Below are 60,948 nucleotides of genomic sequence, written 5' to 3'. Positions count from 1 at the left end.
GTAACCACATGTATATACATGTACCCACAAGTACCTACAAGCACCCACAAGTACCTACAAGTACCCACAAGTACCTACAAGCACCCAAAAGTAGCTACAAGCACCCAAAAGTACCTACAAGCACCCAAAAGTACCTACAAGCACCCACAAGTACCTACAAGCACCCACAAGTACCTACAAGCACCCACAAGTACCTACAAGCCCCCACAAGTACCTACAAGCCCCCACAAGTACCTACAAGCCCCCACAAGTACCTTCTAGCACCCACAAGTACCTACAAGCACCCACAAGTACCTACAAGCACCCACAAGTACCTTCTAGCACCCACAAGTACCTACAAGCACCCACAAGTACCTACAAGTAACCACAAGTGCCTACAAGTAAAAACAAGTACCTACAAGCACCCACAAGAACCCACAAGTACCTACAAGCACCCGCAAGTACCTACAAGTAACCGCAAGTACCTTAAAGTACCCACAAGCACCCACAAGTACCTACAAGTACCCACAAGTAACCACAAGTACCCACAAGCACCCACAAGTACCCACAAGCACCCACAAGTAGCTACAAACACCCACAAGTACCTACAAGCACCCACAAGTACCTACAAGCACCCACAAGTACCTACAAGCACCCACAAGTACCTACTAGCACCCACAAGTACCTACTAGCACCAACAAGTACCTACAAGTACCCACAAGTACCTACAAGTACCTACAAGCACCCACAAGTACCTACAAGCACCCACAAGTACCTACAAGCACCCACAAGTACCTACTAGCCCCCAAAAGTACCTACTAGCACCCACAAGTACCTACAAGTAACCACAAGAACCTACAAGTAACCACAAGTACCTGCAAGTAACCACAAGTACCTACAAGCACCCACAAGTACCCACAAGCACCCACAAGTACCTACAAGTAACCGCAAGTACCTTAAAGTACCCGCAAGCACCCACAAGTAACCACATGTATATACAAGTACCCATAAGTACCTACAAGCACCCACAAGTACCTACAAACACCCACAAGTACCTACAAACACCCACAAGTACCCACAAGTACCCACAAGTACCCACAAGTACCTACAAGTACCTACAAGCACCCAAAAGTACCTACAAGCACCCAAAAGTACCTACAAGCACCCACAAGTACCTACAAGCACCCACAAGTACCTACAAGCACCCACAAGTACCTACAAGCACTCACAAGTACCTACAAGCACCCACAAGTACCTACAAGCCCCCAAAAGTACCTACAAGCACCCACAAGTACCTACAAGCACCCACAAGTACCTACAAGCACCCACAAGTACCTTCTAGCACCCACAAGTACCTACAAGCACCCACAAGTACCTACAAGTAACCACAAGTACCTACAAGCACCCACAAGTACGTACAAGTAACCACAAGTACCTACAAGTAAAAACAAGTACCTACAAGCACCCACAAGAACCCACAAGTACCTACAAGCACCCGCAAGTACCTACAAGTAACCGCAAGTACCTTAAAGTACCCACAAGCACCCACAAGTACCTACAAGTACCCACAAGTAACCACAAGTAACCACAAGCACCCACAAGTACCTACAAGCACCCACAAGTACCTACAAGCACCCACAAGTACCTACAAGCACCCACAAGTACCTACAAACACCCACAAGTACCTACAAGCACCCACAAGTACCCACAAGCACCCACAAGTACCTACAAGCACCCACAAGTACCTACAAGCACCCACAAGCACCCACAAGCACCTACAAGCACCTACAAGCACCCACAAGTACCTACAAGCACCCACAAGCACCTACAAGCACCCACTAGTACCCACAAGTACCTACAAGCACTCACAAGTACCTACAAACACCCACAAGTACCTACAAGCACCCACAAGTACCTACAAGCACCCACAATTACCTACAAGCACCCACAAGTACCTACAAACACCCACAAGTACCTACAAGCACCCACAAGTACCCACAAGCACCCGCAAGCACCTACAAGAACCCACAAGCACCTACAAGCACCCACAAGCACCTACAAGAACCCACAAGCACCTACAAGTATCCACAAGCACCTAACAGCACCCGGGCAAAGCACCTACAAGAGCTCAAACGCCATGTTTTTCTTGCTTAATTACCAGTCGTAGGTAATCTTGTTAACTTAATATATATGTGTGGGGTACTTTTCCAACTTAACTTGTTAGCAAACACAAGCTTAGGTTCTCTTGTTTTTTTACCACTACGAAAATTGGACCAAATAGGCTTAACCGTGCTAACATCATAAACTGACTATTAATAAAAAGTGTCTTTGTACACAAAGACGCAAAAAAGTAAGAGATAAGTGTAGAAAATTAATTGTTTGAAGTAACAGATATTCAAATTTTCATTTTTGATGACGTGATTATAAAACATCAATTATTTTAAAAAATTTCTTATCTTAGTTTTTTTCACCAAAAATTCTTTAAGTAATATATTTTATCCTTAAACATGTGCATCATTTTAAAAATAGAAAACGTATGCATTTTATTTTTTTTTTTTTTAAATTTAGAGATAGTTAGAGTATTCGGGCCTATAAAGAGAATAAAATGGACAGAAAATCGTTCATAGCAGACAAAATAAAATAAGCATGAAAACTAAACAAAACGTGTTCGTTAATTTTAAAGTTTTCGAGTTTTCAAAAATTGACGTGTTGTATCTTTCTCAAAAGATCACGATCAAGCTACATATCCTTTTGACTCTAATAACTACATCACAGTCAAAGGGCGAATGTAATTTTCGGTTCGCAATATTTTCAATTTTAAAATAAAAAAATAAATTCTTTTAGCTCTATTTTTCAGATATCCGAGTATTGGAACTTTCTCGAAGCAAATGTTTCAAGAAAATAAACAGTAGTATCAAGGTAGTTTCTCTGAAATTTTTGTGAAAAAAACTAAGATAAGAAATTTTTTAAAATAATTGATGTTTTATAATCACGTCTTCAAAAATGAAAATTTGAATATCTGTTACTTCAAACAATTAATTTTCTACACTTATCTCTTACTTTTTTGCGTCTTTGTGTACAAAGACACTTTTTATTAATATCTGTCACTTCAGTCTTAATATGAGTTAAAACTGTTTAGAAACTAGTATTTTAAAACTTATACTGAAAAAGCAGGCGCTCCATTTAAGTCTTGTGGTGTTGCTCGTTTATTAGTTACCGCGTTTGAACTAACAAGGCCCTAACCATCTATTATAGAAGTATTAATCTTGATTGCTTCAACGCCCAGTCCAACTCAAATTGCCTTCCCGTCGTTTTCACGTGCAAAGCACAGTGGATGCAATAATACAAATAGATTCCGAAGACTTAGGCTAAAAAATTATTACGTAGACCTGTGTACAAAAACAATCTATACACCTGTGCACAAACATATTCCATAGACCTGTGCTGGGTGACCACATATCCTAAATTGTTTCTATTTTCGGATGTCTTCCTATTAGTTCCTATAATTTCGATAATTTCGATAATTTTCCTATATTTTCCTATTTTTTGAAATTGTAGATATTGTAGTACCTACAAGCACCCACAAGTACCTACAAGCACCTAATAGCACCCACAAGTACCCACAAGTACCTACAAGCACCCACAAGCACCCACGAGCACCCACAAGTACCTACAAGCACCCACTAGTACCTACAAGTACCTACAAGCACCTAATAGCACCCACTAGTACCTACAAGTACCTACAAGCACCTAATAGCACCCACAAGTACCCTAAGTACCTACAAGCACCCACTAGTACCTACAAGCACCCACAAGTACCTACAAGTACCTAAAAGCACCCACAAGTGCCCACAAGTACCCACAAGCGACCACAACTACCCACATGTACCTACAAGCACCCACAAGTACCTACAAGTACCCACAAGTACCTACAAGTACCTACAAGCACCCACAAGTACCTTCAAGCACCCACAAGTACCTTCAAGCACCCACAAGTACCTTCAAGCACCCACAAGTACCTTCAAGCACCCACAAGTACCTACAAGTACCCACAAGTACCTACAAGTACCTACAAGCACCCACAAGTACCTTCAAGCACCCACAAGTACCTTCAAGCACCCACAAGTACCTTCAAGCACCCACAAGTACCTACAAGTACCCACAAGTACCTACAAGCACCTACAAGTACCTACAAGCACCCACAAGTACCTACAAGCACCCACAAGTACCTACAAGCACCCACAAGTACCTACAAGCACCCACAAGTACCTACAAGCACCCACTAGTACCTACAAGCACCCACTAGTACCTACAAGCACCCACTAGTACCTACAAGCACCCACAAGTACCTACAAGCACCCACAAGCACCTACAAGCACCCACAAGCACCTACAAGCACCCACTAGTACCTACAAGCACCCACTAGTACCTACAAGCACCCACTAGTACCTACAAGCACCCACAAGTACCTACAAGCACCCACAAGTACCTACAAGCACCCACAAGTACCCACTAGTACCTTCAAGCACCCACAAGTACCCACAAGTACCAACAAGCACCCACAAGTACCTACAAGCATCCACAAGTACCTACAAGCACCCACAAGTACCTACAAGTACCTAAAAGCACCCACAAGTACCTACAAGCACCCACAAGTACCTACAAGCACCCACAAGTACCTACAAGCACCCACAAGTACCTACAAGCACCCACAAGTACCTACAAGCACCCACAAGTACCTACAAGCACCCACAAGTACCTACAAGTACCCACAAGTACCAAAGGCAGTTGGTAACATAATTTATTAGTGTGGGGGACCTTTTCCAAGTTAACTTGTTAGCTCACACAAAGCTAGGTCCGCTTGTTTTTCAACCACCACGAAATTTGAACCAAATAGCTTTAAAAGTGCTAACATCATAGACTGACTCTTTACACTGCTTAAATATCGCAGATTGGAATGGTTTTGAAAATTTAAATTTAAACATACTTAGACTTAATTATAGTCAATGAAAATTGCTTAGCGGAATGTTAGGTGTTGTACCTTCCATTTAAAACCGTTTTCAAGTCTAACAAACGTGTAGTTTTTCTAATATCGGGGCCACAGGATCGTTTTTTTCAGAAAATTTCCCATGTTATTTCTATGGGAAAAATTCCTGTTTTTCAACAAAAGGTGTGATGAATTTTATGGAAATGAAAACCACCCTTAGCAACTTTATTTTTTATAAAATTAACTAATTAATGGATCTTTTTGAAATTTTAACCACATATTGTGGGCCAGAATTGTAGTTCTGTGGAATTTTTTCAATACAGTTAATGCAATACAAAAAAAGTTACATCCAACCAAAAAACCCTCCTTATACATTAAGAGCAGTATGAAGTCTTATCTAAGAGAGCTACCGCTCTCTCAGAATTATACATCCTAAAATATCGCAGATTGGAATGGTTTTGAAAATATGAAATTAATCATACTTAAACTTAAATCTAATTAATGAAAATTGGAAAGCGGAAAATCTAAATACCAGGCTTTCGTTTAAAACCGTTTTCAAGTCAAACAAACGAATAGTTATTGCATTACGGCTACCACAAAATGGTCATCCGTAAAATATTTTCCCATGTTATTTCTATGGGAAAATTTCGAGGTTTTCGTCAAAATGTCTGATTATTTTTATGGAAATGAAAACCACCCTTAGCAACTTTATTTTTTATAAAATAAACTATTAAATGTATCTCTTTGAAATTTCACCCACATATTCAGGGTCCGAATTGTAGTTCTGTGGAATTTTTTCAAAACAGTTAATACGATACAAAAAAAGTTATAACCAATCAAAAAACCATCCTTATACATTAAAGTCAGTATGAAGTCTTATCTAAGAGAGCTATCGCTCTCCTAGAATATTACTACTAAAATTATATACTACTAATATTAACACTACTATATACACGGCTACTACTACTACGCGTTAAGTCAATTGTACTCATCACTTATCGTTGGTCTCGAGACTTGAAGAATTGAAGAATGTAGATTCGGAGAACAGTGGCCATAGAGTTGAAGAGATGAGATGTAACGATACGAGAGTTAATACGGCGTGGGCTACTACGGGCTACTACGATGGTAGAAGGCAACGGCTGTCCATGAGGAACTTCTGGTGTGAGGAGAGCTGGTCTCAATTCAGGATTCTAAGTATTAGTTTTTGCGGCCAGCGCGGAGACTAAGTCTTTTTGTCCATCCTTGGTCCAGAAGAAGTTTTTAAGTTAGCTGTTGGTGCTTCGGCTCTCGAGCTCAGAATGAATTTTTCTTTATGGTTAAAATCTTGAAACCCCGTTTTAACCTGGGTCTTCTTAATGCTGTTATTTACCACCGTGCTTCTATTTCGGCTTCATATGGCCACCAATGTCGGTCCCACATGAGCCCTCCAATTAAGAACGGATGGCGTTCCTTTTTACTTAATGGCTTTCGCGGTAACGCGCTAAAAACCGTCTTCCACGAAAACGCACTACTATCGGCTTAAACTATTATTTGCATTGGTCGGTAGATTCTGGCAAAGGAACGAGTTCAATAGAAATGCCATGCACTTAAATAAAAATACATTGGTTACAATATTTTCTATCTTAATTTATGACCCCAGGTATGGCTTTTATGGTATAACGAGGAAAAGGAGCGGTGACAATTTACGGGGGTCTAATGGCGACGCTAAGGTATTGAACTTCGCCGGTATACGATTTTCACCCTTTCGCATTAGGCTTTATCTACTATTATCTACGGATCTCTACTATCTTTCTAAACTATACGTAGGCATGGGCAAAAGCAATTATACGCCGTAGGCATGGGCAAAAGCAATCATACGCAGATGGAAAGGAATATTTCTTGGAATTTAGAAATATTTCGTTACACTCCCCACTCCTCAGAGCCGAACGACCCTGAGAGGCAAATAAACTGATCACTAACTAGGAATTACTAATACTAAAACAAAGCAAACTAATATACAAATATATACATAAAATAATCACAATGGCTTCGGGTAAACTATGCTACGACGATGATTACTATAACCGGGAGTGTACCTTTCCCAGAAAGTAAGTCGTGCGAAATATGCTTTCTTCTCACACAGAGTCCCTAAGACCGTATTTAGTCCTTGCGAGATCGCAAGTTCATGTGGAAACTACTGTCTGCTGGAGGACGGACAATATCGGGTTTCGCTCTAGGTTTGAGGTTTTTAGCCTCTTCAACAAGTTGGTCACGCTCATTATAGAGCTTAAGTTCCCTCAAGTTGAAGGTTCCCTTCAAGGCCTGGTTACTATTTCGCGGGCGAATTTTGTAGGTGTAAGGGGATAACTTTGTGTCTATTACAAAGGGTCCTTCCCAAGATGGTGCTAACTTCGCGGAGAACCTATTTCCTGCTGAAGATTGGAAGTGAGTTTTCTTCAAAACTAAATCTCCCTCTACAAATTCAAACTCTCGCTTATTTTCATCATAAATAGCCTTATTCTTTTGCTGGCTTTCTACTAAATTAGCCTGGGCTTTCTTTATGGCGCTACTAATTAATTCTGCCTTGCTAAGGGGGTCGATTTGCTCGCAAGCTTTCGATAGTTGATTGTGGTCAACGTTCATGATGGGCGCTTCTCTTATTTCCCTACCAAAATTTAAAAACGAAGGTGTAAACCCTGTCGATTCGTTTTTAGAGGCGCGCAATGCCATAACGAACTGTTGAAGCCCTTCATCCCAATACTGGTGGCTCTCTTTGACGTAGCATTTAATCATCATTCCTAAGGTCTTATTAGCTCGCTCGGTTTGATTACTCTGAGGGCTATAGAATGATGTGAATCTCTGTTTGATGTTAAACAGGCTACAAACTTCTCGCATTAGGTTAGACACAAATTGTGACCCATTGTCCGAGACTATTCTTTTTGGTACGCCAAATCGAGAAAATACTTGATTCACCAGGATGTTTGCTATGTTTTTAGTTGTCGCTTTCTTTAATGGAAAAGCTTCAACCCACTTGGTGGAATAGTCTATAACTACTAAAATATGAGTGTTCCCCTTTCTACTTCTAGGGTACTCACCCTTCAGATCTATCCCAATTATTTCCCAAGGTTGAGAAGGTTCTGCAGATTTCATAAATCCTGCCTGCTTAACGGGTGGGGATTTATGTTCTTGACAAATTGTGCATGTTTTGACAAATCTACAAACATCTTTTGCCATACCTTCCCAGGTGTAATATTTTCTAATCCTTTCTAAAGTTTTACTGGCTCCTTGATGGCCAGCTGACGGAATATCATGACAGGCGGACATTACTATATTGACTAGGTTATCGGGAACTACTACCATGAACGATTCTACTATGTTAGGGCATATGGCACTATCACCATTGTTATCCTGACTAGTACTACTACTATTGTTGTTGCTACTACTACTATTTCTACAACCGTTGCGACTACTACTATTATTGCAACTATTGCGACTACTATTTTCGCCTCCTAACTGACCTACTATTGGAATGTTTCTATAAACAATACCGTCAATTATTTTACAGGAGGGTGCAACTCGTTCTACCCATTTACCTATACTATCTTTAGTACCTAATGAACGTTCCTCCAGAAACTTCAAGAGGCGACTGATTTTTGCGTCCAAGCGCTGTTCTTCAATAATTAATTCTCTATCTAGAATTATTGGTTCCGTCTTTTCTATTTCTACTAATCCTATAACGGGTTCTTCCGTTTCTGTAGCTTCTGGGATACGTGAGAGGGCGTCTGCTACTATATTATTTTTCCCCGGAATGTAAACAATTTTAAAATCAAAAGACTGCAACTTTGTGCTCCATCTAGTGAATTTTCCGGTTGGATCTTTTGCATTTTTCAGCCACTCTAGCGATTTGTGGTCAGTAATGATTTCAAAAGGAGCGCCCTCCAAGTAAACCCTGAATTTTTCTACCGCCCATACTATGGCTAAACATTCTCTTTCTGTGACAGAAAGCTTTCTCTGCGCGGAGTCTAAAGTCTTACTCGCGTATTGCACTACTCTACTTTTCCCATCTACTATTTGGGTTAATACGGCGCCAAGCCCACAATTGGACGCGTCAGTATAGAGAGTGAACGGGGCTTTAAAGTTTGGCGAGGCTATTATTGGGGCGGAGCTGAGTCTATTCTTCAGCGTCTCGAACGCGCTTTGTTGTTCAGGCCCCCACTGCCAACTAACATTATCATGGGTCAAATGATGTAAAGGGGTTGCTATGTCCGCGAACTTGGGGATGAAACGCCGGTAGAAGCCGGCCATTCCCAAGAACCGTCTTAGTTGTCGTACTGTACGAGGGATAGGGTATTCTCTAATTGAACTCACTTTTTCTGGGTCTACTTCTATACCCTGACCAGAAACAAGGTGTCCCAAGATATGTGCCTTTTTGCGGCAGAATTGAGTTTTCGAGGATTTTATTGTCAGACCGTCGTTCTTTAAAATAGTTAAAACTTTTTCTAAACTTTCGAGATGATCTTCGAAATGTCTGAAACTATGTATAAATCGTCGAAATAATCGAATACTCCCTCTCTCGCTAACCCACCGAATAAATTATTGACTAGTCTTTGAAATGTTGCTGGGGCGTTTGTCAGTCCAAACATCATAACTTTGGGTCTATAAATCCCACTATGCGTGACAAAAGCGCAAGTGTCACGACTGCCCTCGTGTAATGAAACTTGCCAATACCCACTTCTCATATCCATGACTGTGATGTAATCTGGGGCTCTAATGGACTCTAAAATGTCTTCTATTCTTGGCAAGGGATATGAATCCCTGCGTGTTACGTTGTTAACTTTTCTATAGTCTATTAATAAGCGGTGTTTTCCGTCAGGTTTTCCAACTACTAGTGTAGGAGCTGACCATGGACTACTACATGGTTCGATTAAATTCAAGTCCAACATTTCTTGAATAATACTATCTATTATTTCTCTCTTATGGGGAGAGTATCGATACGGTGGACACGCTATAGGCAGACTATTGCCCGTGTCGACGTAATGCTCCGTGGATTTAGTTAAACCGGGGTTGACAGAAAACACGCTTTTAAATTTAAAAACTAGCGCTCTTAATTTCTCCTTCTTATCTTTATCTATGGGCGCTTCATCTATCGCCTTACAAGTAGCTTCCCTATCGAACTCCTCGTCCTCGAATAAATTACATTCTACTAAATTAAAATTACTACCACTATTATAAAATTCGTATTCGACGGAAGGGTTCGTATCCCAACACCAACTCATCTGACCGTAACTAACCGTCATACCGGAAGTCCTTAAAAAGTCCAATCCTAATATACACGGATAAGCCAGGTCTTTGAGAATGAGTGCCTCGTGTGTCAAAAGTTTTCCCGAAAATTCTAAAGACATTGATATTGCCTCTTTTACTACAATTGAATTTTTATCTACAACTCTAAGTTTAATATCGACCGGTGAAATTTTAAATCCTAATTGTACTAAACTACTACTAAGGGTACAATCGATTAAAGTAACGGAGCTTCCCGAATCTACTAATGCTATGGTAGGAATACCCGCCACTTTAATCTCTATAAGGCATTTCTTTCGATCGCTATCTTTTGACACGTGGAGACAGTCAAAGGCGAAGGGGCTATTTTTGAGGATTTCTACTTTCTCTTTGGGGGGGCTCCCTCTCCTCTGGGACCTCCCCTCCTGTCGTTTCCCGCTTGCTGGCAATACCTTTGGATATGGCCCTTCTTCCCACAAATGGTGCAAACTACGGTAGGGCAATCGGGTACCTTGTGCCCTTCTTGATTGCAATGCATACACCTAATCACGAAGTTACTATTAAAACTAGGTGGATTTGCTCTAGGCTGGAAACTACTAGGTTTATGTCTACGTCGCCCGCTTCTGTGGTTTCTATTCTCTAGGTCACTATTTTCCCTAGAATTATTTTCTTGGGGTTGTCCTCCCACTGCTCCCTTCGAAAGCTCGACGCGTACGGCGGCCTCCAAAAGCTCGCTAACGTTTTTAAAGTTTTTGGTGGCTAAATATGGTTTTATACTTGTTCTCATATTGCGATAAACATATTCCACCTGGAGAGAGAGTGGCAACTGAGCTTCCATTTGAAGCATTAATTCGCGCATGCTATTTATATAGTCGCGAACTCCTTCGTTAGGCCCTTGTTTCCTACTAATAATTTGCTCGCTTAATGCAGCGTCGTTTACGTCGAAAGCGAATTCCCTCTTAATTACTTTCTGTAACTCTGAAAACTCGGTGGGCTTGGTTGGTAAAGATTGCCACCATTCTAATGCTGGACCTATGAACATCTGGGGTACCCACGATTGAATAAAAATATCGTCTGGCATAGCTAGAGTCTCCCTGATTTGTAAAATCTTTACTAAAAAATCCTTCGTACTCATATCGGATGGTTTCCCCGTGAAAGTTGGGGTGTTTATTTTCGGCATTCTATTATAATGCATGCTAGACCCACCTAATGTCGACGTGTGCGGACTATTTTGCGCTGTAAAATTAGCGGCACTACTAGGCATAGTCTGGACTGCTAAAGGTACAGTCGGATTAGGAGGTGGGGGTTGATTATTAATCCCCAAAGTCTGAGCGGCCTGAGGAAGTGAGGCTACTAAATTTTGTGCTTGTGCGAGTTGTGTTAACTGCACTTGCAAGTCGGCTAATTGCTTTTGCATCGCCGCTAAATCTACGGTAGAAATCAACTGCATACCCGGAGGTATGGGATTTACTACTGATGGGATGGTATTCATATTTGAATTGGTGGTAGAGGTTGAATTACTCAAATTACTTATATTGCTACTACTAATGGTCGTTACTGGAGGAGAGAGGATACTTGGCACGCTAGTTACTACTACTATATAACTAGCTGCTGTTCCACTACTAACCCCTGCTCCAGCACCCACATTATTAACGTTTAATGTGTTCATTTTTCTACTATCTCTTTCCTGTGCCCGCTTTTCTCTACCTACAGTTTGAGATACTCTATATGATTGTAAACAATCTGGGCAGCTAGAAAATGATCCCAATTGGGGTGTGCAATTTGAATGATTAACCTTACCAGTCATCAGTTAGACAATAAAATATTTCATACCTCCTACTATCGTCATAGCTTTATACTAATTAGCTAAAATTACGGTTTCTACTAATTGGCTGAAATTAAAGTTCTGGATGGCTCCGTACTAGTTAATACTGGCATAGAAAGGCAATCCCGGCTGGGCCCCCAAAATGTAACGCTATTTTGCTACTACCGGCGGACTACTACGCCTAGCGTTGACATTATCTACTACAACTACTATTAAACTTATAAATGGATTAAAATAGGTTATAATAAGGACAGGTTTTTTGCCATACCAAGAGTCATGTTTATTATGAAACATAATTATTAAACTACTATTAATACTATGAAGTATTACTTCGACAATACACAAAAACAAAGTATTTACTTAATATTAAATTAGACTACTAGTCAATTAAATGGTTACTACTACTACTAAATTATACTACTATTATAAAATTACATTACCCCCAAAATAATAACATGCAGCATGCGCTACTCGACCAATGCCAGATTAAATATTACTACTAAAATTATATACTACTAATATTAACACTACTATATACACGGCTACTACTACTACGCGTTAAGTCAATTGTACTCATCACTTATCGTTGGTCTCGAGACTTGAAGAATTGAAGAATGTAGATTCGGAGAACAGTGGCCATAGAGTTGAAGAGATGAGATGTAACGATACGAGAGTTAATACGGCGTGGGCTACTACGGGCTACTACGATGGTAGAAGGCAACGGCTGTCCATGAGGAACTTCTGGTGTGAGGAGAGCTGGTCTCAATTCAGGATTCTAAGTATTAGTTTTTGCGGCCAGCGCGGAGACTAAGTCTTTTTGTCCATCCTTGGTCCAGAAGAAGTTTTTAAGTTAGCTGTTGGTGCTTCGGCTCTCGAGCTCAGAATGAATTTTTCTTTATGGTTAAAATCTTGAAACCCCGTTTTAACCTGGGTCTTCTTAATGCTGTTATTTACCACCGTGCTTCTATTTCGGCTTCATATGGCCACCAATGTCGGTCCCACATGAGCCCTCCAATTAAGAACGGATGGCGTTCCTTTTTACTTAATGGCTTTCGCGGTAACGCGCTAAAAACCGTCTTCCACGAAAACGCACTACTATCGGCTTAAACTATTATTTGCATTGGTCGGTAGATTCTGGCAAAGGAACGAGTTCAATAGAAATGGCATGCACTTAAATAAAAATACATTGGTTACAATATTTTCTATCTTAATTTATGACCCCAGGTATGGCTTTTATGGTATAACGAGGAAAAGGAGCGGTGACAATTTACGGGGGTCTAATGGCGACGCTAAGGTATTGAACTTCGCCGGTATACGATTTTCACCCTTTCGCATTAGGCTTTATCTACTATTATCTACGGATCTCTACTATCTTTCTAAACTATACGTAGGCATGGGCAAAAGCAATTATACGCCGTAGGCATGGGCAAAAGCAATCATACGCAGATGGAAAGGAATATTTCTTGGAATTTAGAAATATTTCGTTACAAACTTTGAAAACTGTTAAAATTCAATTTTTCAATAAGAAATCGTTGTCACGGATTTTGTATCTTGAAGAAGAAAAACATGCGATTTTTTCGGTATTTTTTTGAATGCATTTTTTTCTGGAGAAATTTTTGACCGAATTCAGCTTAATTCCCTATAAAACACTCATTAAAAGTGATTTCATCTCGATTGAACAATAAATAAAAATGTACCTCGATTTTTAATAACATTTTCAAAATCGACGTTTCACGGCCAAAGAAGCATACTTTGAGTTTTTCTTCACTATTTTCAAATATGTTCACTGAAACCATTATTTTTATACCTTTTGCTTTAATTCAAGCAAATGTAACGATATTCAATCAAAAAACTTAAAATTCATATACTTAATGGCAGTGTGTAGCCATCTTTGATCTACTTGTTTATTTATTTTTTTATTTATATATTTATTTATTCCTGATTTTGATTGTTTTATTCAAAGAAAAACAATAACTCGTTCATATTTTATATTAAACGAAGTAAAAAAGTCATGCTTTACAAAAGATACTAAACTATATCCATGTATTTGCAAAACTTTATTTCAATTTTAATTTATATTATTTTTTTATGGTTATTCTCTTTTAATGTTCTTTATCTAATTTTGTTGTCCAATTGACGTTAATCTTAAGAAATTTAAGGAGGGAAATAAGTCGCTTGAAGACTTGGTCCCTCCTCATGAGCTTTTGTACTAAACTATGCCAAATAAACTTTGAAACTTTGAAACTTTGAAAACTGTTAAAATTCAATTTTTCAATAAGAAATCGTTGTCACGGATTTTGTATCTTGAAGAAGAAAAACATGCGATTTTTTCGGTACTTTTTTGAATGCATTTTTTTCTGGAGAAATTTTTGACCGAATTCAGCTTAATTCCCTATAAAACACTCATTGAAAGTGATTTCATCTCGATTGAACAATAAATAAAAATGTACCTCGATTTTTAATAACATTTTCAAAATCGACGTTTCACGGCCAAAGAAGCATACTTTGAGTTTTTCTTCAGTATTTTCAAATATGTTCACTGAAACCATTATTTTTATACTTTTTGCTTTAATTCAAGCAAATGTAACGATACCAACATTTTAACCTAGTGGTTAACAGCTGAACGCGCTAACCATTGCGCCACGGAAGCCCAAAAATTAAATGCTCGTCAGGTATTGTGTAAAAACCTTGACTTTTTACGTCACATCTGAGACCTCACAACACCGCTCCCGGATGGGCTCGAACCACCAACCTATTTTTTAACAGCCGAACGCGCTAACCATTGAGCCACGGAACCTCAGAAATGAAATGGCTGTCACGTATTGTGGATAAGTTATGACATATTACGTTACATCTGAGACCCTACAACACCTCTCCCGGTTGGGCTCGAACCACCAACCTTTCGGTTAACAGCCGAACGCGCTAACCATTGCACCAAGGAAGCCCAAAAATTAAATGGTCGTCAGGTATTGTGGAAAATCTTTGGCTTTCTACGTTACATTTGAGATCCCGCAACACCGCTCCCGGGTGGGCTCGAACCACAAACCTATTGGTTTACAGCCGAACGCGCTAACCATTGCGCCACGGAAGCCCAAGAATTAAATGGTCGTCAGGTATTGTGGAAAATCTTTGGCTTTCTACGTTACATTTGAGATCCCACAACACCGCTCCCGGGTGGCTCGAAACACCAACCTATTGGTTTACAGCCGAACGCGCTAACCATTGCGCCACGGAAGCCCAAAAACTAAATGGTCGTCAGGTATTGTGGAAAAACTTTGGCTTTTTACGTCACATCTGAGACCTCACAACACCGCTCCCGGATGGGCTCGAACCACCAACCTATTGGTTAACAGCCGAACGCGCTAACCATTGCGCCACGGAAGCCCAAGAATTAAATGGTCGTCAGGTATTGTGGAAAAACTTTGGCTTTCTACGTTACAATTGAGATCCCACAACACCGCTCCCGGGTGGGCTCGAACCACCAACCTATTGGTTAACAGCCGAACGCGCTAACCATTGAGCCACGGAACCTCAGAAATTAAATGGTTTTCACGTATTGTGGAAACGTTTTGACTTTTTACGCTACATCTGAGACCCCACAACACCTCTCCCGGTTGGGCTCGAACAACCAACCTACTGGTTAACAGCCGAACGCGCTAACCCTTGCGCCACGGAAGCCCAAGAATTAAATGGTCGTCAGGTATTGTGGAAAAACTTTGGCTTTCTACGTTACATTTGAGATCCCACAACACCGCTCCCGGGTGGGCTCGAACCACAAACCTATTGGTTTACAGCCGAACGCGCTAACCATTGCGCCACGGAAGCCCAAGAATTAAATGGTCGTCAGGTATTGTGGAAAAACTTTGGCTTTCTACGTTACATTTGAGATCCCACAACACCGCTCCCGGGTGGGCTCGAACCACCAACCTATTTTTTAACAGCCGAACGTGCTAACCATTGAGCCACGGATCCTCAGAAATTAAATGGTTGTCACGTATTGTGGAAACGTTTTGACTTTTTACGCTACATCTGAGACCCCACAACACCTCTCCCGGGTGAGCTCGAACTTTCAACCTTTCGATTAACAGCTGAACGCGCTAATCATTGCACCACGGAGCCCAAAAATTAAATGGTCGTCAGGTATTGTGGAAAATCTTTGGCTTTCTACGTTACATTTGAGATCCCACAACACCGCTCCCGGGTGGCTCGAACCACCAACCTATTGGTTAACAGCCGAACGCGCTAACCATTGCGCCACGGAAGCCCAAGAATTAAATGGTCGTCAGGTATTGTGGAAAAACTTTGGCTTTCTACGTTACAATTGAGATCCCACAACACCGCTCCCGGGTGGGCTCGAACCACCAACCTATTGGTTAACAGCCGAACACGCTAACCATTGAGCCACGGAACCTCAGAAATTAAATGGTTTTCACGTATTGTGGAAACGTTTTGACTTTTTACGCTACATCTGAGACCCCACAACACCTCTCCCGGTTGGGCTCGAACAACCAACCTACTGGTTAACAGCCGAACGCGCTAACCATTGCGCCACGGAAGCCCAAGAATTAAATGGTCGTCAGGTATTGTGGAAAAACTTTGGCTTTCTACGTTACATTTGAGATCCCACAACACCGCTCCCGGGTGGGCTCGAACCACAAACCTATTGGTTTACAGCCGAACGCGCTAACCATTGCGCCACGGAAGCCCAAGAATTAAATGGTCGTCAGGTATTGTGGAAAAACTTTGGCTTTCTACGTTACAATTGAGATCCCACAACACCGCTCCCGGGTGGGCTCGAACCACCAACCTATTGGTTAACAGCCGAACGCGCTAACCATTGAGCCACGGAACCTCAGAAATTAAATGGTTTTCACGTATTGTGGAAACGTTTTGACTTTTTACGCTACATCTGAGACCCCACAACACCTCTCCCGGGTGAGCTCGAACTTTCAACCTTTCGATTAACAGCTGAACGCGCTAATCATTGCACCACGGAGCCCAAAAATTAAATGGTCGTCAGGTATTGTGGAAAATCTTTGGCTTTCTACGTTACATTTGAGATCCCACAACACCGCTCCCGGGTGGCTCGAACCACCAACCTATTGGTTTACAGCCGAACGCGCTAACCATTGCGCCACGGAAGCCCAAAAACTAAATGGTCGTCAGGTATTGTGGAAAAACTTTGGCTTTCTACGTTACATTTGAGATCCCACAACACCGCTCCCGGGTGGGCTCGAACCACCAACCTATTGGTTAACAGCTGAACGCGCTAACCATTGCGCCACGGAAGCCCAAAAATTAAATGCTCGTCAGGTATTGTGTAAAAACCTTGACTTTTTACGTCACATCTGAGACCTCACAACACCGCTCCCGGATGGGCTCGAACCACCAACCTATTGGTTAACAGCCGAACGCGCTAACCATTGCGCCACGGAAGCCCAAGAATTAAATGGTCGTCAGGTATTGTGGAAAAACTTTGGCTTTCTACGTTACATTTGAGATCCCACAACACCGCTCCCGGGTGGGCTCGAACCACCAACCTATTTTTTAACAGCCGAACGTGCTAACCATTGAGCCACGGATCCTCAGAAATTAAATGGTTGTCACGTATTGTGGAAACGTTTTGACATTTACGCTACATCTGAGACCCCACAACACCTCTCCCGGGTGAGCTCGAACTTTCAACCTTTCGATTAACAGCTGAACGCGCTAATCATTGCACCACGGAGCCCAAAAATTAAATGGTCGTCAGGTATTGTGGAAAATCTTTGGCTTTCTACGTTACATTTGAGATCCCACAACACCGCTCCCGGGTGGCTCGAACCACCAACCTATTGGTTTACAGCCGAACGCGCTAACCATTGCGCCACGGAAGCCCAAAAACTAAATGGTCGTCAGGTATTGTGGAAAAACTTTGGCTTTCTACGTTACATTTGAGATCCCACAACACCGCTCCCGGGTGGGCTCGAACCACCAACCTATTGGTTAACAGCTGAACGCGCTAACCATTGCGCCACGGAAGCCCAAAAATTAAATGCTCGTCAGGTATTGTGTAAAACCTTGACTTTTTACGTCACATCTGAGACCTCACAACACCGCTCCCGGATGGGCTCGAACCACCAACCTATTGGTTAACAGCCGAACGCGCTAACCATTGCGCCACGGAAGCCCAAGAATTAAATGGTCGTCAGGTATTGTGGAAAAACTTTGGCTTTCTACGTTACATTTGAGATCCCACAACACCGCTCCCGGGTGGGCTCGAACCACCAACCTATTTTTTAACAGCCGAACGTGCTAACCATTGAGCCACGGATCCTCAGAAATTAAATGGTTGTCACGTATTGTGGAAACGTTTTGACTTTTTACGCTACATCTGAGACCCCACAACACCTCTCCCGGGTGAGCTCGAACTTTCAACCTTTCGATTAACAGCTGAACGCGCTAATCATTGCACCACGGAGCCCAAAAATTAAATGGTCGTCAGGTATTGTGGAAAATCTTTGGCTTTCTACGTTACATTTGAGATCCCACAACACCGCTCCCGGGTGGCTCGAACCACCAACCTATTGGTTTACAGCCGAACGCGCTAACCATTGCGCCACGGAAGCCCAAAAACTAAATGGTCGTCAGGTATTGTGGAAAAACTTTGGCTTTCTACGTTACATTTGAGATCCCACAACACCGCTCCCGGGTGGGCTCGAACCACCAACCTATTGGTTAACAGCTGAACGCGCTAACCATTGCGCCACGGAAGCCCAAAAACTAAATGGTCGTCAGGTATTGTGGAAAAACTTTGGCTTTCTACGTTACATTTGAGATCCCACAACACCGCTCCCGGGTGGGCTCGAACCACCAACCTATTTTTTAACAGCCGAACGCGCTAACCATTGAGCCACGGAACCTCAGAAATTGAATGGTTGTCACGTATTGTGGAAACGTTTTGACTTTTTACGCTACATCTGAGACCCCACAACACCTCTCCCGGGTGGGCTCGAACTTTCAACCTTTCGATTAACAGCTGAACGCGCTAATCATTGCACCACGGAGCCCAAAAATTAAATGTTCGTCAGGTATTGTGGAAAAAATCTGACATTTTACGTTTCATCTGAGACCTCACAACACCGCTCCCGGATGGGCTCGAACCACCAACCTATTGGTTAACAGCCGAACGCGCTAACCATTGAGCCACGGAAGCTCAGAAATTAAATGGTTGTCAGGTATTGGCTTTCTACGTTACATTTGAGATCCCACAACACCGCTCCCGGGTGGGCTCGAACCACCAACCTATTGGTTAACAGTTGAACGCGCTAACCATTGAGCCACGGAACCTCAGAAATTAAATGACTGTCACGTATTGTGGAAACGTTTTGACTTTTTACGCTACATCTGAGACCCCACAACACCTCTCCCGGGTGGGCTCGAACCTTCAACCTTTCGATTAACAGCTGAACGCGCTAATCATTGCACCACGGAGTTCAAAAATTAAATGCTCGTCAGGTATTGTGTAAAAACCTTGACTTTTTAAGTCACATCTGAGACCTCACAACACCGCTCCCGGATGGGCTCGAACCACCAACCTATTGGTTAACAGCCGAACGCGCTAACCATTGCGTTACGGAAGCCCAAGAATTAAATGGTCGTCAGGTATTGTGGAAAAACTTTGGCTTTCTACGTTACATTTGACGTTATAGTGATTATTCTCATTAAGTAGAAAGAGGCGTGGTCTGGTATCTGTAGGGTCGTTTTCGCCTAAAATTAGAATTGGAACTCTGTTTTCGAATTTATAAACAAATATAGAATAGGGGGATAAATAAACTTTAAATTTCTGGAATGAATCGGAGGTACCGCATTCGGATACAGAGACTCCGGCCTTTTGACAAAGATCTAAAGCCTCTGTTTTTTGGCTTGTGTAACGGGGTCCTAAATATCATTTTTATAGGTCCTTGAAAAAAATGTTCGATCTCATCATCATAAAGTAACTCGGCTAGTTGATCAAAGAGAATAGAAGGGTCTACTTGATCGAGTCTTTTAAAGGATAAATCAAGTTCCGAACGACAGTTTATACCCAGACTTCGTAAAGTTATTTGCACGTAATCTGTTGCTCTATATTCGCTTAATACGTGTTCCGTAATAGAACATATACTATCCACCGGATCATCAGTTATATTTAGAGTTATTTCCCTGCCATACATATTAAAATGTTCAAAAAATCTCTCGCTCTGCTCTAGAATTTCGCAAGATGGTACATCTTCTATAGGCGAAGGGGGACACCCCCCACCCCATTGATCATAAACATTCGCCTCGGCCTCCTCCGAATCTACGATGGAGCTCTTTTCGCTGGGGGCGTAATCGGAAAAGTTCAGAGACATATATTCAAAAGGGTCGTTCTCTCGTCCAGTGAGGGGAGGGGGGAGGGAGTTAAAAAAAAAATTTTGTAAATATTTTTTATGAATTTTAAATAAATTGTTTTTGTACTTTATTTACTTCTTTTTATTTAAAATAAGTTCCTATCGAAAAACTTCGACAAGTTTAAAAGTTTTTCCTACACTTTAGTTATATCTACTTTTATATTTCGTAGGCTTAAAATTTAAAAACTAGAACACATAGAAATTTATATCATTTCTGTGTAGTATTAGTTATATAAAATGGAACAGTTTTTCAGTTTTAAATTCAATTTATTTTGAAACATCAATGAAAAAATACAAATTATCAAATAGATAAAAATTTAAAAATGCGTTAACATGTGCATTCTCTCTTTCAAATAAGTTATTTGACCCGAAATTACCGAGAATACATTATAATTTTAAAAATTACTTTGAAGATTTTCTTCTTCAATTACATTATTAAATTTCATTACCACTTGGTACGATGTTACGAAATTGGTGAAGTAACCCACAACTGCGTCGAATTTTTCGGGCTGCCCATCTAAACACGGTATACGATCGTGATCGCCATATAAATTATCATAAATATCATTATAAAATTCTATAATAATATCAGTCATGTGCGTGAATACAATTTCATGGTTACTTAACTTAGTAAGATGCTCCTTAACGGCATTCGAAACTCGGTTCAATGCCGCTGTTTCTAGACTGTCCAAAACAATGGAATCGTCATTTAGTAAATCTTTAATATGACACGTATTATGATACGCCACAACAGTTGTTTTTTCATTTGCGTTATCGATCAAAACGATTTCAAAGTTATTGGTTTCGTGGCCCGCCGTCCATCCTGCTAATACGGGTAAACGCGGGATCAACTTCTCCCATGTACTTGTTGAAATGGCGAAACTTTTTACCGACTGCTTCCTACATAAGCGAATCTCGGGATCGAGGGTGCCGTTCACGAACCCCGTTGTCAGGAACAACTCTCTAGAAATGTGGAATCTACCGTTGATTTTTCGTTCGTTAGTTACGCCAATCTTCCTCTTAACAGCTTCTTGATTTTCCATGTTGCACGTTTAAGGTCTTCTCGAATTATGATACACTCCTCTGTCGTGTTCCACGGTTTTTATACTAAATTTCCTAAGTAGCTATCGCGAAATATCTATTGTCCTTGACTGTTCTGTTGTTAGATTGTAGGCGTATTTTTATGTCAAAGTTCTGAAACCATAGATTAAGAAATTCTAACATTCCCAAAATCAGTAATATAAAGAATACAATAAGTAGTTTTTGAGGGTTAACCTCCAAGATCCGACGAATTCTTGACAACCTTTGTGTACTTGCCTCCATAACAGCTGACGAGTAAGTATATAACACAATAGTAAACTTGACCTATTTATCTATTTTGACCCACATTCCTTAGCTCGACCTGTCAATATTTGATTGACGAAATATTTTCCTAACATCTTCAAAGACCTAAGGTCATTGTTGAAGAACCCTCTCCCCTTCTTCGATTATAAGCGTATTTTTAGGTGCATTTTTCAAACCAGGGATTAAGGAATTCCAGCACTCTCAAGACCAATAAGATAAATAGCACAATGAGCAGTTTTTAAATCTCCAAGATCCGACGAATTCCTGACAAGCTTTGTGTACCTGACAGTTGAGGAGTAAATAAATTACACAACAGTAAACTTGACCTATTTATCTACTATTCTCAACATTCCTTAAATAGAACTGTCACAATTTGATTGATTGAAGAAATTCTTTCCTAACATTTTCTCAATGTCATTGTTGAAGAAGTCCCCACCTAGTGGAATGTCGCACCAACTCTTTTGTTATATATTCTGTTTTTAATTTGTTCAATTTTAGACCGTTTTCCTCTAGCCAAGAGTTTATAATTTGTAAATACGTGTTTCCTTGCAATATTAAAGCAGGTAAGTGCTTATTTTCCAATAGTAAAACTGTGTCATCTGCATAAAGACGAAGAAGCTCTTTGGGTAGCTTTTCTACTATATCGTTAATATATAGATTAAAAAGCAGTGGGGATAATACCGAACCTTGAGGGACACCGATAGTTATGTCCAGCGAATCTGATATATTATTATTTAATTTGGTTGAGCATTTCCGATTTGAGAGGTAACTTGATATCCATTTCAGAGACAGTCCTCTTATACCCAGTCGATCCAGTTTATCTAATAGTCTTTTATGAGGCACACTATCGAAAGCTTTTTCAAGGTCAAGAAAAATCCCTAGGCAATACCATGACTTGTCAAGTGCATTCAAAATTGACTTATATAAGTTAGTAATGGCTAGCTCGGTACTACTATCTTTACGAAACCCAAATTGGTTTGTCGATAAGATATTGTATTTATCACAAAAAGAGCTCAGCCTATTTAAAAAAAGTTTGTCATAAATTTTAGCAAATGTCGAGAGTACAGATATAGGTCTATAGTTACTAAGGATAAGAGGATCACCTTTTTTTAAAATTGGTGTTATCATTGCATGTTTTAGCCGTCCAGGATAAACTCCTGTGGCGAACGAGAGGTTGATTAGGAAGACAAGGGGACCTATTAAATAGTTTGCTACAAATTTTAAGGGTTTGGGGTGTATTTCATCTTTTCCTGGTGCAGATGATTGAGGTAGACCGTCAATTACATTCTTTACCTCAAGTTCAAAAGTTTTAAATAGGGCAAAGGTTGATGGGTTTGATTTAAACATAAGCGGTACGTTAAAATTTCGGGTTGAATCAATAACTGTTGTAAAATGTATATTAATAGCGTTAGGTTTGATACTACCAGGAATCTGCGAATTCGATTTTAGCCTGCCGGTTGTTTCATTTATTATTTTCCACTTGGATTTATTTGATGTGGCCTTAGATATCTTATTTCTAATGTATGTACTTCTAGCATTTCGTATTTCGTTATTTAAAGAATTTCTGTAGGTGGTATATTCCTTATGGTTTTCTATGGTAGGTTTTTTCCTGTAAATTTTAAACAGTTTTCTTTTGATTCTAATTGATTGTTTTACGTTTTCTGTAATCCAGGATTCGGGGGAAAATTTTATAGTTTTAATTTTGAAACTATTATTATAGGCGGCGGTTATCTTGTCTTCAAAGAAGTTATAAGCAAGGTCTGAGTCTTTCTGGCTGTACAGATCAGTCCAATTAATATTACTGACAATGTTGGCAAATTTTAAAAGATTTGCTTGACTTAGGTCTCTGATTTGCTGGGATTTCCTGGTTGTGACTTTATCATAAGTAAGGAGGATGGGTAGGTGGTCTGAGACATCAATATCACTAAATATTTCAGCATTGGCCTGAGCGCTCGTAAATATATTGTCTATGCAACTCGAGGTACTTAAGGTTACCCTAGTTGCGGCATAAATCATTCTCTTGAGACCGTAGCTAGAATAGAGATCTATTATAGATTGTGGGCAGGGAGTATCTGAATTAAAATCGAAATTAAAGTCTCCAAGTACTGTTTTGTTAACTTTGCAGTTGCCTGCAGTGCATAAAATAGATTCGCAAGTCATTATGAATGTGTCAAAATTTGAAGAATGTGGTCGATATATAATAACAAAAACGTCCCCAGTGTCTTGCAATTTTATACCATAACTCTCAATATCGCTATTAAATACGCAAGTTCCCTCTAAAATAGAGAAATTTATGTCCTTATGTACATAAAAACCCACACCGCCTCCTCGTCTGTTTCCAATACCAGTAAAAAGATAGTTTGGGATGTAGACAGAATAATTATTCTGGAACCATGTTTCAGTTAGAGCATAAATGTCAATTTTTATCTTTGCATAGTGGCTAACAAGGCTAGGGAAATTTAAATTCGCACTTCTTATATTGGCATAAACAGCTTTCATTACAGGTTAAAAAATGTGGATTAAATTCGAAAGGCTTTGTTTTTATGCGGTTTTAGTGTTTTATTTGAACTCTGAGCTTAGTTTCGTTAAAATGGTAAATGTTATGTTCAAATTCCACAGCAAAATTAGTTTTAAATTTGGCGTGTTCTTTCCCCTTTTCTCTAACAAAATTTCTTAAGTGATACCTTGCAAGTTCCTGTCGTATTGTAAAGTCATGCGATATATAGATTTTTGAACCTCTTAATTTATAAGCATTTTTTAGAATTATAGATTTAAGTTCGGCGTTATTTAGCTTTAAGATTATTCGACGGTTTTCGCCTCTCCTAGACACTTGATATGAGAAAATTTTAAAATCAATTCCTAATAACTCCTTAAGTACAGTGTTGACTTCCTTGGCCAGATTATTTCTATCTTCACCTGTTTTTTCTGGTAGACCTGTTATTACTATATTATTTTTGCGATTGTCAGTTTCAAGAATATCAAGTTGTTTTTGTAATTCCTGGATCTCCTTATTTTTCTGATCTAGCTTCCCATTTACCTCTTCAGCGAAAGCCCCTGTTTCAAATTCTAAGGTGTCTATTTTCTCGGCCTGTTTTTCTAGCTTTTCAATTCTCAATTCATGCTCGTTTACTTTCTGACATATTTTATCTATCTTAATATTAGTATCTGAAATTTTACTATTGATAGCTTCAATTTTTTTAACAACTTCAGTATTGTCATTCCTAGCCTCTGTCCTCATTTTTTGTAATTCGGATAGGATTGTTTGGGTATCAGCCATAGTTACGGTGGATGGATAAGTTCTTTGTGAGAGCACCAGTGAAAGATAATTGTGTAAAAAATAGATACTATACTACCTGAAAGATAGAATACAGTTAGTCCTTGTTCACAGTGGCTGGTGCTCTGAAGTGTGAAAAATTGAGATTCCAAATTTTTCGTCGGTTGCTGATAAGATAAGAGATATTCGATTTTATTTTTTATATAGCGGGCGTTGAATGTTTCACGAAAGTACGTTGGTCTTGAATTTACACGCCAGTTTTTTTAGGTTGCGACGCAATAACAGAAGATTTTTTAGCACGGTTTGCTAGTTACTCGTTTTTGATGGGGCCGGATTTGGCAACAAAACTAATCGATCACGAGCGAAAGCAAACTGACTTCTCACAAGTAGGGCACAACAGAAAGATAGCAATAATCACGGTAGTGGGAGCGTCGAGAATGCAGTTAGATCTTGTTACCAGTGACTGAATCTCCAAAGCGTTGAGATCACAATTTAAATCCTCGGTTGTAGATGAGATAAGCGAGAGTAGTTCCTTTCTTTTTTTTTAGAAGCGGGCTTTGATTTTTTTAAGAAGACCGATGCTCTTGGCTTTGCACGCCAGGTCTTTTTTAAGCGACGCAAGAACGGATGTTTTTTGTTTCAGCACGGATTGTAAGTTATGAGTTAATGGTACTTATCACGAGGCAAATACGGGTCTTGGAGAAAGCTGTCCACCAGCAAAAGCGGGATGACTTACGACGATTTGCAAGTAGCTAAGCCGACGGTAGCGATCACAGTGGAAGGCGAGACGTTGAATACGTTAAAGGTGATCATTCATACCTGAAAGATAGAATACAGTTAGTCCTTGTTCACAGTGGCTGGTGCTCTGAAGAGTGAAAAATTGAGATTCCAAATTTTTCGTCGGTTGCTGATAAAATAAGAGATATTCGATTTTATTTTTTATATAGCGGGCGTTGAATGTTTCACGAAAGTACGTTGGTCTTGAATTTACACGCCATTTTTTTTAGGTTGCGACGCAATAACAGAAGATTTTTTAACACGGTTTGCTAGTTACTCGTTTTTGATGGGGCCGGATTTGGCAACAAAACTAATCGATCACGAGCGAAAGCGAACTGACTTCTCACAAGTAGGGCACAACAGAAAGATAGCAATAATCACGGTAGTGGGAGCGTCGAGAATGCAGTTAGATCTTGTTAACAGTGACTGTAGTATTTCTTCACTATTTTCAAATATGTTCACTGAAACCATTATTTTTATACTTTTTGCTTTAATTCAAGCAAATGTAACGATATTCAATCAAAAAACTGTTAAAATTAAATTTTTCAATAAGAAATCGTTGTCACGGATTTTGTATCTTGAAGAAGAAAAACATGCGATTTTTTCGGTACTTTTTTGAATGCATTTTTTTCTGGAGAAATTTTTGACCCAATTCAGCTTAATTCTCTATAAAACACTCATTAAAAGTGATTTCATCTCGATTGAACAATAAATAAAAATGTACCTCGATTTTTAATAACATTTTCAAAATCGACGTTTCACGGCCAAAGAAGCATATTTTGAGTATTTCTTCACTATTTTCAAATATAACCACTGAAACCATTATTTTTATACTTTTTGCTTTAATTCGAGCAAATATAACGATATTCATTCAAAAAACTGTTAAAATTCAATTTTTCAATAAGAAATCGTTGTCACGGATTTTGTATCTTGAAGAAGAAAAACATGCGATTTTTTCGGTACACTTTTGAATGCATTTTTTTCTGGAGAAATGTTTGACCGAATTCAGCTTAATTCCCTATAAAACACTCATTGAAAGTGATTTCATCTCGATTGAACAATAATTAAAAATTTACCTCGATTTTTAATAACATTTTCAAAATCGACGTTTCACGGCCAAAGAATCATACTTTGAGTATTTCTTCACTATTTTCAAATATATTCATTGAAACCATTATTTTTATACTTTTTGCTTTAATTCAAGCAATGTAACGATATTCATTCAAAAAACTGTTAAAATTCAATTTTCAATAAGAAATCGTATTCACGGATTTTGTGTCTTGAAGAAGAAAAACCTGCGATTTTTTCGGTACTTTTTTGAATGCATTTTTTTCTGGAGAAATTTTTGACCGAATTCAGCTTAATTCCCTATAAAACACTTATTGAAAGTGGTGGTTCGAGCCCACCCGGGACCGGTGTTGTGGGATCTCAAATGTAACGTAAAAACCAAAGTTTTTCCACAATACCTGACAACCATTTAATTTTTGGGTTTCCGTGCCGCATTGGTTAGCGCTTTCGGCTATGAACCGAAAGGTTGGTGGTTCGTGCCCATCCGGGAGCGGTGTTGTGAGGTCTCAGATGTGACGTAAAAAGTCAGAGTTTTTCCACAATACCTGACAAACATTTAATTTTTGGGCTTCCGTGGCGCAATGGTTAGCGCGTTCGGCTGTTAACCGAATGGTTAGTGGTTCGAGCGTACCCGGGAGCGGTGTTGTGATGTCTCAGATGTGACGTAAAAAGTCGAGGTTTTTCCACAATACCTGACGACCATTTAATATTTGGGCTTCCGTGGCGCAATGGTTAGCGCGTTCAGCAGTTAACCGAAAGGTTGGTGTTTCGAGCCCATCCAGGAGAGGCGTTGTGGGGTCTCAGATGTAGCGTAAAAAGTCAAAACTTTTCCACAATACGGGACAAACATTTAATTTCTGAATTTCCGTGGCTCAATGGTTAGCGCGTACAGCTGTTAACCGAAAGTTTGGTGGTTCGAGCCCACCCGGGAGAGGTGTTGTGACGTCTCAGAAGTGACGTAAAAAGTCAAAATTTTTCCACAATACCTGACGACCATATAAGTTTCTAGCTTCCATGGCGCAATGGTTAGAGCGTTCAGCTGTTATTTAAAAGCTGGTGGTTTAAGCCCTCCCGGGAGCGGTGTTGTGAGGTCTCAGATGTGACGTAAAAAGTCAGAGTTTTTCCACAATACGAGACAACCATATAATTTCTGAACTTCCGTGGCTCAATGGTTAGCGCGTTCGGCTGTTAACCAGTAAGTTGGTGGTTCGAGCCCACCCGAAACCGGTGTTGTGAGGTCTCAGATGTGGCGTAAAAAGTCAAGGTTTTTCCACAATACCTGACGACCATTCAATTTTTGGGCTTCAGTGGCGCAATGGTTAGCGCGTTCAGCTGTTATTCAAAAGAGTGGTGGTTTGAGCCCTCCCGGGTGCGGTGCTGTGAGGTCTCAGATGTAACGTAAAATGTCAGAGTTTTTCCACAATAACTGACGAACATTTAATTTTTGGGCTTCCGTGGCGCAATGGTTAGTGCGTTCAGCAGTTAACCGAAAGGTTGGTGGTTCGAGCCCACCCGGGAGAGGTGTTGTGGGGTCTCAGATGTAGCGTAAAAAGTCAAAACTTTTCCACAATACGGGACAACCATTTAATTCCTGAGCTTCCGTGGCTCAATGGTTAGCACGTTCGGCTGTTAACCAATAGGTTGGTGGTTCGAGCCCACCCGGGGGCGGTGTTGTGGAGTCTCAGATGTAGCATAAAAATTCAAAACTTTTCCACAATACGTGATAACCATTTAATTTCTGAGCTTCCGTGGCTTAATTGTTAGCGCGTTCGGCTGTTAACCAATAGGTTGGTGGTTCGAGCCCACCCGGGACCGGTGTTGTGGGATCTCAAATGTAACGTAAAAACCAAAGTTTTTCCACAATACCTGACGACCATTGAATTTTTGGGTTTCCGTGGCGCATTGGTTAGCGCGTTCGGCTATGAACCGAAAGGTTGGTGGTTCGTGCCCATCCGGGAGCGGTGTTGTGAGGTCTCAGATGTGACGTAAAAAGTCGAGGTTTATCCACAATACCTGACGAACATTTAATTTTTGGGCTTCCGTGGCGCAATGGTTAGCGCGCTCAACTGTTATTCAAAAGGTTGGTGGTTCGAGCGTACCCGGGAGCGGTGTTGTGATGTCTCAGATGTGACGTAAAAAGTCGAGGTTTTTCCACAATACCTGACGACCATTTAATATATGGGCTTCCGTGGCGCAATGGTTAGCGCGTTCGGCTGTTAACCGAAAGGTTGGTGGTTCGAGCCCACCCAAAAGCGGTGTTGTGAGGTCTCAGATGTAACGTAAAATGTCATAGTTTTTCCACAATACCTGACGACCATTTAATATTTGGGCTTACGTGGCGCAATGGTTAGTGCGCTCAGCTGTTATTCAAAAGGTTGGTGGTTCGAGCTCCTCCGGGAGCGTTTTGTGGGGTCTCAGATGTGACGTAAAAAGTCGAGGTTTTTCCACAATACCTGACGACCATTTAATATTTGGGCTTCCGTGGCGCAATGGTTAGCGCGTTCGGCTGTTAACCGAAAGGTTGGTGGTTCGAGCCCACCCGAAAGCGGTGTTGTGAGGTCTCAGATGTAACGTAAAAAGCCAAAGTTTTTTCACAATACCTGACGACCATTTAATTCTTGGGCTTCCGTTGCGCAATGGTTAGCGCGCTCAACTGTTATTCAAAAGGTTGGTGGTTCGAGCGTACCCGGGAGCGGTGTTGTGATGTCTCAGATGTGACGTAAAAAGTCGCGGTTTTTCCACAATACCTGACGACCATTTAATATTTGGGCTTCCGTGGCGCAATGGTTAGCGCGTTCGACTGTTAACCGAAAGGTTGGTGGTTCGGGCCCACCCGAAAGCGGTGTTGTGAGGTCTCAGATGTAACGTAAAATGTCATAGTTTTTCCACAATACCTGACGAACATTTAATTTTTGGGCTTCCGTGGCTCAATGGTTAGCGCGTTCGGCTGTTAACCAGTAAGTTGGTGGTTCGAGCCCACCCGAAACCGGTGTTGTGAGGTCTCAGATGTGGCGTAAAAAGTCAAGGTTTCTCCACAATACCTGACAACCATTTAATTACTGAGCTTCCGTGGCTCAATGGTTGGCGCGTTCGGCTGTTAACCGAAAGGTTGGTGGTTCGAGCCCACCCGAAACCGGTGTTGTGAGGTCTCAGATGTGGCGTAAAAGTCAAGGTTTCTCCACAATACCTGACAACCATTTAATTACTGAGCTTCCGTGGCTCAATGGTTGGCGCGTTCGGCTGTTAACCGAAAGGTTGGTGGTTCGAGCCCATCCGGGAGCGGTGTTGTGAGGTCTCAGATGTGACGTAAAAGTCAAGAGTTTTCCACAATACCTGACGACCAATTAATATTTGGGCTTCCGTGGCGCAATGGTTAGTGCGTTCAGCAGTTAACCGAAAGGTGGGTGGTTCGAGCCCACCCGGGAGAGGTGTTGTGGGGTCTCAGATGTAGCGTAAAAAGTCAAAACTTTTCCACAATGCGGGACAACCAGTTAATTCCTGAGCTTCCGTGGCTCAATGGTTAGCGCGTTCGGCTGTTAACCAATAGGTTGGTGGTTCGAGCCCACCCGGGAGAGGTGTTGTGGGGTCTCAGATGTAGCGTAAAAAGTCAAAACTTTTCCACAATACGTGATAACCATTTAATTTCTGAGCTTCCCTGGCTTAATTGTTAGCGCGTTCGGCTGTTAACCAATAGGTTGGTGGTTCGAGCCCACCCGGGACCGGTGTTGTGGGATCTCAAATGTAACGTAAAAACCAAAGTTTTTCCACAATACCTGACGAACATTTAATTTTTGGGCTTCCGTGGCGCAATGGTTAGCGCGCTCAACTGTTATTCAAAAGGTTGGTGGTTCGTGCGTACCCGGGAGCGGTGTTGTGATGTCTCAGATGTGACGTAAAAAGTCGAGGTTTTTCCACAATACCTGACGACCATTTAATATATGGGCTTCCGTGGCGCAATGGTTAGCGCGTTCGGCTGTTAACCGAAAGGTTGGTGGTTCGAGCCCACCCGAAAGCGGTGTTGTGAGGTCTCAGATGTAACGTAAAATGTCATAGTTTTTCCACAATACCTGACGACCATTTAATATTTGGGCTTACGTGGCGCAATGGTTAGTGCGCTCAGCTGTTATTCAAAAGGTTGGTGGTTCGAGCTCCTCCGGGAGCGTTTTGTGGGGTCTCAGATGTGACGTAAAAAGTCGAGGTTTTTCCACAATACCTGACGACCATTTAATATTTGGGCTTCCGTGGCGCAATGGTTAGCGCGTTCGGCTGTTAACCGAAAGGTTGGTGGTTCGAGCCCACCCGAAAGCGGTGTTGTGAGGTCTCAGATGTAACGTAAAATGTCATAGTTTTTCCACAATACCTGACGACCATTTAATATTTGGGCTTACGTGGCGCAATGGTTAGTGCGCTCAGCTGTTATTCAAAAGGTTGGTGGTTCGAGCCCCTCCGGGAGCGTTTTGTGGGGTCTCAGATGTAACGTAAAAAGTCATAGTTTTTCCACAGCACCTGACGACCATTTAATTACTGAGCTTCCGTGGCTCAATGGTTAGCGCGTTCGGCTGTTAACCAATAGGTTGGTGGTTCGAGCCCATCCGGGAGCGGTGTTGTGAGGTCTCAGATGTAACGTAAAATGTCATAGTTTTTCCACAGCACCTGACGACCATTTAAATTTTGGGCTTCTGTGGCGCAATGGTTAGCGCGTTCAGCTATTATTCAAAAGACTGGTGGTTTGAGCCCTCCCGGGAGCGGTGCTGTGAGGTCTCAGATGTAACGTAAAATGTCAGAGTTTTTCCACAATAACTGACGAACATTTAATTTTTGGGCTTCCGTGGCGCAATGGTTAGCGCGTTCAGCAGTAAAACAATAGTTTGGTGGTTCGAGCCCACCCGGGAGCGGTGTTGTGGGATCTCAAATGTAACGTAAAAAGCCAAAGTTTTTTCACAATACCTGACGATCATTTAATTCTTGGGCTTCCGTTGCGCAATGGTTAGCGCGCTCAACTGTTATTCAAAAGGTTGGTGGTTCGAGCGTACCCGGGAGCGGTGTTGTGATGTCTCAGATGTGACGTAAAAAGTCGCGGTTTTTCCACAATACCTGACGACCATTTAATATTTGGGCTTCCGTGGCGCAATGGATAGCGCGTTCGGCTGTTAACCGAAAGGTTGGTGGTTAGAGCCCACCCGAAAGCGGTGTTGTGAGGTCTCAGATGTAACGTAAAATGTCATAGTTTTTCCACAATAACTGACGAACATTTAATTTCTGAACTTCCGTGGCTCAATGGTTAGCGCGTTCGGCTGTTAACCAATAGGTTGGTGGTTCGAGCCCATCTGGGAGCGGTGTTGTGAGGTCTCAGATGTAACTTAAAAAGTCAAACGTTTTCCACAATAACTGACGAACCGAAAGTTTGGTGGTTCGAGCCCATCCGGGAGCGTTTTGTGGTGTCTCAGATGTAACGTGAAAAGTCAGAGTTTTTCCACAATACCTGACGAACATTTAATTTTTGGGCTTCCGTGGCTCAATGGTTAGCGCGGTCGGCTGTTAACCAGTAAGTTGGTGGTTCGAGCCCACCCGAAACCGGTGTTGTGAGGTCTCAGATGTAGCATAAAAATTCAAAACTTTTCCACAATACGTGATAACCATTTAATTTCTGAGCTTCCGTGGCTTAATTGTTAGCGAGTTCGGCTGTTAACCAATAGGTTGGTGGTTCGAGCCCACCCGGGACCGGTGTTGTGGGATCTCAAATGTAACGTAAAAACCAAAGTTTTTCCACAATACCTGACGACCATTGAATTTTTGGGTTTCCGTGGCGCATTGGTTAGCGCGTTCGGCTATGAACCGAAAGGTTGGTGGTTCGTGCCCATCCGGGAGCGTTTTGTGGTGTCTCAGATGTAACGTGAAAAGTCAGAGTTTTTCCACAATACCTGACGAACATTTAATTTTTGGGCTTCCGTGGCTCAATGGTTAGCGCGTTCGGCTGTTAACCAGTAAGTTGGTGGTTCGAGCCCACCCGAAACCGGTGTTGTGAGGTCTCAGATGTGGCGTAAAAAGTCAAGGTTTCTCCACAATACCTGACAACCATTTAATATATGGGCTTCCGTGGCGCAATGGTTAGTGCGCTCAGCTGTTATTCAAAAGGTTGGTGGTTCGAGCTCCTCCGGGAGCGTTTTGTGGGGTCTCAGATGTGACGTAAAAAGTCGAGGTTTTTCCACAATACCTGACGACCATTTAATATTTGGGCTTCCGTGGCGCAATGGTTAGCGCGTTCGGCTGTTAACCGAAAGGTTGGTGGTTCGAGCCCACCCGAAAGCGGTGTTGTGAGGTCTCAGATGTAACGTAAAATGTCATAGTTTTTCCACAATAACTGACGAACATTTAATTTCTGAACTTCCGTGGCTCAATGGTTAGCGCGTTCGGCTGTTAACCAATAGGTTGGTGGTTCGAGCCCATCTGGGAGCGGTGTTGTGAGGTCTCAGATGTAACTTAAAAAGTCAAACGTTTTCCACAATAACTGACGAACCGAAAGTTTGGTGGTTCGAGCCCATCCGGGAGCGTTTTGTGGTGTCTCAGATGTAACGTGAAAAGTCAGAGTTTTTCCACAATACCTGACGAACATTTAATTTTTGGGCTTCCGTGGCTCAATGGTTAGCGCGTTCGGCTGTTAACCAGTAAGTTGGTGGTTCGAGCCCACCCGAAACCGGTGTTGTGAGGTCTCAGATGTAGCATAAAAATTCAAAACTTTTCCACAATACGTGATAACCATTTAATTTCTGAGCTTCCGTGGCTTAATTGTTAGCGCGTTCGGCTGTTAACCAATAGGTTGGTGGTTCGAGCCCACCCGGGACCGGTGTTGTGGGATCTCAAATGTAACGTAAAAACCAAAGTTTTTCCACAATACCTGACGACCATTGAATTTTTGGGTTTCCGTGGCGCATTGGTTAGCGCGTTCGGCTATGAACCGAAAGGTTGGTGGTTCGTGCCCATCCGGGAGCGTTTTGTGGTGTCTCAGATGTAACGTGAAAAGTCAGAGTTTTTCCACAATACCTGACGAACATTTAATTTTTGGGCTTCCGTGGCTCAATGGTTAGCGCGTTCGGCTGTTAACCAGTAAGTTGGTGGTTCGAGCCCACCCGAAACCGGTGTTGTGAGGTCTCAGATGTGGCGTAAAAAGTCAAGGTTTCTCCACAATACCTGACAACCATTTAATATATGGGCTTCCGTGGCGCAATGGTTAGTGCGCTCAGCTGTTATTCAAAAGGTTGGTGGTTCGAGCTCCTCCGGGAGCGTTTTGTGGGGTCTCAGATGTGACGTAAAAAGTCGAGGTTTTTCCACAATACCTGACGACCATTTAATATTTGGGCTTCCGTGGCGCAATGGTTAGCGCGTTCGGCTGTTAACCGAAAGGTTGGTGGTTCGAGCCCACCCGAAAGCGGTGTTGTGAGGTCTCAGATGTAACGTAAAATGTCATAGTTTTTCCACAATACCTGACGACCATTTAATATTTGGGCTTACGTGGCGCAATGGTTAGTGCGCTCAGCTGTTATTCAAAAGGTTGGTGGTTCGAGCCCCTCCGGGAGCGTTTTGTGGGGTCTCAGATGTAACGTAAAAAGTCAGAGTTTCTCCACAACACCTGACAACCATTTAATTACTGAGCTTCCGTGGCTCAATGGTTAGCGCGTTCGGCTGTTAACCAATAGGTTGGTGGTTCGAGCCCATCCGGGAGCGGTGTTGTGAGGTCTCAGATGTAACGTAAAATGTCATAGTTTTTTCCACAGCACCTGACGACCATTTAAATTTTGGGCTTCCGTGGCGCAATGGTTAGCGCGTTCAGCTATTATTCAAAAGACTGGTGGTTTGAGCCCTCCCGGGAGCGGTGCTGTGAGGTCTCAGATGTAACGTAAAATGTCAGAGTTTTTCCACAATAACTGACGAACATTTAATTTTTGGGCATCCGTGGCGCAATGGTTAGCGCGTTCAGCAGTAAAACAATAGGTAGGTGGTTCGAGCCCACCCGGGAGCGGTGTTGTGGGATCTCAAATGTAACGTAAAAAGCCAAAGTTTTTTCACAATACCTGACGACCATTTAATTCTTGGGCTTCCGTTGCGCAATGGTTAGCGCGCTCAACTGTTATTCAAAAGGTTGGTGGTTCGAGCGTACCCGGGAGCGGTGTTGTGATGTCTCAGATGTGACGTAAAAAGTCGCGGTTTTTCCACAATACCTGACGACCATTTAATATTTGGGCTTCCGTGGCGCAATGGTTAGCGCGTTCGGCTGTTAACCGAAAGGTTGGTGGTTCGAGCCCACCCGAAAGCGGTGTTGTGAGGTCTCAGATGTAACGTAAAATGTCATAGTTTTTCCACAATAACTGACGAACATTTAATTTCTGAACTTCCGTGGCTCAATGGTTAGCGCGTTCGGCTGTTAACCAATAGGTTGGTGGTTCGAGCCCATCTGGGAGCGGTGTTGTGAGGTCTCAGATGTAACTTAAAAAGTCAAACGTTTTCCACAATAACTGACGAACCGAAAGTTTGGTGGTTCGAGCAAATCCGGGAGCGTTTTGTGGTGTCTCAGATGTAACGTGAAAAGTCAGAGTTTTTCCACAATACCTGACGAACATTTAATTTTTGGGCTTCCGTGGCTCAATGGTTAGCGCGTTCGGCTGTTAACCAGTAAGTTGGTGGTTCGAGCCCACCCGAAACCGGTGTTGTGAGGTCTCAGATGTGGCGTAAAAAGTCAAGGTTTCTCCACAATACCTGACAACCATTTAATTACTGAGCTTCCGTGGCTCAATGGTTGGCGCGTTCGGCTGTTAACCGAAAGGTTGGTGGTTCGAGCCCATCCGGGAGCGGTGTTGTGAGGTCTCAGATGTGACGTAAAAGTCAAGAGTTTTCCACAATACCTGACGACCAATTAATATTTGGGCTTCCGTGGTGCAATGGTTAGTGCGTTCAGCAGTTAACCGAAAGGTGGGTGGTTCGAGCCACCCCGGGAGAGGTGTTGTGGGGTCTCAGATGTAGCGTAAAAAGTCAAAACTTTTCCACAATACGGGACAACCATTTAATTCCTGAGCTTCCGTGGCTCAATGGATAGCGCGTTCGGCTGTTAACCAATAGGTTGGTGGTTCGAGCCCACCCGGGAGCGGTGTTGTGGGGTCTCAGATGTAGCATAAAAATTCAAAACTTTTCCACAATACGTGATAACCATTTAATTTCTGAGCTTCCGTGGCTTAATTGTTAGCGCGTTCGGCTGTTAACCAATAGGTTGGTGGTTCGAGCCCACCCGGGACCGGTGTTGTGGGATCTCAAATGTAACGTAAAAACCAAAGTTTTTCCACAATACCTGACGACCATTGAATTTTTGGGTTTCCGTGGCGCATTGGTTAGCGCGTTCGGCTATGAACCGAAAGGTTGGTGGTTCGTGCCCATCCGGGAGCGGTGTTGTGAGGTCTCAGATGTGACGTAAAAAGTCGAGGTTTTTCCACAATACCTGACGAACATTTAATTTTTGGGCTTCCGTGGCGCAATGGTTAGCGCGCTCAACTGTTATTCAAAAGGTTGGTGGTTCAAGCGTACCCGGGAGCGGTGTTGTGATGTCTCAGATGTGACGTAAAAAGTCGAGGTTTTTCTACAATACCTGACGACCATTTAATATTTGGGCTTCCGTGGCGCAATGGTTAGCGCGTTCGGCTGTTAACCGAAAGGTTGGTGATTCGAGCCCACCCGAAAGCGGTGTTGTGAGGTCTCAGATGTAACGTAAAATGTCATAGTTTTTCCACAATACCTGACGACCATTTAATATTTGGGCTTACGTGGCGCAATGGTTAGTGCGCTCAGCTGTTATTCAAAAGGTTGGTGGTTCGAGCCCCTCCGGGAGCGTTTTGTGGGGTCTCAGATGTGACGTAAAAAGTCGAGGTTTTTCCACAATACCTGACGACCATTTAATATTTGGGCTTCCGTGGCGCAATGGTTAGCACGTTCGGCTGTTAACCAAAAGGTTGGTGGTTCGAGCCCACCCGAAAGCGGTGTTGTGAGGTCTCAGATGTAACGTAATATGTCATAGTTTTTCCACAATACCTGACGACCATTTAATATTTGGGCTTACGTGGCGCAATGGTTAGTGCGCTCAGCTGTTATTCAAAAGGTTGGTGGTTCGAGCCCCTCCGGGAGCGTTTTGTGGGGTCTCAGATGTAACGTAAAAAGTCAGAGTTTCTCCACAATACCTGACAACCATTTAATTACTGAGCTTCCGTGGCTCAATGGTTAGCGCGTTCGGCTGTTAACCAATAGGTTGGTGGTTCGAGCCCATCCGGGAGCGGTGTTGTGAGGTCTCAGATGTAACGTAAAATGTCATAGTTTTTTCACAATACCTGACGACCATTTAATTCTTGGGCTTCTGTTGCGCAATGGTTAGCGCGTTCGGCTGTTGACCGAAAGGTTGGTGGTTCGAGCCCACCTGGGAGAGGTGTTGTAGGGTCTCAGATGTAACGTAAAAAGTCATAACTTATCCACAATACCTAACAACCATTTAATTTCTTAGCTTCTGTGGCTCACTGGTTAGCGCGTTCGGCTGTTAACCAATAGGTTGGTGGTTCGAGCCCATCCGGGAGAAGTGTTGTGGCGTCTCAGATGTAACGTAAAATGTCAGAGTTTTTCTACAATACCTGACGAACATTTAATTTTTGGGCTTCCGTGGCTCAATGGTTAGAGCGTTCGGCTGTTAACCAATAGGTTGGTGGTTCGAGCCCTCCCGGGAGCGGTGTTGTGACGTCTCAGATGTAACGTAAAATGTCAGAGTTTTTCCACAATACCTGACGAGCATTTAATTTTTGGGCTTCCGTGGCGCAATGGTCAGCGCGTTCAGCTGTTAACCGAAAGGTTGGTGGTTCGAGCCCATCTGGGAGCGGTGTTGTGAGGTCTCAGATGTAGCGTGAAAAGTCAAACTTTTTCGATAATACGTGATAACCATTTATTTTCTGAGCTTCCGTGGCTCAATTGTTAGCGCGTTCGGCTGTTAACCAATAGGTTGGTGGTTCGAGCCCACCCGGGAGCGGTGTTTTGGGATCTCAAATGTAACGTAAATAGCCAAAGTTTTTCCACAATACCTGTCGACCATTTAATTTTTGGGCGTCCGTGGCGCAATGGTTAGCGCGTTCGGCTGTTAACCGAAAGGTTGGAGGTTCGAGCCCACCCGGGAGCGGTGTTGTGAGGTCTCAGATGTGAAGTAAAAAGTCAAAGTTTTACCTCAATACCTGACGACCATTTAATATTTGGGCTTACGTTGCGCTTTGGTTAGCGCGTTCGGCTGTTAACCGAAAGGTTGGTGGTTCGAGCCCACCCGGGAGCGGTGTTGTGGGATCTCTAATGTAACGTAAAAACCCAAAGTTTTCCCACAATACCAGACGACCATTTAATTTTTGGGCGTCCGTGGCGCAATGGTTAGCGCGTTCGGCTGATAACCGAAAGGTTGGTGGTTCGAGACCATCCGGGAGCGTTTTGTGGTGTCTCAGATGTAACGTGAAAAGTCAGAGTTTTTCCACAATACCTGACGAACATTTAATTTTTGGGCTTCCGTGGCTCAATGGTTAGCGCGTTCGGCTGTTAACCAGTAAGTTGGTGGTTCGAGCCCACCCGAAACCGGTGTTGTGAGGTCTCAGATGTGGCGTAAAAAGTCAAGGTTTCTCCACAATACCTGACAACCATTTAATTACTGAGCTTCCGTGGCTCAATGGTTGGCGCGTTCGGCTGTTAACCGAAAGGTTGGTGGTTCGAGCCCATCCGGGAGCGGTGTTGTGAGGTCTCAGATGTGACGTAAAAGTCAAGAGTTTTCCACAATACCTGACGACCAATTAATATTTGGGCTTCCGTGGCGCAATGGTTAGTGCGTTCAGCAGTTAACCGAAAGGTGGGTGGTTCGAGCCCACCCGGGAGAGGTGTTGTGGGGTCTCAGATGTAGCGTAAAAAGTCAAAACTTTTCCACAATACGGGACAACCATTTAATTCCTGAGCTTCCGTGGCTCAATGGTTAGCGCGTTCGGCTGTTAACCAATAGGTTGGTGGTTCGAGCCCACCCGGGAGCGGTGTTGTGGGGTCTCAGATGTAGCATAAAAATTCAAAACTTTTCCACAATACGTGATAACCATTTAATTTCTGAGCTTCCGTGGCTTAATTGTTAGCGCGTTCGGCTGTTAACCAATAGGTTGGTGGTTCGAGCCCACCCGGAACCGGTGTTGTGGGATCTCAAATGTAACGTAAAAACCAAAGTTTTGCCACAATACCTGACGACCATTGAATTTTTGGGTTTCCGTGGCGCATTGGTTAGCGCGTTCGGCTATGAACCGAAAGGTTGGTGGTTCGTGCCCATCCGGGAGCGGTGTTGTGAGGTCTCAGATGTGACGTAAAAAGTCGAGGTTTTTCCACAATACCTGACGAACATTTAATTTTTGGGCTTCCGTGGCGCAATGGTTAGCGCACTCAACTGTTATTCAAAAGGTTGGTGGTTCGAGCGTACCCGGGAGTGGTGTTGTGATGTCTCAGATGTGACGCAAAAAGTCGAGGTTTTTCCACAATACCTGACGACCATTTAATATTTGGGCTTCCGTGGCGCAATGGTTAGCGCGTTCGGCTGTTAACCGAAAGGTTGGTGGTTCGAGCCCACCCGAAAGCGGTGTTGTGAGGTCTCAGATGTAACGTAAAATGTCATAGTTTTTCCACAATACCTGACGACCATTTAATATTTGGGCTTACGTGGCGCAATGGTTAGTGCGCTCAGCTCTTATTCAAAAGGTTGGTGGTTCGAGCCCCTCCGGGAGCGTTTTGTGGGGTCTCAGATGTAACGTAAAAAGTCAGAGTTTCTCCACAATACCTGACAACCATTTAATTACTGAGCTTCCGTGGCTCAATGGTTAGCGCGTTCGGCTGTTAACCAATAGGTTGGTGGTTCGAGCCCATCCGGGAGCGGTGTTGTGAGGTCTCAGATGTAACGTAAAATGTCATAGTTTTTCCACAGCACCTGACGACCATTTAAATTTTGGGCTTCCGTGGCGCAATGGTTAGCGCGTTCAGCTGTTATTCAAAAGACTGGTGGTTTGAGCCCTCCCGGGAGCGGTGCTGTGAGGTCTCAGATGTAACGTAAAATGTCAGAGTTTTTCCACAATAACTGACGAACATTTAATTTTTGGGCTTCCGTGGCGCAATGGTTAGCGCATTCAGCAGTAAAACAATAGGTTGGTGGTTCGAGCCCACCCGGGAGCGGTGTTGTGGGATCTCAAATGTAACGTAAAAAGCCAAAGTTTTTTCACAATACCTGACGACCATTTAATTCTTGGGCTTCCGTTGCGCAATGGTTAGCGCGTTCGGCTGTTGACCGAAAGGTTGGTGGTTCGAGCCCACCTGGGAGAGGTGTTGTAGGGTCTCAGATGTAACGTAAAAAGTCATAACTTATCCACAATACCTAACAACCATTTAATTTCTGAGCTTCTGTGGCTCAATGGTTAGCGCGTTCGGCTGTTAACCAATAGGTTGGTGGTTCGAGCCCATCCGGGAGAAGTGTTGTGACGTCTCAGATGTAACGTAAAATGTCAGAGTTTTTCCACAATACCTGACGAACATTTAATTTTTGGGCTTACGTGGCTCAATGGTTAGAGCGTTCGGCTGTTAACCAATAGGTTGGTGGTTCGAGCCCATCCGGGGGCGGTGTTGTGAGGTCTCAGATGTGAAGTAAAAAGTCAAAGTTTTACCTCAATACCTGACGTAAATTTAATTTTTGGGCTTCAGTGGCGCAATGGTCAGCGTGTTCAGCTGTTAACCGAAAGGTTGGTGGTTCGAGCCCACCCGGGAGCGGTGTTTTTGGATCTCAAATGTAACGTAAATAGCCAAAGTTTTTCCACAATACCTGACGACCATTTAATTTTTGGGCGTCCGTGGCTCAATGGTTAGCGCGTTCGGCTGTTAATCGAAAGGTTGGTGGTTCGAGCCCATCCGGGAGCGGTGTTGTGAGGTCTCAGATGTAGCGTGAAAAGTCAAACTTTTTCGATAATACGTGATAACCATTTATTTTCTGAGCTTCCGTGGCTCAATTGTTAGCGCGTTCGGCTGTTAACCAATAGGTTGGTGGTTCGAGCCCACCCGGGAGCGGTGTTGTGAGGTCTCAGATGTGAAGTAAAAAGTCAAAGTTTTACCTCAATACCTGACGACCATTTAATATTTGGGCTTACGTTGCGCTTTGGTTAGCGCGTTCGGCTGTTAACCGAAAGGTTGGTGGTTCGAGCCCACCCGGGAGCGGTGTTGTGGGATCTCTAATGTAACGTAAAAACCCAAAGTTTTCCCACAATACCAGACGACCATTTAATTTTTGGGCGTCCGTGGCGCAATGGTTAGCGCGTTCAGCTGATAACCGAAAGGTTGGTGGTTCGAGCCCATCTGGGAGCGGTGTTGTGAGGTCTCAGATGTAACGTAAAAAGTCAAACGTTTTCCACAATAACTGACGAACCGAAAGTTTGGTGGTTCGAGACCATCCGGGAGCGTTTTGTGGTGTCTCAGATGTAACGTGAAAAGTCAGAGTTTTTCCACAATACCTGACGAACATTTAATTTTTGGGCTTCCGTGGCTCAATGGTTAGCGCGTTCGGCTCTTAACCAGTAAGTTGGTGGTTCGAGCCCACCCGAAACCGGTGTTGTGAGGTCTCAGATGTGGCGTAAAAAGTCAAGGTTTCTCCACAATACCTGACAACCATTTAATTACTGAGCTTCCGTGGCTCAATGGTTGGCGCGTTCGGCTGTTAACCGAAAGGTTGGTGGTTCGAGCCCATCCGGGAGCGGTGTTGTGAGGTCTCAGATGTGACGTAAAAGTCAAGAGTTTTCCACAATACCTGACGACCAATTAATATTTGGGCTTCCGTGGCGCAATGGTTAGTGCGTTCAGCAGTTAACCGAAAGGTGGGTGGTTCGAGCCCACCCGGGAGAGGTGTTGTGGGGTCTCAGATGTAGCGTAAAAAGTCAAAACTTTTCCACAATACGGGACAACCATTTAATTCCTGAGCTTCCGTGGCTCAATGGTTAGCGCGTTCGGCTGTTAACCAATAGGTTGGTGGTTCGAGCCCACCCGGGAGCGGTGTTGTGGGGTCTCAGATGTAGCATAAAAATTCAAAACTTTTCCACAATACGTGATAACCATTTAATTTCTGAGCTTCCGTGGCTTAATTGTTAGCGCGTTCGGCTGTTAACCAATAGGTTGGTGGTTCGAGCCCACCCGGAACCGGTGTTGTGGGATCTCAAATGTAACGTAAAAACCAAAGTTTTGCCACAATACCTGACGACCATTGAATTTTTGGGTTTCCGTGGCGCATTGGTTAGCGCGTTCGGCTATGAACCGAAAGGTTGGTGGTTCGTGCCCATCCGGGAGCGGTGTTGTGAGGTCTCAGATGTGACGTAAAAAGTCGAGGTTTTTCCACAATACCTGACGAACATTTAATTTTTGGGCTTCCGTGGCGCAATGGTTAGCGCACTCAACTGTTATTCAAAAGGTTGGTGGTTCGAGCGTACCCGGGAGTGGTGTTGTGATGTCTCAGATGTGACGCAAAAAGTCGAGGTTTTTCCACAATACCTGACGACCATTTAATATTTGGGCTTCCGTGGCGCAATGGTTAGCGCGTTCGGCTGTTAACCGAAAGGTTGGTGGTTCGAGCCCACCCGAAAGCGGTGTTGTGAGGTCTCAGATGTAACGTAAAATGTCATAGTTTTTCCACAATACCTGACGACCATTTAATATTTGGGCTTACGTGGCGCAATGGTTAGTGCGCTCAGCTCTTATTCAAAAGGTTGGTGGTTCGAGCCCCTCCGGGAGCGTTTTGTGGGGTCTCAGATGTAACGTAAAAAGTCAGAGTTTCTCCACAATACCTGACAACCATTTAATTACTGAGCTTCCGTGGCTCAATGGTTAGCGCGTTCGGCTGTTAACCAATAGGTTGGTGGTTCGAGCCCATCCGGGAGCGGTGTTGTGAGGTCTCAGATGTAACGTAAAATGTCATAGTTTTTCCACAGCACCTGACGACCATTTAAATTTTGGGCTTCCGTGGCGCAATGGTTAGCGCGTTCAGCTGTTATTCAAAAGACTGGTGGTTTGAGCCCTCCCGGGAGCGGTGCTGTGAGGTCTCAGATGTAACGTAAAATGTCAGAGTTTTTCCACAATAACTGACGAACATTTAATTTTTGGGCTTCCGTGGCGCAATGGTTAGCGCATTCAGCAGTAAAACAATAGGTTGGTGGTTCGAGCCCACCCGGGAGCGGTGTTGTGGGATCTCAAATGTAACGTAAAAAGCCAAAGTTTTTTCACAATACCTGACGACCATTTAATTCTTGGGCTTCCGTTGCGCAATGGTTAGCGCGTTCGGCTGTTGACCGAAAGGTTGGTGGTTCGAGCCCACCTGGGAGAGGTGTTGTAGGGTCTCAGATGTAACGTAAAAAGTCATAACTTATCCACAATACCTAACAACCATTTAATTTCTGAGCTTCTGTGGCTCAATGGTTAGCGCGTTCGGCTGTTAACCAATAGGTTGGTGGTTCGAGCCCATCCGGGAGAAGTGTTGTGACGTCTCAGATGTAACGTAAAATGTCAGAGTTTTTCCACAATACCTGACGAACATTTAATTTTTGGGCTTACGTGGCTCAATGGTTAGAGCGTTCGGCTGTTAACCAATAGGTTGGTGGTTCGAGCCCATCCGGGGGCGGTGTTGTGAGGTCTCAGATGTGAAGTAAAAAGTCAAAGTTTTACCTCAATACCTGACGTAAATTTAATTTTTGGGCTTCAGTGGCGCAATGGTCAGCGTGTTCAGCTGTTAACCGAAAGGTTGGTGGTTCGAGCCCACCCGGGAGCGGTGTTTTTGGATCTCAAATGTAACGTAAATAGCCAAAGTTTTTCCACAATACCTGACGACCATTTAATTTTTGGGCGTCCGTGGCTCAATGGTTAGCGCGTTCGGCTGTTAATCGAAAGGTTGGTGGTTCGAGCCCATCCGGGAGCGGTGTTGTGAGGTCTCAGATGTAGCGTGAAAAGTCAAACTTTTTCGATAATACGTGATAACCATTTATTTTCTGAGCTTCCGTGGCTCAATGGTTAGCGCGTTCGGCTGTTAACCAATAGGTTGGTGGTTCGAGCCCACCCGGGAGCGGTGTTGTGGGGTCTCAGATGTAGCATAAAAATTCAAAACTTTTCCACAATACGTGATAACCATTTAATTTCTGAGCTTCCGTGGCTTAATTGTTAGCGCGTTCGGCTGTTAACCAATAGGTTGGTGGTTCGAGCCCACCCGGGACCGGTGTTGTGGGATCTCAAATGTAACGTAAAAACCAAAGTTTTTCCACAATACCTGACGACCATTGAATTTTTGGGTTTCCGTGGCGCATTGGTTAGCGCGTTCGGCTATGAACCGAAAGGTTGGTGGTTCGTGCCCATCCGGGAGCGGTGTTGTGAGGTCTCAGATGTGACGTAAAAAGTCGAGGTTTTTCCACAATACCTGACGAACATTTAATTTTTGGGCTTCCGTGGCGCAATGGTTAGCGCGCTCAACTGTTATTCAAAAGGTTGGTGGTTCGAGCGTACCCGGGAGCGGTGTTGTGATGTCTCAGATGTGACGTAAAAAGTCGAGGTTTTTCCACAATACCTGACGACCATTTAATATTTGGGCTTCCGTGGCGCAATGGTTAGCGCGTTCGGCTGTTAACCAATAGGTTGGTGGTTCGAGCCCATCCGGGAGCGGTGTTGTGAGGTCTCAGATGTAACGTAAAATGTCATAGTTTTTTCACAATACCTGACGACCATTTAATTCTTGGGCTTCCGTTGCGCAATGGTTAGCGCGTTCGGCTGTTGACCGAAAGGTTGGTGGTTCGAGCCCACCTGGGAGAGGTGTTGTAGGGTCTCAGATGTAACGTAAAAAGTCATAACTTATCCACAATACCTAACAACCATTTAATTTCTGAGCTTCTGTGGCTCACTGGTTAGCGCGTTCGGCTGTTAACCAATAGGTTGGTGGTTCGAGCCCATCCGGGAGAAGTGTTGTGACGTCTCAGATGTAACGTAAAATGTCAGAGTTTTTCCACAATACCTGACGAGCATTTAATTTTTGGGCTTCCGTGGCGCAATGGTCAGCGCGTTCAGCTGTTAACCGAAAGCTTGGTGGTTCGAGCTCACCCGGGAGCGGTGTTTTTGGATCTCAAATGTAACGTAAATAGCCAAAGTTTTTCCACAATACCTGACGACCATTTAATTTTTGGGCGTCCGTGGCGAATGGTTAGCGCGTTCGGCTGTTAACCAATAGGTTGGTGGTTCGAGCCCATCCGGGAGAGGTGTTGTGACGTCTCAGATGTAACGTAAAATGTCAGAGTTTTTCCACAATACCTGACGAACATTTAATTTTTGGGCTTCCGTGGCTCAATGGTTAGCGCGTTCGGCTGTTAATCGAAAGGTTGGTGGTTCGAGCCCATCCGGGAGCGGTGTTGTGAGGTCTCAGATGTAGCGTGAAAAGTCAAACTTTTTCGATAATACGTGATAACCATTTATTTTCTGAGCTTCCGTGGCTCAATTGTTAGCGCGTTCGGCTGTTAACCAATAGGTTGGTGGTTCGAGCCCACCCGGGAGCGGTGTTTTGGGATCTCAAATGTAACGTAAATAGCCAAAGTTTTTCCACAATACCTGTCGACCATTTAATTTTTGGGCGTCCGTGGCGCAATGGTTAGCGCGTTCGGCTGTTAACCGAAAGGTTGGAGGTTCGAGCCCACCCGGGAGCGGTGTTGTGAGGTCTCAGATGTGAAGTAAAAAGTCAAAGTTTTACCTCAATACCTGACGACCATTTAATATTTGGGCTTCCGTTGCGCTATGGTTAGCGCGTTCGGCTGTTAACCGAAAGGTTGGTGGTTCGAGCCCACCCGAAACCGGTGTTGTGAGGTCTCAGATGTGGCGTAAAAAGTCAAGGTTTCTCCACAATACCTGACAACCATTTAATTACTGAGCTTCCGTGGCTCAATGGTTGGCGCGTTCGGCTGTTAACCGAAAGGTTGGTGGTTCGAGCCCATCCGGGAGCGGTGTTGTGAGGTCTCAGATGTGACGTAAAAGTCAAGAGTTTTCCACAATACCTGACGACCAATTAATATTTGGGCTTCCGTGGCGCAATGGTTAGTGCGTTCAGCAGTTAACCGAAAGGTGGGTGGTTCGAGCCCACCCGGGAGAGGTGTTGTGGGGTCTCAGATGTAGCGTAAAAAGTCAAAACTTTTCCACAATACGGGACAACCATTTAATTCCTGAGCTTCCGTGGCTCAATGGTTAGCGCGTTCGGCTGTTAACCAATAGGTTGGTGGTTCGAGCCCACCCGGGAGCGGTGTTGTGGGGTCTCAGATGTAGCATAAAAATTCAAAACTTTTCCACAATACGTGATAACCATTTAATTTCTGAGCTTCCGTGGCTTAATTGTTAGCGCGTTCGGCTGTTAACCAATAGGTTGGTGGTTCGAGCCCACCCGGAACCGGTGTTGTGGGATCTCAAATGTAACGTAAAAACCAAAGTTTTGCCACAATACCTGACGACCATTGAATTTTTGGGTTTCCGTGGCGCATTGGTTAGCGCGTTCGGCTATGAACCGAAAGGTTGGTGGTTCGTGCCCATCCGGGAGCGGTGTTGTGAGGTCTCAGATGTGACGTAAAAAGTCGAGGTTTTTCCACAATACCTGACGAACATTTAATTTTTGGGCTTCCGTGGCGCAATGGTTAGCGCACTCAACTGTTATTCAAAAGGTTGGTGGTTCGAGCGTACCCGGGAGTGGTGTTGTGATGTCTCAGATGTGACGCAAAAAGTCGAGGTTTTTCCACAATACCTGACGACCATTTAATATTTGGGCTTCCGTGGCGCAATGGTTAGCGCGTTCGGCTGTTAACCGAAAGGTTGGTGGTTCGAGCCCACCCGAAAGCGGTGTTGTGAGGTCTCAGATGTAACGTAAAATGTCATAGTTTTTCCACAATACCTGACGACCATTTAATATTTGGGCTTACGTGGCGCAATGGTTAGTGCGCTCAGCTCTTATTCAAAAGGTTGGTGGTTCGAGCCCCTCCGGGAGCGTTTTGTGGGGTCTCAGATGTAACGTAAAAAGTCAGAGTTTCTCCACAATACCTGACAACCATTTAATTACTGAGCTTCCGTGGCTCAATGGTTAGCGCGTTCGGCTGTTAACCAATAGGTTGGTGGTTCGAGCCCATCCGGGAGCGGTGTTGTGAGGTCTCAGATGTAACGTAAAATGTCATAGTTTTTCCACAGCACCTGACGACCATTTAAATTTTGGGCTTCCGTGGCGCAATGGTTAGCGCGTTCAGCTGTTATTCAAAAGACTGGTGGTTTGAGCCCTCCCGGGAGCGGTGCTGTGAGGTCTCAGATGTAACGTAAAATGTCAGAGTTTTTCCACAATAACTGACGAACATTTAATTTTTGGGCTTCCGTGGCGCAATGGTTAGCGCATTCAGCAGTAAAACAATAGGTTGGTGGTTCGAGCCCACCCGGGAGCGGTGTTGTGGGATCTCAAATGTAACGTAAAAAGCCAAAGTTTTTTCACAATACCTGACGACCATTTAATTCTTGGGCTTCCGTTGCGCAATGGTTAGCGCGTTCGGCTGTTGACCGAAAGGTTGGTGGTTCGAGCCCACCTGGGAGAGGTGTTGTAGGGTCTCAGATGTAACGTAAAAAGTCATAACTTATCCACAATACCTAACAACCATTTAATTTCTGAGCTTCTGTGGCTCAATGGTTAGCGCGTTCGGCTGTTAACCAATAGGTTGGTGGTTCGAGCCCATCCGGGAGAAGTGTTGTGACGTCTCAGATGTAACGTAAAATGTCAGAGTTTTTCCACAATACCTGACGAACATTTAATTTTTGGGCTTACGTGGCTCAATGGTTAGAGCGTTCGGCTGTTAACCAATAGGTTGGTGGTTCGAGCCCATCCGGGGGCGGTGTTGTGAGGTCTCAGATGTGAAGTAAAAAGTCAAAGTTTTACCTCAATACCTGACGAAAATTTAATTTTTGGGCTTCAGTGGCGCAATGGTCAGCGTGTTCAGCTGTTAACCGAAAGGTTGGTGGTTCGAGCCCACCCGGGAGCGGTGTTTTTGGATCTCAAATGTAACGTAAATAGCCAAAGTTTTTCCACAGTACCTGACGACCATTTAATTTTTGGGCGTCCGTGGCTCAATGGTTAGCGCGTTCGGCTGTTAATCGAAAGGTTGGTGGTTCGAGCCCATCCGGGAGCGGTGTTGTGAGGTCTCAGATGTAGCGTGAAAAGTCAAACTTTTTCGATAATACGTGATAACCATTTATTTTCTGAGCTTCCGTGGCTCAATGGTTAGCGCGTTCGGCTGTTAACCAATAGGTTGGTGGTTCGAGCCCACCCGGGAGCGGTGTTGTGGGGTCTCAGATGTAGCATAAAAATTCAAAACTTTTCCACAATACGTGATAACCATTTAATTTCTGAGCTTCCGTGGCTTAATTGTTAGCGCGTTCGGCTGTTAACCAATAGGTTGGTGGTTCGAGCCCACCCGGGACCGGTGTTGTGGGATCTCAAATGTAACGTAAAAACCAAAGTTTTTCCACAATACCTGACGACCATTGAATTTTTGGGTTTCCGTGGCGCATTGGTTAGCGCGTTCGGCTATGAACCGAAAGGTTGGTGGTTCGTGCCCATCCGGGAGCGGTGTTGTGAGGTCTCAGATGTGACGTAAAAAGTCGAGGTTTTTCCACAATACCTGACGAACATTTAATTTTTGGGCTTCCGTGGCGCAATGGTTAGCGCGCTCAACTGTTATTCAAAAGGTTGGTGGTTCGAGCGTACCCGGGAGCGGTGTTGTGATGTCTCAGATGTGACGTAAAAAGTCGAGGTTTTTCCACAATACCTGACGACCATTTAATATTTGGGCTTCCGTGGCGCAATGGTTAGCGCGTTCGGCTGTTAACCAATAGGTTGGTGGTTCGAGCCCATCCGGGAGCGGTGTTGTGAGGTCTCAGATGTAACGTAAAATGTCATAGTTTTTTCACAATACCTGACGACCATTTAATTCTTGGGCTTCCGTTGCGCAATGGTTAGCGCGTTCGGCTGTTGACCGAAAGGTTGGTGGTTCGAGCCCACCTGGGAGAGGTGTTGTAGGGTCTCAGATGTAACGTAAAAAGTCATAACTTATCCACAATACCTAACAACCATTTAATTTCTGAGCTTCTGTGGCTCACTGGTTAGCGCGTTCGGCTGTTAACCAATAGGTTGGTGGTTCGAGCCCATCCGGGAGAAGTGTTGTGACGTCTCAGATGTAACGTAAAATGTCAGAGTTTTTCCACAATACCTGACGAGCATTTAATTTTTGGGCTTCCGTGGCGCAATGGTCAGCGCGTTCAGCTGTTAACCGAAAGCTTGGTGGTTCGAGCTCACCCGGGAGCGGTGTTTTTGGATCTCAAATGTAACGTAAATAGCCAAAGTTTTTCCACAATACCTGACGACCATTTAATTTTTGGGCGTCCGTGGCGAATGGTTAGCGCGTTCGGCTGTTAACCAATAGGTTGGTGGTTCGAGCCCATCCGGGAGAGGTGTTGTGACGTCTCAGATGTAACGTAAAATGTCAGAGTTTTTCCACAATACCTGACGAACATTTAATTTTTGGGCTTCCGTGGCTCAATGGTTAGCGCGTTCGGCTGTTAATCGAAAGGTTGGTGGTTCGAGCCCATCCGGGAGCGGTGTTGTGAGGTCTCAGATGTAGCGTGAAAAGTCAAACTTTTTCGATAATACGTGATAACCATTTATTTTCTGAGCTTCCGTGGCTCAATTGTTAGCGCGTTCGGCTGTTAACCAATAGGTTGGTGGTTCGAGCCCACCCGGGAGCGGTGTTTTGGGATCTCAAATGTAACGTAAATAGCCAAAGTTTTTCCACAATACCTGTCGACCATTTAATTTTTGGGCGTCCGTGGCGCAATGGTTAGCGCGTTCGGCTCTTAACCGAAAGGTTGGAGGTTCGAGCCCACCCGGGAGCGGTGTTGTGAGGTCTCAGATGTGAAGTAAAAAGTCAAAGTTTTACCTCAATACCTGACGACCATTTAATATTTGGGCTTCCGTTGCGCTATGGTTAGCGCGTTCGGCTGTTAACCGAAAGGTTGGTGGTTCGAGCCCACCCGGGAGCGGTGTTGTGGGATCTCTAATGTAACGTAAAAACCCAAAGTTTTCCCACAATACCAGACGACCATTTAATTTTTGGGCGTCCGTGGCGCAATGGTTAGCGCGTTCGGCTGTTAACCGAAAGGTTGGTGGTTCGAGCCCATCTGGGAGCGGTGTTGTGAGGTCTCAGATGTAACGTAAAAAGTCAAACGTTTTCCACAATAACTGACGAACCGAAAGTTTGGTGGTTCGAGCCCATCCGGGAGAAGTGTTGTGACGTCTCAGATGTAACGTAAAATGTCAGAGTTTTTCCACAATACCTGACGAACATTTAATTTTTGGGCTTCCGTGGCTCAATGGTTAGAGCGTTCGGCTGTTAACCAATAGGTTGGTGGTTCGAGCCCTCCCGGGAGCGGTGTTGTGACGTCTCAGATGTAACGTAAAATGTCAGAGTTTTTCCACAATACCTGACGAGCATTTAATTTTTGGGCTTCCGTGGCGCAATGGTTAGCGCGTTCAGCTGTTAATCGAAAGGTTGGTGGTTCGAGCCCGTCCGGGGGCGGTGTTGTGAGGTCTCAGATGTAACGTAAAATGTCATAGTTTTTCCACAGCACCTGACGACCATTTAAATTTTGGGCTTCCGTGGCGCAATGGTTAGCGCGTTCAGCTGTTATTCAAAAGACTGGTGGTTTGAGCCCTCCCGGGAGCGGTGCTGTGAGGTCTCAGATGTAACGTAAAATGTCAGAGTTTTTCCACAATAACTGACGAACATTTAATTTTTGGGCTTCCGTGGCGCAATGGTTAGCGCATTCAGCAGTAAAACAATAGGTTGGTGGTTCGAGCCCACCCGGGAGCGGTGTTGTGGGATCTCAAATGTAACGTAAAAAGCCAAAGTTTTTTCACAATACCTGACGACCATTTAATTCTTGGGCTTCCGTTGCGCAATGGTTAGCGCGTTCGGCTGTTGACCGAAAGGTTGGTGGTTCGAGCCCACCTGGGAGAGGTGTTGTAGGGTCTCAGATGTAACGTAAAAAGTCAAAACTTATCCACAATACCTAACAACCATTTAATTTCTGAGCTTCTGTGGCTCAATGGTTAGCGCGTTCGGCTGTTAACCAATAGGTTGGTGGTTCGAGCCCATCCGGGAGAAGTGTTATGACGTCTCAGATGTAACGTAAAATGTCAGAGTTTTTCCACAATACCTGACGAACATTTAATTTTTGGGCTTCCGTGGCTCAATGGTTAGAGCGTTCGGCTGTTAACCAATAGGTTGGTGGTTCGAGCCCTCCCGGGAGCGGTGTTGTGACGTCTCAGATGTAACGTAAAATGTCAGAGTTTTTCCACAATACCTGACGAGCATTTAATTTTTGGGCTTCCGTGGCGCAATGGTTAGCGCGTTCAGCTGTTAATCGAAAGGTTGGTGGTTCGAGCCCATCCGGGGGCGGTGTTGTGAGGTCTCAGATGTGAAGTAAAAAGTCAAAGTTTTACCTCAATACCTGACGAAAATTTAATTTTTGGGCTTCAGTGGCGCAATGGTCAGCGCGTTCAGCTGTTAACCGAAAGGTTGGTGGTTCGAGCCCACCCGGGAGCGGTGTTTTTGGATCTCAAATGTAACGTAAATAGCCAAAGTTTTTCCACAATACCTGACGAACATTTAATTTTTGGGCTTCCGTGGCTCAATGGTTAGCGCGTTCGGCTGTTAATCGAAAGGTTGGTGGTTCGAGCCCATCCGGGAGCGGTGTTGTGAGGTCTCAGATGTAGCGTGAAAAGTCAAACTTTTTCGATAATACGTGATAACCATTTATTTTCTGAGCTTCCGTGGCTCAATTGTTAGCGCGTTCGGCTGTTAACCAATAGGTTGGTGGTTCGAGCCCACCCAGGAGCGGTGTTTTGGGATCTCAAATGTAACGTAAATAGCCAAAGTTTTTCCACAATACCTGTCGACCATTTAATTTTTGGGCGTCCGTGGCGCAATGGTTAGCGCGTTCGGCTGTTAACCGAAAGGTTGGAGGTTCGAGCCCATCCGGGAGCGGTGTTGTGAGGTCTCAGATGTGAAGTAAAAAGTCAAAGTTTTACCTCAATACCTGACGACCATTTAATATTTGGGCTTCCGTTGCGCTATGGTTAGCGCGTTCGGCTGTTAACCGAAAGGTTGGTGGTTCGAGCCCACTCGGGAGCGGTGTTGTGGGATCTCTAATGTAACGTAAAAACCCAAAGTTTTCCCACAATACCAGACGACCATTTAATTTTTGGGCGTCCGTGGCGCAATGGTTAGCGCGTTCGGCTGTTAACCGAAAGGTTGGTGGTTCGAGCCCATCCGGGAGCGGTGTTGTGACGTCTCAGATGTTACGTAAAATGTCAGAGTTTTTCCACAATACCTGACGAACATTTCATTTCTGGGCTTCCGTGGCGCAATAATTAGCGCGTCCAGCTGTTAATCGAAAGGTTGGTGGTTCGAGCCCACCCGGGAGCGGTGTTTTGGGATCTCAAATGTAACGTAAATAGCCAAAGTTTTTCCACAATACCTGACGACCATTTAATTTTTGGCCGTCCGTGGCGAATGGTTAGCGCGTTCGGCTGTTAACCGAAAGGTTGGTGGTTCGAGCCCATCCGGGAGCGGTGTTGTGAGGTCTCAGATGTAGCGTGAAAAGTCAAACTTTTTCCGTAATACATGATAACCATTTATTTTCTGAATTTCCGTGGCTCAGTGTTCGGCTGTTAACTAATAGGTTGGTGGTTCGAGCCCATCCGGGAGAAGTGTTGTGACGTCTCTAGTTTTTGGGCTTCCGTGGCGCAATGGTTAGCGCGTTCGGCTGTTAACCAATAGGTTGGTGGTTCGAGCCCACCCGGGAGCGGTGATGTGGGATCTCAAATGTAACGTAGAAAGCCAAAGTTTTTCCACAATATCTGACGACCATTTATTTTTTGGGATTCCTAGGCGCAATGGTTAGCGCGTTCGGCTGTTAACCGAAAGGTTGGTGGTTCGAGCCCAACCGGGAGAGGTGTAGTAGGGTCTCAGATGTAACGTAATAAGTCATAACTTATCCACAATACCTGACAACCATTCAATTTCTGAGCTTCCGTGGCTCAATGGTTAGCGCGTTCGGCTGTTAACCAATAGGTTGGTGGTTCGAGCCCATCCGGGAGCGGTGTTGTGACGTCTCAGATGTTACGTAAAATGTCAGAGTTTTTCCACAATACCTGACGAACATTTCATTTCTGGGCTTCCGTGGCGCAATAATTAGCGCGTCCAGCTGTTAATCGAAAGGTTGGTGGTTCGAGCCCACCCGGGAGCGGTGTTTTGGGATCTCAAATGTAACGTAAATAGCCAAAGTTTTTCCACAATACCTGACGACCATTTAATTTTTGGCCGTCCGTGGCGAATGGTTAGCGCGTTCGGCTGTTAACCGAAAGGTTGGTGGTTCGAGCCCATCCGGGAGCGGTGTTGTGAGGTCTCAGATGAAGCGTGAAAAGTCAAACTTTTTCCCTTATACATGATAACCATTTATTTTCTGAGCTTCCGTGGCTCAATGGTTAGCGCGTTAGGCTGTTAACTAACAGGCTGGTGGTTCGAGCCCATCCGGGAGAGGTGTTGTGAAGTCTCAGATGTAACGTAAAATGTCAGAGTTTTTCCACAATACCTGACGAACATTTAATTTTTGGGCTTCCGTGGCTCAATGGTTAGCGCGTTCGGCTGTTAATCGAAAGGTTGGTGGTTCGAGCGCATCCGGGAGCGGTGTTGTGAGGTCTCAGATGTAGCGTGAAAAGTCAAACTTTTTCCATAATACGTGATAACCATTTATTTTCTGAGCTTCCGTGGCTGAATTGTTAGCGCGTTCGGCTGTTAACCAATAGGTTGGTGGTTCGAGCCCACCCGGGAGCGGTGTTTTGGGATCTCAAATGTAACGTAAATAGCCAAAGTTTTTCCACAATACCTGTCGACCATTTAATTTTTGGGCGTCCGTGGCGCAATGGTTAGCGCGTTCGGCTGTTAACCGAAAGGTTGGAGGTTCGAGCCCATCCGGGAGCGGTGTTGTGAGGTCTCAGATGTTAAGTAAAAAGTCAAAGTTTTACCTCAATACCTGACGACCATTTAATATTTGGGCTTCCGTTGCGCTATGGTTAGCGCGTTCGGCTGTTAACCGAAAGGTTGGTGGTTCGAGCCCACCCGGGAGCGGTGTTGTGGGATCTCTAATGTAACGTAAAAACCCAAAGTTTTCCCACAATACCAGACGACCATTTAATTTTTGGGCGTCCGTGGCGCAATGGTTAGCGCGTTCGGCTGTTAACCGAAAGGTTGGTGGTTCGAGCCCATCCGGGAGCGGTGTTGTGACGTCTCAGATGTTACGTAAAATGTCAGAGTTTTTCCACAATACCTGACGAACATTTCATTTCTGGGCTTCCGTGGCGCAATAATTAGCGCGTCCAGCTGTCAATCGAAAGGTTGGTGGTTCGAGCCCACCCGGGAGCGGTGTTTTGGGATCTCAAATGTTACGTAAATAGCCAAAGTTTTTCCACAATACCAGACGACCATTTAATTTTTGGGCGTCCGTGGCGCAATGGTTAGCGCGTTCGGCTGTTAACCGAAAGGTTGGTGGTTCGAGCCCATCCGGGAGCGGTGTTGTGACGTCTCAGATGTTACGTAAAATGTCAGAGTTTTTCCACAATACTTGACGAACATTTCATTTCTGGGCTTCCGTGGCGCAATAATTAGCGCGTCCAGCTGTTAATCGAAAGGTTGGTGGTTCGAGCCCATCCGGGAGCGGTGTTGTGAGGTCTCAGATGTAGCGTGAAAAGTCAAACTTTTTCCGTAATACATGATAACCATTTATTTTCTGAGCTTCCGTGGCTCAATGTTCGGCTGTTAACTAATAGGTTGGTGGTTCGAGCCCATCCGGGAGAAGTGTTGTGACGTCTCTAGTTTTTGGGCTTCCGTGGCGCAATGGTTAGCGCGTTCGGCTGTTAACCAATAGGTTGGTGGTTCGAGCCCATCCTGGAGCGGTGTTGTGAGGCCTCAGTTGTGACGTAAAAAGTGAAGGTTTTTACACAATACCTGACGAGCATTTAATTTTTGGGCTTCCGTGGCGCAATGGTTAGCGCGTTCGGCTGTTAACCAATAGGTTGGTGGTTCGAGCCCATCCTGGAGCGGTGTTGTGAGGCCTCAGTTGTGACGTAAAAAGTGAAGGTTTTTACACAATACCTGACGAGCATTTAATTATTGGGCTTCCGTGGCGCAATGGTTAGCGCGTTCGGCTGTTAACCAATAGGTTGGTGGTTCGAGCCCACCCGGGAGCGGTGTTGTGGGATCTCAAATGTAACGTAGAAAGCCAAAGTTTTTCCACAATACCTGACGACCATTTATTTTTTGGGCTTCCTTGGCGCAATGGTTAGCGCGTTCGGCTGTTAACCGAAAGGTTGGTGGTTCGAGCCCAACCGGGAGAGGTGTTGTAGGGTCTCAGATGTAACGTAAAAAGTCAAAACTTATCCACAATACCTGACAACCATTCAATTTCTGAGCTTCCGTGGCTCAATGGTTAGTGCGTTCGGCTGTTAACCAATAGGTTGGTGGTTCGAGCCCATTCGGGAGCGGTTTTGTGAGGTCCTAGATGTAACGTAAAATGTCAGAGTTTTTCAACAATACCTGACGAACATTTAATTTTTGGGCTTCCGTGGCGCAATGATTAGCGCGTTCAGCTGCTAATCGAATGGTTGAAGGTTCGAGCCCACCCGGGAGAGGTGTTGTGGGGTCTCAGATGTAGCGTAAAAAGTCAAACCTTTTCCACAATACGTGACAACCATTTAATTTCTGAGCTTCCGTGGCTCAATGGTTAGCGCGTTCGGCTGTTAACCAATAGGTTGGTGGTTCGAGCCCATCCGAGAGCGGTGTTGTGAGGTCTCAGATGTAACGTAAAATGTCAGAGTTTTTCCACAATACCTGTGGAACATTTAATTTGTGGGCTTCCGTGGCGCAATGACTAGCGCGTTCAGCTGTTAATCGAAAGGTTGGAGGTTCGAGCCCACCCGGGAGAGGTGTTGTGGGGTCTCAGATGTAGCGTAAAAAGTCAAAACTTTTCCACAATACGTGACAACCATTTAATTTCTGAGCTTCCGTGGCTCAATGGTTAGCGCGTTCGGCTGTTAACCAATAGGTTGGTGGTTCGAGCCCATTCGGGAGCGGTTTTGTGAGGTCCTAGATGTAACGTAAAATGTCAGAGTTTTTCAACAATACCTGACGAACATTTAATTTTTGGGCTTCCGTGGCGCAATGATTAGCGCGTTCAGCTGTTAATCGAATGGTAGAAGGTTCGAGCCCACCCGGGAGAGGTGTTGTGGGGTCTCAGATGTAGCGTAAAAAGTCAAACCTTTTCCACAATACGTGACAACCATTTAATTTCTGAGCTTCCGTGGCTCAATGGTTAGCGCTTTCGGCTGTTAACCAATAGGTTGGTGGTTCGAGCCCATTCGGGAGCGGTTTTGTGAGGTCCTAGATGTAACGTAAAATGTCAGAGTTTTTCAACAATACCTGACGAACATTTAATTTTTGGGCTTCCGTGGCGCAATGATTAGCGCGTTCAGCTGTTAATCGAATGGTTGAAGGTTCGAGCCCACCCGGGAGAGGTGTTGTGGGGTCTCAGATGTAGCGTAAAAAGTCAAACCTTTTCCACAATACGTGACAACCATTTAATTTCTGAGCTTCCGTGGCTCAATGGTTAGCGCGTTCGGCTGTTAACCAATAGGTTGGTGGTTCGAGCCCATCCGAGAGCGGTGTTGTGAGGTCTCAGATGTAACATAAAATGTCAGAGTTTTTCCGCAATACCTGTGGAACATTTAATTTGTGGACTTCCGTGGCGCAATGACTAGCGCGTTCAGCTGTTAATCGAAAGGTTGGAGGTTCGAGCCCACCCGGGAGAGGTGTTGTGGGGTCTCAGATGTAGCGTAAAAAGTCAAAACTTTTCCACAATACGTGACAACCATTTAATTTCTGAGCTTCCGTGGCTCAATGGTTAGCGCGTTCGGCTGTTAACCAATAGGTTGGTGGTTCGAGCCCATCCGAGAGCGGTGTTGTGAGGTCTCAGATGTAACGTAAAATGTCAGAGTTTTTCCACAATACCTGTGGAACATTTAATTTGTGGGCTTCCGTGGCGCAATGACTAGCGCGTTCAGCTGTTAATCGAAAGGTTGGAGGTTCGAGCCCACCCGGGAGAGGTGTTGTGGGGTCTCAGATGTAGCGTAAAAAGTCAAAACTTTTCCACAATACGTGACAACCATTTAATTTCTGAACTTCCGTGGCTCAATGGTTAGCGCGTTCGGCTGTTAACCAATAGGTTGGTGGTTCGAGCCCATCCTGGAGCGGTGTTGTGAGGCCTCAGTTGTGACGTAAAAAGTGAAGGTTTTTACACAATACCTGACGAGCATTTAATTATTGGGCTTCCGTGGCGCAATGGTTAGCGCGTTCGGCTGTTAACCAATAGGTTGGTCGTTCGAGCCCACCCGGGAGCGGTGTTGTGGGATCTCAAATGTAACGTAGAAAGCCAAAGTTTTTCCACAATACCTGACGACCATTTATTTTTTGGGCTTCCTTGGCGCAATGGTTAGCGCGTTCGGCTGTTAACCGAAAGGTTGGTGGTTCGAGCCCAACCGGGAGAGGTGTTGTAGGGTCTCAGATGTAACGTAAAAAGTCAAAACTTATCCACAATACCTGACAACCATTCAATTTCTGAGCTTCCGTGGCTCAATGGTTAGCGCGTTCGGCTGTTAACCAATAGGTTGGTGGTTCGAGCCCATCCGGGAGCGGTGTTGTGAGGTCTCAGATGTAACGTAAAATGTCAGAGTTTTTCCACAGTACCTCACGAACATTTAATTTTTGGGCTTCCGTGGCGCAATGATTAGCGCGTTCAGCTGTTAATCGAAAGGTTGAAGGTTCGAGCCCACCCGGGAGAGGTGTTGTGGGGTCTCAGATGTAGCGTAAAAAGTCAAAACTTTTCCACAATTCGTGACAACCATTTAATTTCTAAGCTTCCGTGGCTCAATGGTTAGCGCGTTCGGCTGTTAACCAATAGGTTGGTGGTTCGAGCCCACCCGGGAGCGGTGTTGTGAGATCTCAAATGTAACGTAGAAAGCCAAAGTTTTTCCACAATATCTGACGACCATTTAGTTTTTGGGCTTCCGTCGCGCAATGGTTAGCGCGTTCGGCTGTTAACCAATAGGTTGGTGGTTCGAGCCCACCCGGGAGCGGTGTTGTGGGATCTCAAATGTAACGTAGAAAGCCAAAGTTTTTCCACAATACCTGACGACCATTTATTTTTTGGGCTTCCTTGGCGCAATGGTTAGCGCGTTCGGCTGTTAACCGAAAGGTTGGTGGTTCGAGCCCAACCGGGAGAGGTGTTATAGGGTCTCAGATGTAACGTAATATGTCATAACTTATCCACAATACCTGACAACCATTTAATTTCTGAGCTTCCGTGGCTCAATGGTTAGTGCGTTCGGCTGTTAACCAATAGGTTGGTGGTTCGAGCCCATTCGGGAGCGGTTTTGTAAGGTCCTAGATGTAACGTAAAATGTCAGAGTTTTTCAAAAATACCTGACGAACATTTAATTTTTGGGCTTCCGTGGCGCAATGATTAGCGCGTTCAGCTGTTAATCGAATGGTTGAAGGTTCGAGCCCACCCGGGAGAGGTGTTGTGGGGTCTCAGATGTAGCGTAAAAAGTCAAACCTTTTCCACAATACGTGACAACCATTTAATTTCTGAGCTTCCGTGGCTCAATGGTTAGCGCGTTCGGCTGTTAACCAATAGGTTGGTGGTTCGAGCCCATCCGAGAGCGGTGTTGTGAGGTCTCAGATGTAACGTAAAATGTCAGAGTTTTTCCACAATACCTGTGGAACATTTAATTTGTGGGCTTCCGTGGCGCAATGACTAGCGCGTTCAGCTGTTAATCGAAAGGTTGGAGGTTCGAGCCCACACGGGAGAGGTGTTGTGGGGTCTCAGATGTAGCGTAAAAAGTCAAAACTTTTCCACAATACGTGACAACCATTTAATTTCTGAGCTTCCGTGGCTCAATGGTTAGCGCGTTCGGCTGTTAACCAATAGGTTGGTGGTTCGAGCCCATCCTGGAGCGGTGTTGTGAGGCCTCAGTTGTGACGTAAAAAGTGAAGGTTTTTACACAATACCTGACGAGCATTTAATTATTGGGCTTCCGTGGCGCAATGGTTAGCGCGTTCGGCTGTTAACCAATAGGTTGGTGGTTCGAGCCCACCCGGGAGCGGTGTTGTGGGATCTCAAATGTAACGTAGAAAGCCAAAGTTTTTCCACAATACCTGACGACCATTTATTTTTTGGGCTTCCTTGGCGCAATGGTTAGCGCGTTCGGCTGTTAACCGAAAGGTTGGTGGTTCGAGCCCAACCGGGAGAGGTGTTGTAGGGTCTCAGATGTAACGTAAAAAGTCAAAACTTATCCACAATACCTGACAACCATTTAATTTCTGAGCTTCCGTGGCTCAATGGTTAGCGCGTTCGGCTGTTAACCAATAGGTTGGTGGTTCGAGCCCATCCGAGAGCGGTGTTGTGAGGTCTCAGATGTAACGTAAAATGTCAGAGTTTTTCCAGAATACCTGACGAAAATTTAATTTTTGGGCTTCCGTGGCGCAATGATTAGCGCGTTCAGCTGTTAATCGAAAGGTTGAAGGTTCGAGCCCACTCGGGAGCGGTGTTGTGAGGTCTCAGATGTGACGTAAAAAGTCAAGGTTTTTACACAATACCTGACGACCATTTAGTTTTTGGGCTTCCGTGGCGCAATGGTTAGCGCGTTCGGCTGTTAACCAATAGGTGGGTGGTTCGAGCCCACCCGGGAGCGGTGATGTGGGATCTCAAATGTAACGTAGAAAGCCAAAGTTTTTCCACAATACCTGACGACCATTTATTTTTTGGGCTTCCGTGGCGCAATGGTTAGCGCGTTCGGCTGTTAACCGTAAGGTTGGTGGTTCGAGCCCAACCGGGAGAGGTGTTGTAGGGTCCCAGATGTAAGTTTTGACTTATTACGTTACATCTGAGACCCCACAACACCTCTCCCGGGTGGGCTCGAACCTTCAACCTTTCGATTAACAGCTGAACGCGCTAATCATTGCGCCACGGAAGCCCAAAAATTAAATGGTTGTCAGGTATTGTGGAAAAGTTTTGACTTATTACGTTACATCTGAGACCCTACAACACCTCTCCCGGTTGATCGCTGGGTTGATGCTTCCCACATATATGACAGAACATCTCCCCACAACTATGTCTAGTAGTACGTTTTACGAAATCAATTATTTTAAAGCAGCTTTTGCAATGGTAAAGCCGCTCGCAAAGGGCTTTTTTGTTACCAACAGGAACCAAATGGCTGTTATAACAATCGTCACCCCAGAATTTTCGTAGGGAGGAGTCGCATGTTTTTGCACGTCCATGACAAACAGTCGGACGTATACATTTAAAGCAAAAATCATTGCATTTATGAGATTGAACACGCCAGTAAGGTGTGAGGCACTTCTCGCAAAAGTGTTCGTGACTAAACAATGGTTTTAAATTTGTTATGACGTTATAGTGATTATTCTCATTAAGTAGAAAGAGGCGTGGTCTGGTATCTGTAGGGTCGTTTTCGCCTAAAATTAGAATTGGAACTCTGTTTTCGAATTTATAAACAAATATAGAATAGGGGGATAAATAAACTTTAAATTTCTGGAATGAATCGGGGGTACCGCATTCGGATACAGAGACTCCGGCCTTTTGACAAAGATCTAAAGCCTCTGTTTTTTGGCTTGTGTAACGGGGTCCTGCTTGTGATATGGTCACGTAACGATTTTTTAACTCTGTGTTGTTTTCGTTGTTCATGTTGAGACGATGA

At 44.1% G+C, this 60,948-nt stretch overlaps 18 non-coding genes across 18 annotated transcripts; 12 read left to right on the top strand and 6 right to left on the bottom strand.

Annotated features, from left to right (window-relative positions):
• Nucleotides 1–15,065: 15,065 nt before the first annotated feature.
• TRNAY-GUA (transfer RNA tyrosine (anticodon GUA)) lies at nucleotides 15,066–15,138 on the bottom strand. The gene has a single exon. It is a non-coding gene; the product is annotated as a tRNA-Tyr (tRNA).
• A 661-nt stretch (nucleotides 15,139–15,799) lies between these two features.
• On the bottom strand, nucleotides 15,800–15,872 carry TRNAY-GUA (transfer RNA tyrosine (anticodon GUA)). The gene has a single exon. It is a non-coding gene; the product is annotated as a tRNA-Tyr (tRNA).
• An 807-nt stretch (nucleotides 15,873–16,679) lies between these two features.
• On the bottom strand, nucleotides 16,680–16,752 carry TRNAY-GUA (transfer RNA tyrosine (anticodon GUA)). Its single transcript has one exon. It is a non-coding gene; the product is annotated as a tRNA-Tyr (tRNA).
• A 367-nt stretch (nucleotides 16,753–17,119) lies between these two features.
• Nucleotides 17,120–17,191, bottom strand: TRNAY-GUA (transfer RNA tyrosine (anticodon GUA)). Its single transcript has one exon. It is a non-coding gene; the product is annotated as a tRNA-Tyr (tRNA).
• A 660-nt stretch (nucleotides 17,192–17,851) lies between these two features.
• Nucleotides 17,852–17,923, bottom strand: TRNAY-GUA (transfer RNA tyrosine (anticodon GUA)). The gene has a single exon. It is a non-coding gene; the product is annotated as a tRNA-Tyr (tRNA).
• A 660-nt stretch (nucleotides 17,924–18,583) lies between these two features.
• Nucleotides 18,584–18,655, bottom strand: TRNAY-GUA (transfer RNA tyrosine (anticodon GUA)). The gene has a single exon. It is a non-coding gene; the product is annotated as a tRNA-Tyr (tRNA).
• Nucleotides 18,656–28,806: 10,151 nt separating this feature from the next.
• TRNAH-AUG (transfer RNA histidin (anticodon AUG)) lies at nucleotides 28,807–28,879 on the top strand. The gene has a single exon. It is a non-coding gene; the product is annotated as a tRNA-His (tRNA).
• A 3,836-nt stretch (nucleotides 28,880–32,715) lies between these two features.
• TRNAH-AUG (transfer RNA histidin (anticodon AUG)) lies at nucleotides 32,716–32,788 on the top strand. Its single transcript has one exon. It is a non-coding gene; the product is annotated as a tRNA-His (tRNA).
• Nucleotides 32,789–33,835: 1,047 nt separating this feature from the next.
• On the top strand, nucleotides 33,836–33,908 carry TRNAH-AUG (transfer RNA histidin (anticodon AUG)). The gene has a single exon. It is a non-coding gene; the product is annotated as a tRNA-His (tRNA).
• A 2,369-nt stretch (nucleotides 33,909–36,277) lies between these two features.
• Nucleotides 36,278–36,350, top strand: TRNAH-AUG (transfer RNA histidin (anticodon AUG)). The gene has a single exon. It is a non-coding gene; the product is annotated as a tRNA-His (tRNA).
• Nucleotides 36,351–38,333: 1,983 nt separating this feature from the next.
• TRNAI-GAU (transfer RNA isoleucine (anticodon GAU)) lies at nucleotides 38,334–38,406 on the top strand. Its single transcript has one exon. It is a non-coding gene; the product is annotated as a tRNA-Ile (tRNA).
• An 806-nt stretch (nucleotides 38,407–39,212) lies between these two features.
• On the top strand, nucleotides 39,213–39,285 carry TRNAH-AUG (transfer RNA histidin (anticodon AUG)). Its single transcript has one exon. It is a non-coding gene; the product is annotated as a tRNA-His (tRNA).
• Nucleotides 39,286–41,269: 1,984 nt separating this feature from the next.
• On the top strand, nucleotides 41,270–41,342 carry TRNAI-GAU (transfer RNA isoleucine (anticodon GAU)). Its single transcript has one exon. It is a non-coding gene; the product is annotated as a tRNA-Ile (tRNA).
• A 901-nt stretch (nucleotides 41,343–42,243) lies between these two features.
• On the top strand, nucleotides 42,244–42,316 carry TRNAH-AUG (transfer RNA histidin (anticodon AUG)). Its single transcript has one exon. It is a non-coding gene; the product is annotated as a tRNA-His (tRNA).
• Nucleotides 42,317–44,299: 1,983 nt separating this feature from the next.
• Nucleotides 44,300–44,372, top strand: TRNAH-AUG (transfer RNA histidin (anticodon AUG)). The gene has a single exon. It is a non-coding gene; the product is annotated as a tRNA-His (tRNA).
• Nucleotides 44,373–46,501: 2,129 nt separating this feature from the next.
• On the top strand, nucleotides 46,502–46,574 carry TRNAH-AUG (transfer RNA histidin (anticodon AUG)). The gene has a single exon. It is a non-coding gene; the product is annotated as a tRNA-His (tRNA).
• Nucleotides 46,575–48,557: 1,983 nt separating this feature from the next.
• On the top strand, nucleotides 48,558–48,630 carry TRNAH-AUG (transfer RNA histidin (anticodon AUG)). The gene has a single exon. It is a non-coding gene; the product is annotated as a tRNA-His (tRNA).
• A 1,249-nt stretch (nucleotides 48,631–49,879) lies between these two features.
• TRNAK-CUU (transfer RNA lysine (anticodon CUU)) lies at nucleotides 49,880–49,952 on the top strand. The gene has a single exon. It is a non-coding gene; the product is annotated as a tRNA-Lys (tRNA).
• The last annotated feature ends 10,996 nt before the right edge of the window (nucleotides 49,953–60,948 follow it).

This window comes from Phalangium opilio, unplaced genomic scaffold (assembly GCF_054372755.1).
Source record: "Phalangium opilio isolate 3A_F unplaced genomic scaffold, DU_Popi_V2 ptg000329l_1, whole genome shotgun sequence".
Taxonomy (NCBI): domain Eukaryota; kingdom Metazoa; phylum Arthropoda; class Arachnida; order Opiliones; family Phalangiidae; genus Phalangium; species Phalangium opilio.
This window is presented reverse-complemented; position numbering and strand designations above follow the sequence as displayed.